The sequence below is a fragment of the Tyto alba genome, unplaced genomic scaffold, assembly GCF_018691265.1.
Source record: "Tyto alba isolate M040663 unplaced genomic scaffold, T.alba_DEE_v4.0 Super-Scaffold_9, whole genome shotgun sequence".
NCBI lineage: Eukaryota > Metazoa > Chordata > Aves > Strigiformes > Tytonidae > Tyto > Tyto alba.
The window spans coordinates 38,656,378-38,728,466 of record NW_024881330.1 but is presented as its reverse complement, the minus strand read 5'-3'; the positions used below and the strand labels follow the sequence as shown (position 1 = coordinate 38,728,466).

Below are 72,089 nucleotides of genomic sequence, written 5' to 3'. Positions count from 1 at the left end.
GTTAATTTCATAGTTAGTTACCACTCCCACATTTCAGACTAATACTACCTCATATGTATTTTGTGCCAGCTTTTTGGAGACCTATGCTTTTTTAAATGCTGCATTAACATCAGGGTACCAAACCTTGCTATCTGTATTCAGTTCTCAATTCAAGCAACATGCCACTGCAGACAAGGAAAGGTTTGCCCAAGTGAAGAAAAAAAAAAAAAAAAAATCAGATTCAAATTAACTTTATCACAAAAATATTTGATTTAGGAGGACGGACTCAATAAACTCATCTCTGTAATTTAGACAGATGTAGGGCCAGAATTTGATATGTATTTTTTAATAGTGTCCTGTTGTGTTGACCTTGGTGTTGACCTTGATTGTTTTATCAATACCTCTCTTACTGTCATCTGAGGACAGTAGGGAAGGGGAAGGAAAGGGGGCAAATAACATTTTCCAGGCAGAAAGTCACTTCTCTGCCTGCTTTGACTGCCATCTCCAGATTTGGGAAAATCATTATCTGAATATTGTCACAGTCTAGGCTTTCTTGAACAGACTTATAAGGCTATGAAGAAGTTTTGCTATTTTGAATAGTGTATTGGCAGCTGGTCTTGTCCTTGTAGAAGACAAGAATTCATTTAGGCCAAGAATGATTTATCTGAAGATGAAATTTGGTGTTTCCAGCAGTTCTCAGTAATGTGTTTTCATGGCATGGAGGAACAACCCCAGACAAGACATACAGCCAAATACATGAGATGAACCAGTATCTCCAGCCATTAACCAGTGCCACCAGGCAAGATTCAAAATACTGCAGAACGCTGTGTGATTCTTGATACAGTCTCCAAAAAACCCCAAAACTAATATTAGGCAAACAGTCTAACATTAGTTTCTTTGGATATGAAAAATCACCCTAGTTTTCCAAGATAGCTGGGCCCCAGTGTCCCACTGTACCTTCTCAGGCCAGTGTAGTCGATGTCCCCTCTGGCCTTGGAGGCTGTAAGAGAAGCTTCAGTCACACCAGGTCCACTTCTCTTTGCCACTTGAAGCTAGAGAAAGACAAGAATTGAAGTCATATCAGTGAAGATTTGTTTTTTCTTTCTATTTTACAGGCACAGCAGGCAGAAAAAATAAAGATTTGGGGGTTACGCTTACATGTGCTGGGAGCTTTATGCTGCCAGAAATTAGTTACCTTCATGATTCCTAACATATAGACCTAGGAAGAAATTATCCTAGGTCACAAGGAATTTTAATTTTTCCCTTCCATAAATGGCACTAGGTCAAAATTAGGTTTCTCCTTTGGTTGGAAACTATGGACCCCACCTCCTCTGTCCCCTTTCTAAAGATAGGGCATAACAGTTAAAGAAAAAGATAAGCATCACCTATTTGGTTTATGTTTTAAAAGGCTATCCTATAGTGCCTACTTAGAATTGAGCAAATGCTGTTTATCTGTGCTCAGTCTCCTCCATCAGCCACTGTTGCAGAAAGAATTTTATCCTGTGCAAAATAAAAATGTCTAACATTTACCTTAGTAGATGCAAAATGTATGAGCAAAAAAAAATCCTCATCTATCAGAATATTGTCCTACACTTAATTATTTTAAGCAAACTTATATAAGAAGAAGAAAAAATTCAGTTAAAATTTGTGAAATGTGTGTCTGGAAATTAACTATCAAGGCAGGTCATGTACATATTAACTTCTCAGCTTATGTGATCTTTTAAATAATCATAGAATTATAAAAATATCCTTGACTACTCAAAAAAAAAGGATTACTATAGTCACTATTTTGCCTTTCACACTGTCCTACACATCTACTGTACTCCAAGAGCCCCTGCCACTGAAGCTCTTGAGTAACTGAAAAGCTCTTGCAGGCATGGTGTACTCCTTCCTTCCTCCCTCCACGATGCATACACATTGGCCCAAGTGTTGAAGAAAACTCTAGGGTATCACACATGGGAAATACAGATGGTTAAACATGGACAGCTTGCTGATAACTGGAGTGCAAGGATCTTCAAGTTCTGTTTGGAAGCCTTGAGAGCTTGAAATGGGTCTGTATTTTTGGGGTCAAAGACAATAAACAGCTAAAACATCAGGAGGGCCAGAAGGGCCAAACAAATGAAAACTTATGATCTGTCTTGACATGATAAACTATCACACTAGCTTTTCTAGCACTTTAAGCTAGGAAAATCCAGGTTGCCACTTTTATTTGCAAAAAAAAAAAAAAAAAAAAAAAAAATATAACTGTGGCAAAGGACAAGGTTTTTTTCTAAAACAACGGGCTGACTCTTTGTCTTTCCAATGATTCAGTTCATCTGGGCCAGAGGAAATATCTATCAGAATGATGTTGCTCTGTTCACATACAAAATGCACTTTGTATTTATAGTAACACTCCCCTGGACTTCTGAAAACGCTACCTGAAACTGGCCTGTTGACATGGGCAGAGGCTACCTGTGCTCACTACAACAGCCTGAGCTCGGGCTGCCTTTGAGAATGATCTTTCTCAACTCCTTACACCATTCAGCACATGTTGCTGCCACAAGTAAGCACCTCAAAATAAGCAGCGCTGTAGAGTGGAGGAGTGCTGCTGCTCCTACATTGTTTTATAACCGAACAGCCAGCAAGTGCTGTTAAATTCCCAGAGCGGAAGTAGCACACAAACAGAATTCACAAGGATTCCTTAAGTATGAAGCTGCAGGAGACACACATATTACATTGTCTAGGCAGCACAGGAAGGTATTATACCCTGACCCTTTTGAACCTTGTCCGCTAGCTTTAGATAGGTCCTCTACACTGCTCAATGCTGACATTATATCATCGAGTAATCTAAGATAGCTGAAAATTCCCATGAACTTGTACTGCCTCTGCCCAGCAGTCAGCCTGGCATCAGAGCAGGATTTACATGGAGGAAAGTTCCCCTTCTTACCAAGAGAATTACTGATCGCTTTGTAGACACTGGTTACAAAGCCAGGCAATTATTTGGACAGTAGCAGAACTGTGAGTTGAGCTGATATCCTAGGAACATTTCAACATAAAGCTCTACCAAGTCATATAGCCACCTTTAAAAGTATTTGGAGAATGAAAAGCTTAAAAGGCAGTTGCCATAGTCCAGCACAAGTGATGCTGTGGGATGCTCCTAGATGTCAATGCTCTTACTGCTTTCTGTGTGATCATCTTAGTTAGCAAAGCAAACAAAGCAGGGAAAAAGAAAAGTTTTGTGAGAAGGGTTAAACAGTTCTTTGCTCATTTACTAATGCTGGTCCATCAAACATTTGAGAAAGAAGCCCTACATTGCTAGGACTCTTGAGCTTTCCTATTTATCCTTTTCGCCTTTCCCTCAAAATGCTTTGTCCAGCTTTAAAGAAAACAGGCAGATGTCTTCCCTCCTATCTCAGCAAAGTCAAAATAATGGAATATGACCTGAAGAGAGAAGGAAAGTCAGACAAAGGAGCTAAAAGAAGCATACACCACAGAAATTAGGATTTTCCCCTCTACTCTCGGGACTGTCTGAAGCAGTTTCCAAAATGTATGCGTAAATCAGATTTTACCATTATGACTGCAGTTGTTATCTTGGCATAGTCAAACATCCACATTACTTTTCAGAGGAACTGCATAGGGTGCTTTGCAACATAATCTTGTTGAAGCTTGAAGGAGAGAGATTCATGTAACTGCAGCCAAAGAAGGGAGAGAAAAATATATAATCTTGGATCTAATCTAACTGTGCTTAATACCTGCCCTTATCCTGCTTGCCAAAAGCGATAATGACTGTTACTCTGATTGTTTTCTATTGCTGGGCTAAAGGTTGCACTGGTAGTATTTAATATAAAGGTTTGGTTTTCTTAAAGCTTATCTTGCTTGCTTCCCCTGACTTTCAAACTTTGTTGCAGGTCAGGTGCCACACAGCAGTTCCCAGAGCAACTCTCTGCTCCTGAGATAGCTTGGCTTCTTCCCTGTTGTCTTCTCCTAGTCTGTCAGCAGTCGGTCCAACTTCATCATACTCTTTTCCTTACTGTTCTCAACATCAGCTCAAGTTGCCGCATAAAAAGGAAAAAGAGCTACGTTCTGCTACAGTGTTCAGTTCAAAGTTACCGTGGTGGCCCTGAGTCTCTTACATTTCCACTCCTTTTGTTCTTTTCCAGCATCGTGCTTAAGGCCTGATTATGAGTGCTCGCAGATCTAGCGATTTTCATCTTCGCACACTGTCAGGTTAAATCGCTGGCAATGTCCTCTCACCAGGAGTTTGCAGTTCAAGGACTGCCTTTGGATCAGGCGTTGCATGATTCAAATAAAAAATTCACATGCGAGTGTTTGGTACTGTAGTGACAAGGTGCTATGGCTGCCTGCGTTTAGTGACCTTTTTTATGAGTGTGAAGGAATTGCTGCCAGAGATAGAACCGCACTGCGAAATATCACAAACATGGCATCCTCCCAGAGCTATGGTTCTGTGCACTTGTATGGCAGAGCAACCCCGTGGTGCCATCTTTCTTTGTTCCTGGTCAGTCCTGCACAACAGCCAGTCCTTCACTGGGATCTCAGTTTGTGCCTGAGCAACCTCCCACACAAGGCCAACCACAGAACCAAGGAATAATTTAAGCAGAAAAGGAGCTCTGAGGGACACCCAAATGGACCCTATGATTGAAGCAGGTTCAGTGAGATGAGGCTGCTCATGGTCTTTTCTAGCTGATTTTTCAATGTCTCCAAGGATAGAAATTCCACTTTTCTGGACAACCTGCTGAAATTTATAACCGCCTTCGTGGTGAAAAAGATGCAAAACCTACCCTCATATCTAATAGGACTGCCCCATGTTCCAGCCTGCACCTGCTGCCTCCTGTGCTGTCACTGTGCACCTCCAGAGAGAGGTTGGCTGCACCTTCTCTGTGCTCTCCCATAAAGCAGTTGTAGACAGCAGTAAGATCCCTCCAAAGCCTTTTCATTTTAAAACTGAACAAACCCAGTTCTCTCAGCGTCTCCTCATACATGACGTGCTCCAGCCCATCGACCATCTTGGTGGCCTTTACTGGACTCAGTCCAGCATGCCAGCTCCATCCACTTCTGAAGGTTAAGAGCACAAAATCTCCAAAATGCATCTGTGGTCATTTCCTCTGCTTCTCTTTCAGAATTTCTGAAGGATTTGGAAGAAGCTGCACCTGATCTACTGCAGCAACCCACTGCAGATTTTTTGCACCCATTAAACTGTATTTTGCTGACTGAAAGAGTGGAAACCAACAGATGAACATAGAGATCAAAACATTTTTTAATTACAAATGTGAAGTACTTTCTAAGCATTGCAGACGAAACAAAATACAGACTAACTATTTTGTCATACAGTAGATAAAGGTAGGAAGAGGTAGCCTAATTATTTCCTTTGGTATTTTTTCCACAATTTCACATACTAACAGTGGTGCCGTAACTACTGCTTGGGGACTTTAAATTGATCTTATAATGGGATTTGATTGGTGGCAGCACCTTGAAAACCATTAAAGAATTCTGATATTTGTTAAAGAATTAAAAACAATCTTATTACTGGGAACAGAATACATTTTAACTCTGCAACTCGTATGTAAGTCTTCTGAAAAGTGTATTAATTAGTGTCTAATGGGATTTTTAATTTTATTTTGTGCTAGATAGACATTTGAGTAATAGGACCTTGACTGAGCAATTGAGTAACCAAAAATCGTTACTACCAGTATGCACTGGATCCATGCTGATCACCTACCTGCCAAAAAATAAAAAATCATTTACCTTGTTTAGCTATTTTTCTAGTTCTTCTTGCTGGGTGCTTATGGGGAAGCAATAGTCCTTTACAGTTCCTGGGGATTAAACACAGGTATTTTAATTTGACCTTTTTATATGTTGAAAAAAATATTTTCACTAGTGTAGCTGCAGTGAATTAAATGGAATAACTACAACAAGGAATTTTCCTCTTTGTTTTGAAAAGGGAAATTCTTTGGGGATTTGCTTCTTCCCTTTTTTTCCTTTGATTAGTATATCAGCAAAGGACTGTGTTTCAAATGGAGACACAGTAGGCACTTGTTCTGGAAGTACTACTTTATCATGCATTTTCCTGAGGGCAGACAGCATTCATGGAAAACACAGAGAACCAAGTTAGGTAAGCAAGGTCGGCTGCCTGTCTTATGGATGCAGAGCCCTGTGTAAACAGGAACAAAGGTGACACAGAAAAGATATGTGCCATTTTCATAAGTTCTAACTGAAGTTGTATAAACATAAACATAATCATATTTTCATTCCCCTTGGCATCACTTTGTGGTTTATTTGTTTTCTGATGTGCCCTACATCGTTGCCTTTCGTCTGTTGGAGATGTGAATTGTCAGTAGTCTCCTCAGCTGCAGTTACACTCCTAAGAAATATGGGAAAATCCTTCATTGCAATAGAAGGTCATTATGTAATAGATAACAAGGGTGGGGGGGTGTCTCTGCATCAACTGGTGGCATAATCCCCAAGGGAAAACAGACTTTAGTTGAACAATCAGAAAACTGGCTTGCTTTATGGTGTTTACACTGCTGCTTGCTAATGGATCACCATAAAGGAAGCAAAAGGACTCTTACACTATTGAGTATGCTATCATGGGAGTCTTCTGAGTGCGCCTTTTTTATTTGCTGCAGTCAGGTTAATGAGCTCACCAGCCCACTTGATGTCGAGGACTTTGTAACAAAGCAATCTCTCATTAAATGCTGCCTGGCACCACTCTCTTGAAGCAAAGGGACATTCAGATTATTGAATGCCTTTGTATTCCTCATTCCTACCAGGCTATGGCGTCCAGCAGTGGCATCAGTCCCGCACACTTACTGGCAGCCATCCAGTCATGCGCCTGCCCTCTTCAAACTGCATGGGCATTTGCCAATCTAAGTAGCACTAGTAGGCAAACAAGCATGGCACACGACTGCTTTGGCCAGTAGCCAGATGTGCAGCTGAACCATCTCACTTCCCCGCTACTGTATGGAGAAACACATTCTTTCCCCATTCTTTCCCATTCAGTTGATTTACATGGAGAAGTTTTGTTGCAATACAAAGGAATGTGCATTTATCTGCATTCTCTCTCTGCTTTAACACCTTTTTTTTTTAGTCTCAGTAGTGCAGGTCATGAATTCATCTGTGGCTTTATTTAAATACCTCCTGGCTGACAGTTTCTTCAATGAAATGACCCCAGAGTGTTATCAGCTACCTAGCAGGTGTGTCTCTTATTCAGAATCTTGCAGGCAACGGTGCATCCTGGGTAAAGAGCAATCTATGCATGATCCAGCTCTTTCCTACATTACTCAGGAGATTTAATGGTTCACTGTCATGAAAGCGCTTACAAAGATTTTTTTTTTGTTGTTATTATCTTTTTTAAATTTGGCTTTCCAATGGGCTTTGTGCCCTGAGATATTTTGACACAAACGTACAAAATGATAAAGAAGGAATTTTTATGAAAAGCTTCATCTCATTCAAAAAAAAACAAAAAACAAAAATCAGCCTTAGACAGGCTATTGGTTTTAGTTCTAAGATACTAAACAGATATTTAATAGTAATGTGGCTGATCTGTCTACAGTTCCACTAGTAAACAGCCTTGTAACGTGTAGTGTTTGCTGACATCCCCTTGTGTGTCTGTGCACACACAGGTACACCCCATTCCTCTTCAACCAGCCTCTAATGTTGAAGAAATTCTCAAAGTCTGGTTACTAGAGTGGCAAGGGAAAACCACACTGAATGAAAATAAATAAATAAATACCTTAAAGAATAAAGTCAAGAAGATTACGGACAACAGAGGGAATACCCTTGTCCTCCCAAATGTTGTCATAGGGTGTTTTAGAACAAACTTTCTCAGTCTTTTTCTTTACAGATCTACTGCTTTGTCAGCCCTGCCAGGGAGGGAGAGGGAAAACAGGGAACCCAACAGTGTTTTTAAGAGTCTTGTATATGAGTTCAGGGTAGTCCGGGGCATTGTTCCCTGGGGCGCTCCCCCTTTCTTCCCCAGACAAATACCAGATATGATCATACCAGCAAACACTCAAGCAGTGTTCACCCACACTCTTAAGCCATTTTTTCCTCCTGCCAGCAGTGGACTGAGAGGAGGTCCTACATAGGTGATATTTGTGTGCTCTGAAATAAAAGTGATAGACTCATCTTTCCTTTCTTGGTAAAGGATTCTGAAAACGTAAAGTTCCTTGTCCCTCTGTCAGTTAAAAGATATAAAAGGACAATAAAGATGATGGGAATGAATTTTATCCTGACCTGAAGTCAAACGGAATTTTGCTGGAGCACAATCTGACTTTAGTTTTGCTCCTGCTCCCAATGAATTTAGCAAGCGAGCCCTTGTTGACTTAGTGAGCAGGCTTGTGATTCACAAATTTGGCTAATCCACTCATATTTTCAATATGAAATTCTGAAAAGGTCACAGAATGCAGAGTCAAGACTGTTTTCCCCAGATGGGGTTTGGCTTGAGATCAGGCAAAGATAAAAACAATTGTCCAGCTTTTCGGTATTCAATACATACCGGCTGTATTGACTAATAAGACAAGATGATGCTGGGCTTAGGAATGTAAGAAGGTCTTATTTATTTTCAGCCCTCCTGTCTTCACCAAACAGGTGATTTTTTAGTAGGAAGACCACTAACTTGATTCAGCACCAAAAATCCCAATCATGTGTGCTTTATTTCAAAGTAGAATAAATATGTTTAAAAACCAGCACTATTTAAAAGATGTTGTGGAATTTAATGATAATGGGAAAAGGTGAACATTACTGAAAAATTAATATATTGCTGAAAAATTCAGCAAGTTATAAAGGTTCAACATCCATTTATTTGCAAAAATAAATAAATTGATTTTAAAACAGAATTCAGTTTTTTAAATACAATCCCAGTAAATAATTCTAACTCTGTTGTTGGATTTTTTTTTTCTTTTTTTTTTTTTTTTTTCCTATAGCAATATTTCACCAGTTCTGGAAGTTAGTTAAATTTTTAACAAGTGTCAGCAAAATCAAACTCCATCTTTCAACCACTAGTTTTCTCTGCAACAAACTAAAATCAGCAAGTTATAAAGTTTCATTCCTTTTGTCTCTTCTAGTCCGTTTATTTGCATTCCACCCAACTAATGGGTCAAATAGTACTCTGCCCACTCTCCAGAGAAGATAGATTGGATTTATCTCTTTCTGCCTTTTTCCTTCTTCTTTTTCCCTCCCAAGTCAGAGCATCAGTATTGACCATTCAAAAATAATAAACATTAACCATAGCAGAAGTATTTCAATAAACATCTGCAATATGGTTTTGGATCACATGCACCCATATACTCAAAAGATATTTAAGAATACAGCCCTCACTGATTTCCATCCCTAGAACAGACTCTGAATTTTACAGTCAGAATCATTTATAGATCGGTTTCTGTAGAGAACAAATGTATTTTAAAGTCCCATACATCAATAATTTTACATACACTTTGCAATTCATTCACACTTCCATTGCTAGGGACGGATGCATATTTTGAGGCCAGCATGAGTTATTACAGTCCTCTGCTCTAATCCCTCATACCACACAGGCCACAGTGTTCCACTTCGCAACACCCACTGCACCGCAATCAGCACTGCAGTCGGGAGAGAAAACCTGCCCGTCCCCTCTTCCCCACCTTCAAGGAACGGTCTGGTTTCTACTTCTAGTGTCACTAACTTTTAACAATTACTTTTGTCTTTCCTGTTGCCAAGCAGTTTCAGCTTCTTCTTCAAACCAGCAAGGGTGGGGACAGTTGCGGCTGGAGCCTGTGTGATGCTGAGCACAGGTTTGGGCTCAGGAGTGCCGAAGAGCTGAGCGAGGCTCAGGGGCTGTGTGATTCTCACCTCTTCCCTGACACCTCCTCGTTTCCCCCCGGGAATGTGAGCCAGGGGTGCCAAAGGCACCGTAAGCAACAGGAACTTGCCGTGGTGGCTACCTGTGGATGGAGTCTGCAGGGGACACGCTTTCTTCACCTGCACCAATTGCTGTTTCTTATGTTTACAAGATGGTTTTCCTCTCTTTATTCTAAAAGAACTGTCATGGTCTCCAAAACTTTATAAAACTTGCAGAATGCACGTTTTTATCCCTATGGTTTCAAGACTTTGGTTTGCGTTTTGCAGCTTTTTAATGTTCCTGTTTCCCTGAAAGAAATGCTGTCAAGCAAGAGGTTATTTACAGACCAGGCAGATGATGCTTTTCTTTCATCAGCTACCTTAGAGGGTTAATTAAGAAATCGAGTGGCAAAACTGGAATCAAAGAAAAATAGGAAGTGTGCTTATTAACAGCGCTTTTGTTTGCTTTTCTAATTGCTTCCTTCACATACTTCGTCTCCACTATTACAACCAGCAAGACCCCTGGTGTAGCTCTGACTCCAGTGCGTGGCGTGTTTAATTCAGGGGGGCACCTGGCACGTGGGGGTGTCTGCAGGTAGGGGTGATACTGAGCTCAGCAAACATGCCACATCAGCATAACACCAGGCCTGCATGTCTCGTATGGCAACACCGACCCCTTCTCCTCCCTCGAACCCTCACTCCAATCTGATCACATTTTAACAGCTAGAGAAGCGATGAATGATGAAATAAATATCCATTCCAGGACAATCCTGAATGCAGCCATGTATACCATTCACAATTTTTGGTTCTTTGCGGTCAAGCTCCAGATACTAGGAGGAAGAATTTGCAGCGCAATATTAGTAGAGGGGGGAAAAAAAAAAAAAAAAAAAAACAAAAAAAACAACACAAACCAACCAGCCTGTCTCGTCTGCTGACGATCAGAAGATTGGCTGTCTAAATTCTCCAAAAGCAGCCTTCAATTTTTTATCTAGCTATTTATAGAAAACTGCAGAAACAGCTGAGCTGAGTGAAGTGATGTCACTTTTGCTGGGAGGACGGCTTGCTCCGCGGCGTGCGTGCGCCGGGGTGGCGGAGCCCGCCAGAGGCTGGGACCGCAGCCCCACGGTGTGACGAGCTGTAAACACGGGCATTTTTCAGCTCCGCTGATCAATACAGCATTGATGGCTCTCGGCTGACCTTCAACCCCTCCGGAATAGCAATGGGCCGGCTCTGCATCTTGCAGCTTGCGAGGGCTGCTGCATGTTAGCTACCAATTTTGCAATCGATCAAAAGTCATCTTTGTCAATAAACCTCAAGATTTCGAGCAACGGCAAGCAATTTTTGAAAGGTCAGGGCCGGGTTTTTATTTGTGTGACCTCTGCTTTCAAGCAGTAGCACGGTCCCTTATACCCATTAGAAGTAGTAAGAAAATTTAAGATTTTTTTTTTTTTCTTCCCCCCCCTTCCATGTATTTTTAGTAAGCCTTTGGGCATTTTCCCTGTCCCTAAAAGAATACGGTTGCGTGGCAACGTCCCCGGTTGCCATGGAGACTCGGTGTGTAAGCAGCTGCCGCAATCAGCATTAACTCCGGGCTCGCAGGTTTGTCATTCCAATGCATAGGGAGGGGGAGACAAATAGGACAGCAGCACATTGCCGTAAAAGGGAAGTCACCTAGATAATGTCACTCACAAACATATGTTCCCCAATTATTCTTTCCACTGTTTTATTGCCGCAATTATAGCTAAACTAAGATTACAAAATTATATGGTTTTAATTTGCCTCCATCGACTATGTTTCACTTCCATTAAAATTAAGTCTAAACCCATTTAAGTAGCAAACTGTTGGCTTTGCAGGGGATGGGGGATTTTGGTTTACCGGTGGGTATTTTGAGGACTAGGTAAAAATAATACCTCTAGGAATCTTAATGTCTCGCCAAAATGAGGCACAGTCCCGGGCACTGGAGTGTTATCCGCCTTTCTCTTTCGTGCTGCATTGAACCTCACGGCACAACCACAGCCAGTGATGCTGACCAGGACCGTCCTCCTCCTCTTCCTCTCCCTGCCGCCCCTCCCCTCCAAAAAATGTTTGAAAAATTTTATATTCAGCCATCTGAAAGTTTTGCGCTGGGCTCAGCCCACCGGGCACCTCAGCAGCCGCCGACACGTCGTCGTGCGATCGCTCTGTTTGAAGACCCCTGCGATAAACAGGCGCGATGGGGTTGGCTTCAAAATGAAGTAACGCAGCATTAACCCTGAATTTCCTTACATCGGCAGTCTTCAGACAATCCTTTAATGTTGCTCAAACATATTTTATTATCTTGGTTTCAGAAGAAGTTTCATTTTGCTCTGTTGGTGCCTGGCTGCTCCTGATCATATTAAAAACAAAAAGTAAAACGCGTTAGGAAGTATATGGCAGGTGATGAAATGCACCTCCACAGCTACTCTGCAAAAACCTACTCTTAGTGGTAGTGAGGGACTTTGGTTTGGATTTCTTAATCTGTAGGTAGAAGCATTTAATCAGTGTTAAAGACACACATTTGCACAGCTGTGCTGATTCAGTTATGTAAGCGAGAATCTATTCACGATTTAAAATATTAGGCCGCAGAGTGATGCTGACTCCCTCAGAAACAACTCCACGTTACGGGAAAAAGCGGTGTAAATGAGTATATAAACATAAATTTGACTTTCAGATCCATGTGATTTATTTACCAACCTTTTCAAACAACCAGGTTTTGACCCTGTTAAATTCTTCCTTTATATAAGGGAATTTATTACTGTGGATTTGTATAATTAAAATATACATGCCAGTCACCAATGTTTATAACCTATACTTACGCAGATTCTTATTAAGACTTGCATGAGAAATCCAGCTCTTTTAGATATCATTTTAATTAAAAGATAAAGATAGCACAGTAGCTTTTCCTTAAGGAATCTACTATTGATACCAAATTGCAGCTGAAAATATGTTTTCATTTTTCACTCCTGCAGAAATGGCTGAGCACATATCTGTTGAGATTTGCAGGGTGAAAAACATGCTCCTTGGAAGAGACCTTGCATGCCACCATTTAGATAGAAGCTGCTTTCTGTGGTCAAGTTACAGTCTATAAACTCCTAAAAATAGGGGTTTATAATGAAAATATGACTAGACCCTTCACTACAAAAATGCTAGCAGGTGCTGTTATAATATACAAATCCAGATAGCATACAGTGACCTATTTTCAAAACCAGGCCAGGCAAAATGACATCGAGAAATTGAATTCCTTGCCCTTACTTTAATAGTGTCTTGTCATGCAATCTTCAAATCAGGACGGGTGATCATTGCAAAACAATCCCTAACCCGAGGGACAACAGGAATGTTCTCAGCACTAATACCTCAGGCCCATCAAACTGCTTACAATAGTCGGCTGATTGCAGAGAGCAGGTATAGACCATTCAAATCAGAAATATCCTTGGGTGAGGGGGGATTTGCCCTTTTAAAGTTAGAGGCCAAAATAAACCTTAAAACTATATTCTGCCCTATTTTGTTGTGTCATCAGAAATAGCTGGCAACTGGAACAACAAACTGCGCTGCTAAAAATACACTGATAGTTATGCAGGGATATTTAAAATAGATTAGCATATGGATTAACTCAAATTCAAAACTGGCTTTAACCCTTCGATGACCACAGCCTTGTCTTTAAATAGCACAGCCCTGCAGCACCAAAGACAAACTTAGTTCCAGAGTGTCAAAAAAGGTTTGTCTGGTAAAGCAAGCGTGGCCGCTGCTGTTTCCATTTATAGTGGGGACTCAATGGAATCTAAACAAATTTAGGCAGATCGAGTAGTTTATGAATTCTCTTACCATATTGTTGGGGTCTTTTTTTTAACAATGCCCATTTCATAAGGCCTTACTCAGGTGGGAAATTTAATTTATTGCTGAAAGTATATTCAGAAGCTATAGAATAAGGCTATGGAAATGACTGCAAGGGAAATATGTAAGGCTGCAACTCTGTATGGCTGTACTAAATCTAACAGTTAGAAGCGAGCAAAATATTTGCAAGACAACGTACAAAGACTCAAAATTGAAGGAATTACATTATGTAACAGAAAATAAGTTTTGCTAAAGTAAATACATTTTTTGAGCAACAAACAACAACTATTTTCCTGCTGAAAATGGTTTATTTTTATCAAAATAATCCAATTCTCTAGAATAAATTACCTTTGCAGCAGTCATTCAGAATTCATATTTTCTTGCATATGGTCTGCAAAATCTGGTATTTTGTTGAATTTGTTGAGAATTCAGTATTTAAGCAAGGTCAGAAATCATGTGAAAAGAATAACATGCTTCCCAAGAAAGGAAGTCACAAAATTAAAGTGTCAGTTTTGCAATATTCTTCTTCTAATCTCATTTTTTTCCAATTACAGGATAGCTATTTCTGATTTAAATAACTGAAATGTTTAAAATAGATAAAGCATTTTTCGGAGTTTTCTGTTCTAGCTAGCAACACAATCATTTCCACTATATCAGTCAACACATTTTCCCCACAGTGACCTTTTAATCACCACATACTGAAACCAAAGTTTTGGTGTTTGTTTTTGTTTGCTTTTAAATATGGATTTCCCTAATTTATGGACTGAATTTTTTGAAAGTTCTGGGGGTTTTATATCTCATCTTGTGGGAGAAGTCTCTTGTTTACTGACATGTAGAATTTTAGGTGTTTGAAGGTTTTGACCAAAATGTTTGAATTAAAAATTCTGCAGTGGTAATAAGTCTTTTGGTGTTGGTTTTTCAGCAAAATACTCTTCCATGTATAGAACACAATCACTTATCCTCATCTTCTCAAATGAAATCTTTTAAAATAAAAATTTAATAAGTACCTTTGCTAAGAACATTTGGGGAGAAAAATAGTTTTCTAACACAAGAACCACAAGCAACGCTGCCTGGAAACGACGTTCAGGCACAATGAGAAATAGCTGGGAGTGAAGTGGCCATGGGAAAAGCCTTCCTGGCTCTCAGACCGAGCACAGGGGAGCCCTGCGAAGGTTCTAGGTGGGAAGCGGGATTCCCTTCTGGAAGGTGGAGAGGGGAATGTACCTGAGCAAAAGGAAGAAAGGCTGAAAGACGTTCCCCAGGGTGCACCTTCTTTCTGCTAACGTCTGCCTTACAGAACCAGAAAGAGTCCCATCTGACGCAAAATGCTCCTACAAAAAGTAAACGTTAGGCAAGCAGAGGACTGCATACAACTCTACCAATAGCTCCTGCTGACCTGTCATCTTGTGGAGAGTCAAAGAGGGAGAAAAGTTACTGCCAGAGCTAGTGGGCAACCGCCTTTGCAAACGCAGGGATGAAAAGCCTTGTTTCTACAGGAACACAGCTGACAACATTCATTTTTTTGTTCCTGCACAGAAACTTGCTAGGCAAAATCTCTCCTGGAATAAGTATTTTCCCGAGGTGAAATGCACATCAAAAGCACTGGAAAGAGTAGCATTTCAGAAGCCTAATGTGGATGGCAGAACCTAGGTGTTTACTGACCTATACAAAGACACAAGAAGAAAAGGTACCCGGCATCCAGTAGCACTGAATCTGGCTCTTAGGATGCTTTGTGAACTGAGGTTACCTCTCAAACTACTTAAAACAGGAGAGTGAATTGCCTGAAGTGTTAGCATGTAGATGCTGAATCAAGATACTAACATAGAAGGGAAAAAAAAAAAAAAAAAAAAAAAAGTAAAATTAAAGAATATCTTTCTGGCAAAGAAATTTAATAGTTATCATTTGTTCCCTAGGCTTCAATTTAAATGTATTTTATATTCTAGCATGTATCCTTTAAAAAAAGGTTTCTGTTCCCTAATGAAGCTTTTGGACCATTTGGAAGGGAGAAAGCTCATAGATGTTATGCATTTCATTCTAAGTCAGTTAATAAAATCTCCTTTCTTCCATATCATTTTGGCATAATCAGACAACCTTGTATTGCTATTATCAGATGAACTTCCTCCAACACAAGGTTTTTATTACCTGTACATAAGGTTTCAGGGAAAATATTTTGAGAGAGACAATGATTGTTTAAATAAATGTGAAACATAAAACATCTAAATGTTGTTTCATGTAAAAGTCACTGATATAAAAGATTATAATTAAAAAAATATATCTTCCACTTACATGGCAAAAAGAGCTGTAACATTCTGACATTCTGAGGACAGAATTCATATTTTCTACCTTTAAAAACCAAAACAAAACCACATGAGCTTTTTCTCCAGTCATAAACCTGTGAAGCTCTTTGCCTTGTGCACATGCATATATCTATGTATGTATAGGCAGATATGCACACATGCATGCACGCACACACACACAAAACTGGACAGATGCTTTTGTCTCGAGGGCCATTTCTGCTCTTCAGAGATCATAAGATGCTTGGTTAGTAACAGGAATATACAGAACAGTTATAATATTTAAAAAAACTATTTTCTATTTAAATTTCTTTGATGGTAACTGATGACCATTAGGAAAAAACAAAGTATGCTTTTTTATAATTCAGCTAATATCTTGAGTAAACTATATCACAATTTTGGTTAAATCTCTCTCTTCCTCCTCAGAAAAAAGGGTATGCAGCTGGTGCTTGAAATATCCACTAAATCCTGTGCTATACTTAACACGGCTGTTAGCAGATTAAACCATAAACACACACACACAAAGTGATTAAAACCCAACATCTAGTATGTTTTCTTCTTTTTCCTTTCTATGCAGTCTGACTCTTTTTTATTTGTTCATTTTTTTCTAGTTTTTGAAAGCAGTTATGATAATATTCTCTTTTCAGTTTTTATTGTATTTTTAGAATCGACTCTCCATTATCAAAGAGGCTACCAAGGAAAGACACTTTATGGAGATTATTAGATTTCAAGAGTAGTCCAACATTGTTCAGAGCTAATAAAACAACAGAAAAACTGCAACAGCAACAATACTTGGGCTTCACGTGAAAACAGTTTTTAGTATGTGCCCTAAGCAATACCAGTCATTCATTCATTTAGTGATAAAGATTACATTTCAACATTGCCATGTACTAAAGAAAAAATTATTAAGGAAGGTTACAAACCTCTTGCAGGGGCAGAAACAAATCACAGTTCCAGTTCAAGCTTATTTTTCAGTGCTACCCTGTTAAAATGCTTATATGTCTTATCACAGCACCTTTGTAAACTGCTGAATTAATCTCACTCCGATACTAATCTGCTGGAGACAAATATTATATACATTTCTATAAATGGGTGAGTGAGAGATACAGGTGTTGAAGTTGAGAAAAGTCAACACCACAGAAGTTTTTTGGGTACTGAACCTCCCTCACAAAACCTGTCAGAAATAAATACTCTGTGCCCATTTTACAGGTTGGTAGACTAAGGTGGGGCACAGTTTTCCTCAACCAAGGGTTAATCAGTGAGCGAGCTCTGGAGTTGGACCCACCGATGGGAGGGTGAGACATTGCCCCTCAGCATGGGTGGGCAGAGATAGACATCACCAGTGACGGGGATTTCAGGAGACAACTGTTCCCTCCACCTCCATCAAGCAACAGCTCACTCCAGGAAGGCTGGAAAACTAGTACTCGCCAGCAGTGAGCCCACAGCTATGCCAAGCTAGCTGCTCAGGCCTTTCCAACAGTCTGGGTTTGGGTTATGGTCATTGTTGCCCCTTGGAATTTCATAAATTAAATTTTAGGTAGCCCATAATGACTGCAGGAGCCTTCTGTGATCACGTGTGGTGTCCTTAGTAAGTAGCCTAGGCAAAATAAGGCAGATGAATAGAGGGGTGATACTGACCCAAATGTATCCCTATTTTTGTACTTTTTTACAGGAGAAGCTTAATCAGATTGAAAGCTGCTTTTGTAGGCTTTCATAGGAAATGCCTTTTAACAAAAAGGGGAGGGGGATATTCACAGAGTGATGGCAAGAACAGAAACTGGAGGTTTGAAAGACGCACCAGGAGAGGGAATTCAGTTCACTTATATTAAATCAGCTGTTATTTTTTTTTTCTCCTCCCCCTTCCCCCAAGTATTGGGTACCCAAAAAGAAAATGATGTGAATCCATTTTCAGTGCTGACTCCTTTTAATCCTGCAGATCAAAACCATCCTACAGTTTCCAAATGCTTTTTCATTCTAAAGGTAAAACATTTCACAGGAAGATGTGAGGGGTAAGTCTTTCCAATCACGGATTTTAAACTCGGTTGCTTGCAAAATATAATGAACTTTAAAAAAATCATAAAGGGCCTAAATCCTGAAGACAATGGGGGTTTTGCCATTAATACCTAAAGCAGCAGGATTGTGCACAGAGTAATCAATTGCCCAACAAGACCCTAGGAACACAATCAAGGAAGGAGGCTACAGGAACATACAATATTTCACATTTAATAAATGGTCTTTTGAGATTACAGCCATATAGAGTACCAATAGAAAGACTATAACGCTAAAGTAGGGATTATATACCTCTGTCTGTATGTCTGTCTGTGGGGTGGAATTTTAAGCAATCATTTTCATATAACCTGTCAATAATAAGCATGCTTTGGCAGTTTCACAGTTTGCTTCAATTTAAATCCTTATTCCTTAAAAGCATAGTAAAGATTATTCTATCTTCAAGGGGGCGGAGGGTGGGGGAGAAGGAGGCAGTGATGTGTCTTTGATAGACTAATCAGACTAGCTCCTAACAATACCTGTCTTGTGAAAGCTAAGGAGTTACGATAAAATATTTTAAGTACATCTTCACTGTCAAATACCATATTCCTTCAGTATTTATTTTACTAACAGTGTTATTTACAGCAATTTTAGTAAAATAAAATTAGACCGGTTGCATTACTGCATGTTAATCAAGTTTTAACCTTAAAATAATGATGAAACATGTTGTTCCTTAATAAGCAGAAAAACATCCAAATGGGAAATATCTGCAGCAAATTCTCTTTCCTTTCAAAGTTCAGTATGCAACAATAATCTTTTTATAATTACAGTAGTCAAAGGATTGTGTGCTCAGGCAAATCATACTGGAAGTGATGACTGAGAGAGAAAGAACTGATTTTGGTTGGGTTCTTCCTACCACCTCCACTGATTTTTTGGTCAGATTCTTCCTTCTCCTTCTCTCTTTCCCCTTCTTTCCCCCTTAAAAATCCCCAAGCCCTCTAGTTCTTCACCATCACTTATTCCATCTTTAGCTCAAAACCAGATTCAGATTTCTTCCTCAACCTGGCCACTGGGTAGATCTGCACAAGTTGCTAGTCACAATGTGTTCATGTAAAAATTAGGGAGACCGTTCCTACTTTTTATACCAGACTTAGCACAATGTCTTAGGCTCTTAATCGCAACCTGTATCCCCTTTTCATTTTTAACCCAGCGGCCCACTCATATTTCAGTTCAGTTCAAGAAATAAAATGATTGTTTCACTGTTCTCGATCACAACAAATTATAATCATTAATGCTCAGCTTTGATTTTATTCTCATAAAGTACCTTATCTGTGGGCTGCAGCTGCTTTCCTGAATTCAGAGAAAATACCAGTTATTAATTATAGTATCATATATCACCCATATATATGATCATATGTGTATATATCAGTCTGCCTAGATTACAGTAACATGCTGATTCTCTGAGCCTATGGGGAGGGGGGAAATGTGCATGGGAAGGGAGAAAATTATGCATCTTATTTGATTACGGTTCCGATTAGCATAGAAAGTATGTTAAGCTTCTTCTACTATCTTTATAAAATTAAGATTTTTCTGTTTTGGTTACCTTTTCTACTTTCACCTTTTCCTGACAAACAACAAATATCTTGAATGAGGACTGATTTTCAAACAACTTTTTTCAAAAGAGAAAGGTTGAGGATATACTTTCCAGTATCCCTCACATACACATTAGGTAGCTTTCTCCCCTAGAGTGCCAGAAAAAAAAGTGCATTCCTTCTTGCTACAAATCTGTAAATCTGAAAAGAAGAGGCCACATGAATGGGAAAGCTCTTTATAGAATAAAAAGCATGGGGTGTTATTAAGTAGGACTGTAAGCCCTATTCTATTCATAGTAATTAAAGGATCAGATCAGGTTAATGTGAGGACCTCGGTCAATAAAGTACTGTAGGTTCACCCTTTTTAATCCTTCTCAATCCCATAGGCTGGGTTTCTGACTGCTCTGTTTGACTCACAGAGCTGTTATAGGTGACAGAGATGTGCCGAGAATCGTTGAGAAAAGGTGAGATTTATATCAATCCCACTATGCATTTTTGAGCACAAGTGTCAGGAGGTGCTTGAGGTGAGGTAGATGGCAAACTTCATGTGCCAGCTGGTAAAATAACTCTGTGGAAAAGTTCGAAGGATATTTTGAAGAGTAAACCCATAGTGCTCTAGATATTTTAAAAAATATTTTTCTATCAACTTTTTTACTGTTTCATATGTGCATTTCCACACTTCCAGATCCCGTCCCCATTTGTCATCCCCCGTCAGTGGGTGCCTACGGCAGGGCATGCCTGTGCTCGAGCCCCAGGGCCACCAAGACCCAGCGTTTCAGAGCAGAGGTGTGCGACCCAGGGCCAGCTGTGCTCCTGCCGCCGCATCACCCAGCGCAGGGGAGGAACCCGCGTGCTTTCACGGGGTGAGGGAAACAAATTTTGGTGGGAAGTACCCAACTGAGCTGCAATGAAGTTGAACTGGAGACATGAGGATAGCCTTGCCCTCCCCAGGTGTAGCTCTTAAAGAAATCATCTGGCCTACAGGAGCCAGCCAGAATAAATATCTGTTTTGAAGTAATCTGGAGGATTCCCAGCCATACACAAGCATGTGTCAATCACGCGGGTCAGTTACCCCATAAAGCACTGGGTGGATTTTGCAACCTACTAGAGATTAAGCTGATGGCTCTATCTGTAGGTTCAATCCTGCACAGTGAGCATGCCCAAACTCCTCTCTGTAAAATCCCAGCACCATTCAGGTCCTCAGGAAAATCCCTCCTGGCTTTCTGTCAAGGTAGGGCTTTGACACCTCTTGCTGCTTTTCTGACCAGCGTTTTGATCCAAATTTCTCCTGTTAATCAATGGGTAGTGCTGTCCATAAGGCATAAATATCATCACTTTTTTCCCTCTCCTTTCACCCTACAAAGCCCTCATTATCTAAGGTGTGAAGTCAGTGAGGAATTGTGCCTTACAAATCACTTGGCCTAGCAAAGAGGTGGCTCCTGACATTACACTTAGAGTTATGGCTGTTTACCAAGTGAAAAGAAAGACTCCTTTCACAAACATGGATGTTCTTTTGCCAAAGAACAACTCTGCTTATATTTATCTCCTAGTATATACCCAGATATTAATTTTTTCTTCTACAAAATGCTCAAATTATTGTATTCTACATGAAAATTTAAAATTATTTTGAGAAGATCATACTTTCATATTGCAGTAAGTTTTGCATAGGTATAGAAATTCATAAAAATATGTGTACTACCACTTTCATAGAAAGGCACTGTAATAAGGTTTTACTGAAATCTCACCAAAGCCCACAGAACTTAACAAGAAAACCCATGTTCATTAGGTCTTTTAAATCTTCCCCTAAAATATACCTATTCTGAATTATAAGGTGCATATGTGCACACTCACACATGGTATCCTACTCCTTATGTGTTGTTTATTATAAATATCTATAAAATGTCTCAAAAGAAATGGAAATATTATTTTTTTTTCCTCTTAATTTCCATAAGATTCTGGAGTAATTTCTGTGTAACTATTGATATCATCTCCATTAGCTTTTAATGGAACATCTTCATGAAAGTTAGAACATTGGGAATTTAAATGAGCTGATGTATGGTCCCAAAAACAATAGGCAAATTGAAAACACAGAAGTTTAAGAATTCCATTTTAATGCAAGATGTTGTATTTTCTGTTCATGTGTGATAAATTAGCGTAAGAGAAAGTTAAACCTCTAGAGGAAAAAAATTTACCATACTGCACATTTGCCCTCTTCTTTTTCTCCTTTCCCTATCTATGTGAGCAGTTTATTAAATCTTTTTAAAGACAAAAACAACAACAAAAAAAAAAAACACATAACACACTTGGATAGGGAAAAGACTGATTCCTTTAAAGACTGAGGCAGAAAAGAGATGAGGGAGAATCCATTATGAAAACAGAGGCCATCCCAAGAAACTGAGAAAAATAAAAAAATAAATAAAAAGAGAAAGCACCAAAAATGTTAGTATTTGAATGATGTGAACTCTGGTAAACGCCAGCATGCAATATGGCAAAAACGAATCAATCAGTTCAGCTTAGTTCAGCCTCTGCAACTGGCCATCTGGCGCGAAATCAACCAAATGTAGCCCTGCATATTCATCTTCATTTTCACAAATACTCAGGAGAATGTCATTCTAGGGCAAAATAAAATTAAATCACCATAATTTTTAAGACATCTTTTCCTCTCATGCTCTCTGGAGATTAGTGTGTTTATGTGAGACTACTCACTGCTATGGGGTTAGCAGGTAATTTCTAAGGGGGTGTGTCTCTCATATTTAATATCACATTTCACACATTCGGAACACATGAGCATAGATTTTGAGGTAAACACTCCTAAGCAAAGATTGCATGGGAAGTTACTGTGGCTACATGGACATTTTTTCCCCCAAGGGCCATTAGAGATGCATTTTGCATTTACCTTCCACTGCCATTCCCACGACACACCTGTGTGAGTGACCTACTGACATTGTGAGACTATGCTAGGTAGATCTAAGAGGAAGTCTGGACACTTAATCTTAAAGCAGCTAACAAAAAGGGACAGAAGATGCTTGAGGAGTGAGGCCAGAACTGCATATCAGCTGTGATTAAGACTGTTACTGGTTTGGTACACTTTTTGTCTATACCAATCACGGTGATGAGTGCAGGGTAGAACAGAAATCAATATGAAAATGAACAGGAGATGAGAACGAGCGATGGATGGAGCGTGCATGTGTCACTATCGTATAAAGTTAGAAGCTACACTACACACAATGCTTTACTCAAGGTAATCCAAACAATTGTCGGTCAAGATAGATTGTTTTGGGCTTTATCTTTTAAGTGCTTGAATTAAACTCCAATCATACTCTATCAAGAAGTCTTATCCTTAAGTTTATTTATTTATTTGATTGGGTTAGGCGCTTCCAGAGTTGGGTTAGTTGGTTTGCTTTGGGTTGAGGTTGAGACGGAGGAGTATGATTTGGGTTCAAGGTTGTTTGTCATATTTTTGCTTTCTTGCAGCCTTTAAAGTTTATTGCTTATTTAGAAGTTGAGCAGAAGATACCTAAAGTTTGGCTAACAAATGGTTTCATTCACATAACTTCTGATGTTGCTATTTTCTTTTGCTAAGTATTACCACAAAAAAAAAAAAAAAGTCTTAAGGTGTTTCTGCTGATACCGTCTATTTGCTCTTGTCTAGAGCTGTCCCATTCTGTTTGATAAGGGACAAACAAATGCCCAGCCTCATTTGAATAAATGTGTTAAACAAATGCTAAACAAGATGCATCAAAAGGCAGCAAATACCTTACAACTTCAGGCTGCTAGGACACTCTAGCTCAACATGGAAACATGTTTCCACTCAGACAGGGAACATGAAATAACTAAGGCCAGTTAATCTTCTTCTATCTATCTGTCTTAAGGATTTAAACTAAAGCCTGTCACCGTACTATCTGACAGAAATCCTTCCTCATCTATTTACTTATGGTATATACAAAACTGTTAACTCTAAAAATGCCTCCTGTAAAACCTAAATACAGTATACACAATGAAATATGGTTTTATTGACTGGATTTTTCTTCTGAAGGTTTAAAAAAATTGCTTTTATTTTGTTCTGTGGTTTTCAAATTGTTTTTGTTTCTTAACTAGAAAAGGCCAGAATTACATTTATTCTTTTTGCTTTTGAAACTGTGATTATATTTCATCAACTAAAATAGGTTTCAGGCACAGTGCAACAATAATTTTATTTAATTTTCACATCTCTCTGAACTTTTATAACCACAAAACAATCATGGGTTGAACAGAGTATACAGCATACCAAAAAAACCCAAAACCAAACAAAAACAAATGCAAAAACAAACAAACAAACAAACAAAAAAACCCAAACTCAACACACACCCCTAAAAGACAAATTCTTGGCAAACATTAAACTTAAGAATCTCTTCCAGTCCTCATTTCTATTCAGATATCACTATGCTCACAAAAATTGTTTCAGTTCTACTTACGATTGTTTATTTTAGTATGTCACCAAAAAAGAAGTATTTACAAGAAATGAAGTCAGCTGTTACAAAATGTTTTATATTCATTCTTCCATTTTTGCACATCACCATTTTGCTGTTTACATATTGGTATATTAGCAAGATGACAACTATGTTTTTAGACTAAAAACAGCCATTTATAAAGCATGCCACGTATGATTCAGAATGCCTAATTCTGAAACTGCTTTTGCCAACTATATGACACCAAATTTATGTTTTATCTTCAGGCATGGAAAGGTTTGAAATAAATATTTTGTGCTGTTCAGAGGAAAAGCTGATGCATCACTTCATAACTTCACAGAGAGCCCTTACACAAACAGTCCTAACTTATCTAACTGGCTACAGCAATGGCTTCAGCAGCTATAAACTACAAGACCAATCTCATCTTAAGTATCTCAGATCTGACCTTCTATGAGAGAGACAGCCTTCTGCTAAGTATAACATCCTTTACTAGCTTTTACTTGCTTAGTAGATCATAAGAAAACCAGAAGGTGATTGATATATTAAAGCTTAACGGTTTATGTCAAATATGTGCATGTTCTGTTAACATGTGGCAAGTTTTTGCTGCTTTTTTTTTTCTAGAAAGAAGAGAGATCCTAAGCTCTAGAACAGTGTGTTCTTCCTCCTAGTTTATTTCAGCATAGTCAAAGCACCTATTTGCAGTTATCATTTTCTCACTTGTTTCTACTGCTTGTTCGCCAGTACAATCATGTGTAATAAATAGTATACAATATTCTACAAAGTTGAATGCTAATGCTCTAAGAATACTAGAAACTCACTTATTCATATATTATAAAACATGATAAAAAAGCTGTAGAATAACTTTTACTGTGATTGTGTCTGTATTTGAATATTTAGTAGTCTTTTCCCCTTGACTAAATTAATATGTTTGAACTTTCCTAACTTGAGAGAAATAGTAAAACTGTCATTCACTCAACATGGCAATGTTAGCTTGCCTTCTTCGCAAAGGTAACACTTTTAGCTTTATAATTTGTCATCCATATAATATTGATTAAGATTTCTAATTAATTACCTCATATACTTTTCAAGAAACTCTGAACAGGCTTAACTGAAGGAGTTCATTGAGAGGAAGAATTTGCAAACCTAACAGAGGAAATTGTAATCCACGTGTTATTAATATTTGGCCTTCAAGTAAAACTTTTACCTGTAACATTCAATCTTTTAAAATCTGAACATCGAACATGATGAATTGAACTTGAAGCTGGATCACGTAGCTTTTAACTCATGCTAGACCCTCATCAACTTTACTAATTATGGGAGGAGAAAGAACCTCACCAGACACTATAATGCAGCAAGTGATGAGCAGACATGGAGCGGTACCCAGCGGGACTGGTCCCAGTGCCTTTAATGTATTTTTGAGATTGTGATACTGGGCAAGTCTATTGAATTTTTTGCCATTTATGTCAAACACAGCATGACCAACACCAATAGAACACACATTACTACCAAGGTGATTTCCTAAAAAACTTTTTCTAAAAGTCTTTCCTAAAAGACCTTTCAAACATGTGTCTTCTTCTAGTGGTTACAGTAGGTAAGATAACCCTCACACAACCAAGTATTAACACTCTTATAAAGTGTCCAAACCAAGGATACAGTCAGTACAATGAGTTTACTGTCAGATCTTTGCTACAGCAGCCTGTTAATACTATCACAGATTATCAAGAGACATTCAAAACCAACAAGAAATTTAAAATCAATCATAAATTACTTCAGTTCTACCATTTCTGAAATTTAAATTGTTATCTATTTCCTATGAGCCATGATATTTAGAAATTAAATGTTGGTTAAAATAAATAAAAAATCCCTACTGGTTACACGAAAAGGTAACAAGTATTTTAGGGTTCCATGCCACCTTTATTCACTGAGCAGCAGGTACGACAAGAAAAAAGACATTTGAAGGAATCAAACAGTTTGAAGTCAGACAAGTCAGACAAAGGGTTTTGAGCACAAGACTGTGGAAACATTTGAGATATTTTCCCTAAGAACAACAAAATTTGAAAATTAGACAGAACAGTATCACTTTATGCTGCCCACTGCAAAAGCCTCAAGGATTCATTCCCATATCGCTTACACCAGTGCTGTTGTGAAGTAACTCTGCTCAAGAAACAGGAACACTTCAGGTTTACATTAGTGTGTTAATGAAGTAAGACTTTGGCCCTGAGATTTAGCTCTTTCATTAGTAATTTATACTCTCATTAGGGATTTATAGAAACGGGAATCCAGGCTCAAATGCTAATTGAGAATTGTCAGTTGTAAATAAGTGCTAACAAGATAAATTTGCTCCTGTTCACGTTGAACAGGGACCTGCATTTTATAAAATGAAACTCTTCCTTTAATATGAAAAGGATTCTCAGGTAGTAGGATGCAAGTAACTCTGCTGCTCTGACACATACCCCCTCATGAGAAGACTCATGGCTCCTCTCCTCCCCCACCAGCTCTCACAACGGGTGCAGCGTGCTCCGTCCTCCACCCTCTGCAAGCAGTGGACACAGTCAGGACTGTGTGTGTGAGATGTGAGCTCTCTCTTAGTCCCAGCGAAGCCCCTCTGAGCTCTGGCACTGGGGCAGGCAGGGACAGAGCCCCTCCTGGAAGAGCCCCCTGTGAGCCCGTGGGATGTTGTGTGTGAGCCCGTGGGACGTTGTGCACGGTCGTGTGGGACGTTGTGCACGGTTGTGTGGGACGTTGTGCACGGTCGTGCAGGAGGAGGGCTCACAGCTTGCCCATCCTGCTGGTCACACCAGCCTGAACCCACCGAGAGGTCTTGTCCCTGAGCCAAGCTTAACCCATGCCAGTGCCTCACACACTGGAAAGAAACCCCAAAGAGCATCAGAGAGGAACCAGAGAATACCCGGGCAGGTTTCTCCTTTCTCTGGCCAGGAGACCAGACACAGGTCACCTCAAAACATGCAGCCACCAGTCAGTCTAGATTTAGGTTAAGCCACACTACTGAGGTAAGATTTCAAATTCTCTATACCCAGTGGAGATGGGCTCCCAAGAGTAACTTGACCTCTGCTCACTCGATTTAGTTGAGCTTGGGCACTCCATCTTAGGTCACATTTCCAGCCGAATCCTATTTTAATTTTAACCCAACAATATATAAATTACAAGAAAGACATATTAACTCCTGGATGAGGCATCTGACATGTAAACCTGCAATCATAAAACTGAAAATTGGCTTCATCAGAAAGCAAAACTCAGTTTTAATCCCCCTCTTGCTCCACCTTCCCTTGACCTTCCAAAGAAAAAAAAAATTCCTCCCCACTCTGGATATGTTTCACAGTGAGACACGATCTCATGTAGCCAGAACAAAGTGGGTTCCACGCAAGAGCCTAGTCATCACTGAGAATCGTAACCAACACACAAATTTACAATGGTTGCATATTATTTTCTTTGAAAAGGAATTCAACTTAATCTAGTGAATTGCTGTAGGCAGCTATTAAGAAACAAAACAAATCATTTTATGTATTTAAGAAAAAAAAAAAAAAAAAGAAAAAGCACGGAATTACCAGTTTTGCTTATTTGTTTGTTTTTAAAAGAGACATCATTCAATGCTTTTAAAACCCACTAACCAAAAGATAACAAGAGACGGGATGTTGTCTGAAGTTGGAAAAATTTTCTCCAGGAATCTTCTTTCAAAGCAGGGACTCGCTGACACAGCTGACAGCTCTTCAGAAAAATAAAGATTTTCAAAGGGACATGACGAAGTTGGGTATGAAGAGTCCCTAGTGATGGATGGGCTGTCCACGCTGCACTACATACCTGTCATCTGACCTTTCAGCTAATCTTGCCTAGTAGTCCCTGTCTTGGTGAAAGGACCCTCAGGCTCTCCTAGCATTCCCCACTATGAGCCAAGGACAATTTCTGGTTTACATTTTGCTGGGAGATCACTTGCCAGATGATGCACTGAAACACTGCATGGTATAAACTTTCATAAGATAAACCTTTTGTTTTTTTCCAGGATGACGGTCTCTTACCTACATCTTTTATGCTTTTGCAATGTCTTAATGCATCTTTTTTTCAATGCCCATTCTTTCCCTCGGAATAGTTTCTATTATACTAGTGTGCTCCAGGGTCATAGCCTCAAGTACAAAGGAAAAAGAGGAGAAAAGAAGAGGAAAGCTTCACTATGCCACTTCATTGAACACGCTCCTCCAGGTGAAGTGCTGCTCTGTCTTGGCACAGACACAGACACACCAAGGCTTTTCTCAACCTGCCCTGACCAGACAGTAAAATACTAATCTTGGGATGTCTTATTTCAGCCAAAGCCTGAAAGAAAGGAGTAGGAAGGAGAAAAAGAGAGGGATGCTTTAGCTTAAGTCTGATAACTATTTATATAACCCTTCTAGGTCAACTGGGTACACTGCTTCCCAGCTTCTCCTTGCTTCTTGAACTAGGGAGCCCTTAGGTTAATAGCCTCTAGACTTTACTATGTCCCAGAGAGAAAAAGGTCTTGGAGACAAAAGCAATAGCCAGAGGCACTGAATTTAAATTTCACCTCCCCACTTCATTTCTCAAGTGACCTTGAGTAAGTTACTTGGGATGAGGATCTCAAAGGAAGTCAGACACCCAAACTCCACTGATTGCAAGGGGAATCAGATACAAACTCTAATAAAAGCACTTTCATGAGTTTCCCAGGATTAACAGAATATTATTCCCATTTTGCTCTCTAAGAACAGAGGACTGAAACACAGGGACCAAAATTTGGGTGGTGTTTTTTTACTTCATTGGGGATATATTAAAAAAAGACTAATTAAGCACTGAGCCTCCATGGAAATCAAATCAATAAGAATAAGACAAGGTGAACCTGTCTGGGCCTCTGCGAAGCTAATGAACGCCTGCCTACTACTTGTAACCAGCTTAGTAACACAGTGTACACGACACCTTTACTTTTCTTTAAATGCTAGTTTCCTAATCTTTAAAATATTTTTTTTCTTTTTACATCTTTAAATATCTATCTTATTTCATTCACTTTCCTAGTCTTTTTAATCTTTTCTTCTTTACAATCTAAATCTCTCTTTCTCTCCACTTACCCCACAGCAGGGCTTACCCTCCCTTTTCTTATGGTGGTTAGCCTCTACGGTCCTCTCTCCAGCTCTCCTGCCTCTCAGCCCCACACTTTGTATAGCTACAATTCCCTCCTTTCTCACCTACTTCTGCCAACTGATAAATAATAGTCCTGGAAAACAGGAGGACAATATTTTTAAATCAGTGATTTTAAAACAGATTTGTCTCATTTCTTTGTGTAGTTTAGTATATGGTTGTGTTTAGATATCACCCAACTTTTAAAAACCACCACTATGAAGAAAAAACAAATGTCACTGCTGCTGTTTGCTGTACTGGGTCCCACAGTTAAAGGAGGATGTGAAGGTCCTTGAACACATCCAGAGGAGAGCAACAAAGCTGGTGAAAAGGCTGGAAGGCATGTCTTGTGAGGGGCAGCTAAGGACTGTGGGCTTGTTTGGTTTGGAGAAGAGGAGGCTGAGGGGCAACCTGATTGCTCTCTGCAGCTTCCCGAGGAGGGGAAGAGAGAGAGAGGTGCTGAGCTCTTCTGCCTGGGATCCAGTGATGGGATGCATGGGAATGGCTCTAAGTTGCACCAGGGGAGGTTTAGACTGGACAGTAGGATGCATTTATTTACCAAGAGGATGGTCAAACACTAGAACAAGCTTCCTAGAGAGGTGATCAATGCTCCAAGTCTGTCAGAGTTTAAGAGACATTTGGACAGTGCCCTTAACAAAATGCTTTAGCTTCTGGTCAGCCCTGAACTGGTCAGGCAGTTGGACTAGATGATCATTGTAGGTCCCTTCCAACTGACTGATATAGTCTATTCTATGCCCTTAAAATCATTTAAGTACGTTTCCAAGTGAAGGTCATGTTCTGGAAGAGATAAGTGAACAATGGTTGGGAATAAAGTAACAATTTTATTATAATGTTAGTAATTTCTTTTTTTTTTTTTTTTTTTTTTTTTTTTTTTTATGTTGGATGCCAGAAAATAAGTGTCTGCAAGACAACCATTTGTTATTACCAACCTCAGGTCAAATTGGGTAATCACAGAGAAAGATGTACATGATATTACTGTTGCATCATATTAATTTTTAATAATATAAACCTAATCCTCTGTTGACGATGGTTGTTAGTGACTTCAGTCTAAAGAGAGAGTGGTAAAGTTTCCACAGTCCAGATGTCAGGTGTGAAAGAAATCAAAGTCACACCGTCTAAGTATATCAAAACATTAAAGGACATAATCTTTGGAAATAATGTAAAGAAACTGTGGATGGTTTAGTTTTGTGCAACTGAAATGGTGCAAAATCAGAGAAGATGAGAGGAGTTTAGGGATGGAACACTGTGAAGATTCTTTCTCCCTTCAGGACAGGCTGTTTTTCATGGAAGGACATACCTAGATAATAAAGCAAATTCTTTCTACAGGTTTTCCATCAATTTGCTTTACAGGGAATGAAAGGGAAAGAAATGTCCACTTACATCCATTTTTATATCCATGACCTGTGTGAATTATATATCCAGAACATCTAGAACTCAAAGACATATTGGGCATCATCACTGAGTTAGACCATGGATCTCCAAGAAATCAAAACATCTGCCATATTCCACTGTGAAAGAGACCAATCTAATAACTGAGAGTCCAAGAGCTTCAGCATCTGAGCAATCTCTTTATCATACCATTCCTTTCCTACTCCTTCCAGCAATAGCAGCTTATGCTGTGATGTTATTCTGCTGCCGTTGATTAGTTCTCCATGGAGCAGGACATGCCAATTATTCATGTGCAGAGCTAGGGGAATTTTCTTCAGTGCACAATCCATATGTCAGAGATGTTGTTTCATCTATGCTGGATTTGGTAAAACTCCCCAGATTATTTTAGGTAGGAGACAAATTTGAGGAACTGAGAAATTTCAGGAAGAAAGCTACAAGAATGAGAATCTCATTTTAATTCCAGTACCTATTTCAGTGGTACAGACACTCTCCAGTGAAACAGGACACTCACATACACACTTCCGTCTCCTATCAACACAGTGCCCTAACCATGATGCTATCAAAATTTGGCAAGGAGTCAGAGAAAGGCCTATTCCTCAGTAATGTTGGCATAAATAACTAAACATTCAGTGCGACAGAGGCTCACTTCTGAGGTAAGCATCCTTGACTCCAGACTAGAGCTATCCTCATCTGCTGGTCATAAATTCTCAATTGTGATTTCAGTATTAGATGCAAAAGAGACCCAAGCTCAAGCCTTTGTTTCAAAGCGCTGCCCCAGCTCACCAGAGAGTGGATCTAAACCTGTCACTTGTGTTGTCAGGAACCATGCAATGAAGCTATTGTAATTTTGCACTGTATCTGGACCAAAATTTTGCATGTTGTTCCTCGAATTTACTCCATTTGTCAGAAGCTCTGCAGTACCTTTGAATGAATACACACATGGAGAACTTGTGCACTCAGGAAGCCATGGACCATAGTTTAAGAGTCTAGGATAAGTTCAGTAGCTGGATAACAGCTTAAAAATTAAAAAAAAAAAAAAAATAACAAATAGAAAAACTACATTGATAACTGGATGTTCATCTTCAGGACTGTGTTAAATCCCACTTAAAAGGGGAAAAGAATTACATTGCTCAGAACTATTCTTTTAGATGATTCCCAGAAAACCTCCCTACTGCCATAAGAGGACCTCCTGGTGGAGCTCAGTTTGAGCTCTCAGTGTGCCACAGGGACTGAAATGATCCCTGGCTCTATAAGGAGGGCGAACAGCAGTAGAAGTAGACAAAGCATTAGCAGGAAGCTTCTGGTGTACACCATTAACTGGATCGTTACTGAAACCCATCCTGGGCTGTGGTATCCACGCTTGAAAGGGAACAAACCTACTGCACAGGGGACTCACTCTACTGAGATTACCTAGTGACTTGACAGAGACAATTTAACCTACAAAGTCCATATGTGGATTTATACAGATAATCAACTCCATATATGTCAATGTATGGCTACTCAACTCCTCCTGGAGCTCTCGCTGTCTGAAAGATGGGCTCCATCCTGAAGGATGGACACAGGGATTTAGGGTGAGATTCTGTAGTGTCATGTGAGGTTCCAAAGCACGATCATAATAATGCTAACTGTGTGAAAGAGTATGATTTTTAATGTAAATTTACACCATGAAGGACCCAAGCACAAATTCAGGAATATAGGTGGCTTTCATACTGTGTCAACCTGCATAGCAGAGAGGACCTGCAGTAAATGCTGTTTGATCCCTGGCACCTCCTCTCCTGCAGAAGCCATTTGCAGGCACACTGAGCTCAGTTCACATTTTCTGGCTGTGATGGGAAAAAGCAGGTTCCTAAAAGATATTAATTCCTGCTTTGCTTGACAAATTTTAGGCTAATACAACTGCCCTGGGCCAGTGCTCAAAAACTTCCATTTCACACTGTAGCTATTTCTACAAACACCTTTAATTCAGTATCTCAGTTCTCTCCGCCATCAAACACTTCTTACCTTCCCATGCTGCTTCCCAGGATCTTACAGAAGATGGCAAATTCCCTTCTTCAACCTTAGACCTTGCTTTTAACCATTCCTACAAGACCCCAGGTGGCCACACCTGCCAACCACTACCATTTCCATAGCAATACAAATGCAGGGAGATTTAATGTGGTCAATCAGCAGCAACCACTACATGAAAAGTCATTGCATAACCACCCAGCACCACTGTTCCACACAATTTGCTCATTAGGGATTTATCAGCTGATCATCGTGAACAGCCTTTTTGCTAAGAAGCTGGGATTAATCTCAATTAGTCAACAACACTGTATTTATCAATTCAGTGTCTGTCACTTTAAAACTCAAGTTTTACCCACAGTTAACACCAGGTAGTGCTTGATGTGGGAGAGATATCCCTGCTTGGTTTCATTCTGTTACCTCCCACTGAACCTGATGGAGCTTTGGCCCTTTTTACATTGTCATATTAACTATTTTAAATCATGCCAAGTTACCATAACTGGGTTATCTATGTCCTCTTTTTGATTTAGTATGACTGCAATGAAGTTAAAAAATATGATTACTGCAGAACATAATAATTAGCACTCACCTAGACCATGCAACAAAATAGTACGTGATATATAAATCTTAATAGTGTAACACAAATTGTAACTAAAGCTTTCCTTAAATAAACTAGGTGTTTAAAAATCCTGTAGGGACTATTCACACCATTAGCTCCCATTTAAAGTCAGTATGCCTTTTGGTATGAAATAAAGCAAGTGCATTTACCCAAGGTGTCATGTGGGGATACATAACTGCAGGACATTCAAAAATCAACCTTGTTAGTATCAAGGTGGAACCATCACTTCCTTTTCTGATCCTGTCTCTTTTAGTTTCTCCTTTTGAGAAACCATTTCCCATTTAAATTAATAAAATTATTAATACAATTTATTCCACCATGAAGTATAATAGGTACCTCAGGGAAAAGATAATTAGAGAAGAAACCTACCTCACAGAGTTTGTGGCCTACAATGGTTTCATCTCATAAAAATATTAACATCCTGTACACATTTGCAGCCTGCTTCTGAGATGTGCTGAATAGACCTGTTAGTACAATAGCAAAGGGTTTTTAACCAAAGTAGAATCAGGTTTAGAAATCTCCTACCCTAGTTAGGCCAGACCTATGCTTTTAACTGATATGGTCATCTTCAGGAAATGTAGGGTCTCATATAAGTAAGCATTGTCCTCTTTTTGTATGTATTCAAACATCTATCTATATAATGACCTACCTATAGATCATTACTTAGGATTACTCCTAGCAGTATGACTGCACAAGTAAAACCATCAGGAAAGTTCCTTCTTCATTGGCCTGCAACTTGTCCACTTCTTTCATGCAGAAGAGATAGAATTTAACCAACTGATTTAGCTTAAATTTTAGCAAGTTTAAGCTAAATAATATGTCTGAATAACTAAAAAATTACAAAAATTTACAAGAAAATTGGAGGTTTGGGAAAAAAAGGTCTATATTTTTGATCATAGGCCATTTATGCAGCACATAATGTATCTTTGACTAAGTGACTAGGTAAATATTATCACCTGAAGTAAGGTTTCCAAGCTTGTTTCTAATGCTATTTATTGAACTTGTTAAAGAATATATCGTCCAAAAAGAGAATCAAAACCTTATTCTGGCAAATCTACAGCTTAAGCCAGATATAACACCTCTAATGGATATAGCTCTTATACACAATTGTTAGAGCCTCTTCCCTTTGTGCATGATAGGAGCAAGCGCCAGGCTGACCAATGCTAATTTCAGCTAAATGTCCCCTAGTAGGGCAAGTGTAGTGAAGACAGTAGCACTGAGATGAGAGCCAGATTTCCAGCTTTCAACAGTCAACATACAACCACTGTGCAAGGCATTTTAGCAAAAGGCCCTAAACCTTCAAAACAACGTTGCTTTGCCCACCACTGCTGATAGGATGCTTGTGCAGACCTCACACACACCACACCAGCAACCGGCTCTTCTCTCATGCTCCAGCTGGGCTCAGGCTTCCTTTTATTGAGCCCCTTTCAGCCCTTCCAATGGTGTCTGTCAGGCCTTAGAATTGGGGAAAAACTGCAGCTCATATCACGGTTGAGGTCAAAGATGAAACCCTTCAGATAGCCATGCTCCTCTCTGATAGCTCACACAGAAGGTCCTGCTCCTGCCCCATGACCTGGCCTTCCCTGGCACCCCATGGTACCCTGGATGCTAAAATCTGGGGAAATCATGGCTTGTAGCATGCTCTATTTCTTCAAACTACAGAGAGGACAGACCATGCAACCCCTTTCCCTATCAAGCTTTCCTTTTGTCAGACTACATACATGGGTGAAGGAGGGAAAGAAAAAAAGAACCTCAGAACCAAACCTCTGAACCAAATCATTCTCCTGCCAGCCAGGTCTTCTAACCTCTTGCCCTCATTCTCTATTAGGCTAAAGCAGAGAGAACGCTCACTTACCCATGTCAGACCAACATCTGACTATTAGTTAATTAACCTTTGTATTTGTAAGATTCCAGAAAATAATTTGAAAGAAATAATTTATATAGGTAAAATAATTGTGACAGAGAGATATTCCATGCATTAAAGCAAGAACTGAGAAAAAAAACCTTTAATTAGATACAGGATATAGTCAAGGATGTTAGCCCAGAGAGGAATATTGAGGAATGGAGACCCTACTTTTCAGTAGGGGTAATATCAGGAATTCATAGCAAGAACACAGGCAAAAGCTCATATCTTTCTTAAACTTTTAAAGATCTTCATAGTGGTAACTTTTAAATGTGACAGTCGTGGTTTGGACCTTTGACAAAGAACTGGTTTTGAGTCTGACTAATCTGAAAGTAAAATTTAAAACTCATCCCAACCATTCACGGAAATTGTTAGTAAGTGTCCATCCGCCCTCTCATTTTGATCCTCTTGTCCAAAGGTTATCAACCCAAGGGATGGAAGAAGCACAGCCGAGAGATGAACTCTGACACTAGTATTTTTAGAGGTGAGTAAGTCTCTGGAGTTGATGAAATAAAACCGAGTGTCCTTGCAAAGACAAGGGAACTGATATCATTATACTTACAAGCTATTTTTAATAACAGCAGAGCATTAATTTTCTAACCTTGCATCTTCTCCTGTTGTTGGCTTGGCTGCTTATCTGAATTGGTCTCTGGGAATTAAGACTAAACTGTCCTGAGCAATTGCCCCAGGCTTGCTTTCAGAAACCTGCTCTGCTGTAAAGTACATACATAGAGTTGTTTACTCAGATATTAAAAAACTTTTGGGTAACTATTATCTGGCACCAAGAACTCACTGGCTGCCTTTAAAAAGGAAGAGAGGGGAAGAAAGGTCCATAAAATTTGAAGGGTGTTAACTAGGCTAGATATTACTAAAAAGCAGTTCATTTCAAATTTCATTTAACTAGACTTCATTAAAATAGGTGTTTTGCAACAGCACAGCTTACCTTCCTGCATACATACCATCATCACTGTTACATGGTGTTTCCTAAATGAGTGTCTCAAGGCACCCAGTAAAGCCATTAATGGACATGTAATAGATCACATCGTCTCTCTCAACGGAAACACAAAAAATAATTCTTAGTGCATATTATAAATACTGATCCTTGATAAACATAAAATCAATACAGTGTTCATCGTACAAAACAGTAATTCCTAAAAGACAGGTTATTCATTCTTGTGAGTGATGGGATTCATCAGTTCACAGAATTGTGTCCCAGTGAAAAAAACTAAGTCTCGATTCAAATAAACTGAAATCATTAAAATCAGCTTTTCTGTCCCACATGAGGTTCCTGTTTTGACAGGAAGAGCATTTACTTTTCAGAGATAGTTAAATTAAAAAGAAAAAAAAAATCCCAATAAAAATTACAGATTAAGAGAGAAACACCAGATTGAAGGTCTACAATGGAAACCTCAGATCATATACTCCTACTAAATTCTACTGCCAAAAGGGCAAGTGAGTAATAAAAAATTAAAATCTTGTCATTTAACCTTTCATCTAATATGGATACTTACATGCTTTGTTTTAAACAGGGGGAAAGTATACAATAGAGCAGAACTCAGTATCTTCCATTTCCATTTCATCAGAGTGTACTGATACTTTACTTTTCCAGTAGACGTAGAATACTCAGTTGTCAAGAAAATAAAATAGATGTGACCATTTAAATGTACTGAAATACAATATAAATTAATTAAGTGAATTATGTGTACGCTTCATCCTCAAACTGTAAACTCATCTAAGAATCACCACCACACATATAAAAGCAAGAAATCAGGAAGGAATGGCACGATGAAAAGGTTTTATTGGTTTTGGTTTAAATGGTAGTACTGTCATGAGAAACAGGCAACTTATGCAGACTGCTTCAAATGAGCTCTAACTAAGACAGAACACTGTAGAAAGACAAGCAAGACAGAATATATAAAGCTAATAGGAGGAAAAAAAAAAAAAAAAAAACAACTTCACAAGATATTTCATTTTAGAAGGCTTGTTTTTATGTCCTTCCACTTACAAAGATAGCTGAACTGACATAGAGAAGACATGAGTTATAAATATTAGCAAAACTTTCCAAAATATCTTTGTTAATCAACAAATCTGTTATAACTGCAAGGTTCCTATAGAAGTAGAAAATTCTGCCTCTCTTGCTCTCCTGGAAGCGAAGAACTCCAGTGCATGTAGACACCCACATCCACTTCTGCAAAACACCAGGTTAGAACCTAACAATGATCTAGATTTTCATATTTACTCATCTGAGCCCCCATGAACAGCAGGTTGTGTTAGAGCTAGAAAGCCTACGAGCACCACAGCACACTCCTGAGCTTTGCCACTGGTCCTTTCTCTCTCAGTCCTTTGCATGGACAGAGTTATAGCATGTCCCTGAAGCAGACATTTCATCTCTGCAAATTCTGATATGCCTTCATGGTATTTCAGTGAGCCACAGTAAATAGGTAAGAGCAGAAAGGGAAGGCAGTGTTTATCAGAGTTTTTTTAAGTCTGCATCTTTGAAGGTGTTTGGTCACTGTAAATGCTTGAACAAAGATGGTTGGTAGAGGGCTTAAGCAATGATTCCAAAATTTTGGTTTTTAAATCTCTATCGGGCTACTAACAAACTTCAGTTTTTCTTGTAGGTCACCTGACTTCCATATCACACTCTGATAACACTATATCATTTCTTTCTGTGGAGCAGGTGGGAAACACTTCCAACCTCAAAACCATTCCTGAGCAGAAGGCAGAGCATTGCTAATATGATCAGATACCTATCAAATGCAATGTTTTCATGTACACGCAACCACGACCATGTTCACCTATAATTAGAAACAGTTTCAGTACCCTTTTTATATTGGAATAAGAGTCACTGGCAGTAAATTAACACAATACTACTTTTACCTCTGCAGGTGGGCAGTATCTACTGGCAGCTATCAAAACCCAACATCATAAATGAAATTAATTCTTGTTGATATTTTATATACACCAAAAATACCCCAAACAACTATTTTAGAGTGACTATTTCCAGTTCTGCAGAAAGATTACACAAGATGAAACAGATCAACATGCAATAATAATAACACCAACTAAAATTAAGGATGCCAAAAAGATCTTGTTTCATGAGACCATAACTTTCCAAAGCATTGATATTTTCATGTGAAATATTTGATGCTTGATCGTTCCTGCAGGTTATTTTTATTTGTAAATTTGAATAAAAGGCAAAGAAACAAGCTTTTCTCTTTCTCTGGGTTTTCCTCCCCAGGAAAATGTCTAACCATGTCTTTTGGGCAGCATTGCAAAAGAGGAGACTGTAGTGTGAAGCCCGGGTAGGAAATGGTCCTTGCTGAGGTGTGCATGCTCTGAGTGGGTTAGAACAGAAACAGCAGCAGTTAAAAAGCTGTTTGTGAAAACAGATGAAGAATAGTTTAATCTCACTCTTTTTTTTCCCTTACATGCACATCCTCTCTGCTTACCAGGAACCTCCTCATTAAACTCACTACTTACATGTCTTCGTACCCGAAGCCAGTTGCAATAACAAGAACTTGCATTTGTCCAATAAAACCTATGAACAGCGTTGAATAATTTTGCACGCCATCTACCGGTACTTTTCTTCCCCAAACCATGACATCTATCATTAAAAAAACATTTTTGTCGTGAAAGACATAGTTGAGCAATTTCAACCTTGCACGGAGTTCAAGCTCTTGCAGCCAAGCTGGAGCAGTTCTTGCCTGCAGCAAGCTGAATGTGGCTGCATAGATTATCAATTTTGATGTGTTTAAGCAACCGGTCATCGGGTGCATGAGCAGCAGCTTCCCTCCCAACCCCCTGCTCCTGCCTCTGCAAGGAGTTAGTGCCTCCATCCCTGCACTCCTCTGATGCGCAGCCATCGATGCACAGTCTCGCTCCCAATACGTCAGCCACAAACTTTATTCTCAGTGGCATCCTCTCCCCACGTTTCCACAGTCCTTTAGTGAGGATCTGTGAACAAACTCACCCCCCTACACAAACAACCCACACATACACACAGAATTACAGAGGCTTTTTAAAGCCTTTTGAATAGTTATTTGATCTCTCTGAGCTATAAGACTTCATAATAATTCCAGGCCCTTTCCTTAGCTTCTTAATGCTGCCAGCTCTCCCACTTCCATGAGCCAGTGTTTCATAAAGCCCCAGCTGCTGCAATCAAGATATCTGCAAGGGAAGCTCAAATCTTGTTTTTAAAGTAAATTTCCAGCCTTTGCAGATGAAAAGTCTGAAAGCACTAGGGCCCCAGGCTCAAAAACAGGCAAACAAGCCCTAAACATTTTATTAAAAAAATAATCAAAGCCTTGGAAAAAAAATGACTCATTAGTTTCGAATTCTTTAGATACATAATATTAATTTCTGATGAATATTTCACCACTCAGATTCCACCTTAAAAAAAAAAAAAATATATATATATATATATATAAAAGGTTATAAAAACAGCTTTCAAACTGACCAATAGATTCAGACCTTTATTCTCTGCCTCTCCTTCCAGCAGGCATTCAGCTCACCAGCTGCTGAGATTGCAGGTCCCAAACTCCTGGTCCACGAGGAGCTGAGACCTTCCAGCAGGTAGGCTGGCTTCAGTCTGCTCTTAAATGGAACTGCATGTCAGAGGTCTTTGAGATAAATGTCTTTATTTGGGACAACGTGTCCACGAAGGCCCAGTGTTGCTGTGCAGAGCAGGAGGGAAAACTTGCGGTGTGAGTAAGGGTGAAGGTGTGTTGAGCCTGTGTGCACCCAGTTTTGCTGTACCCCACACGGCCCTGCGTATTCTGTGCTCTCACTTATTTGGAAGTGCATTCACACCCAACAAAGTGTGACATACCTCTGCCACACTTTTAACTGATTATTATATACCTGTCTTTGCCAAAAACAACTTCAGCCACAGTAACACTACAGTTTCTGGAGTGGACAAATAAATAAGTCCCTTAGGATGTAATCTCACATGTCCTTTTTCCCTATTTGTAAATATAGCACACTTTCTACTGAATTAATATAACCTTTATGTTCAGCATCAAGGATGAGACTTACTGAAATAAACACACGGAAGTTTATACACATCCAAGTTGCAGACCCAAAACCCAACCTATGTTTATGCAAGATATTTTTTTCATCACTCTATAGTGATACATATGTGCAAAGAAATGTAGTAGGTGTAGCTCCTCAGGGGTATGTCGGACAGATGTGTACACATGTACCAGGCTAAAATTTGGCTTTTCCCTGGGAGATTTTCAGGAACTCATTTTATAAAACCTTGATCTATAGGTTTCAAATTTTAACCAAGCCCTCCTTGAAAAAAGTTGGCTGGAAAAACTTTAGCAAGTACAGTGGATAGAACTCACATATAAGTAAAGCAGTCTTAACTGGATCAGAGATAACTTATGTGAAGAGCATCCAAATTCTCACAGATATCTAGAACAGTTACTGTAAAATAAGTGATTTTTAACCCAGAATGTACTGTACAAACAAGGCAATATTTTAAAAAATCTTTCCACCTTAAAATATCAATGTAAATAAATATGAAACTATTATAAAACCACAAATGTTGTGTAAACACACAGGAAGCACATCTTTTGTTTTCTGAGTACTTCACAGTAGCTACCTCAAGCTTCTTTTATCTCTTAAGCCCAGCTCCAGCTCTACACTGGCCCTTCAGCCTCGCACACATATTTCATGGACAAAGTGCTCATGTCCTCTCCCTTCTGGTCTTCACCACCTTAACCCACCCTTCTGCTCTGCAATCGATACTCTCCACTTTCCATCCTTGCCAGCCTCACACGCCTCACTTATTCCCAGTGGCTTGTGTTTGCTTCTCTTGGCTGAAGCTACAAACTCGTATGTGCAGAAATGTCAGTGTTTTTAAAGCACTATGTGAAGAAGGTACATTCTACTAAAGATAGATTTGAGTATCCTTCCTCACTCCGAGCACTATCTTGTTCTTCCAGTAGTCCTATTCAATTCTGTGGGCCAAATTTTGTCTTTCCCTTCCTCATATAGAGTAGTATCTCAGCCTTTGAATAGCCCCACTGATTTAAATGGGACTTATTCACACAATCAGCCATTATTATGAATGGAAAGAGAAGCTAACATTATATAGTAACATTTCTAATATATGTCTTCTGGTGGCACAGAACAACCTACTAATGATGAAACCTTTGTAAAAATGTAACTGCCATTGCTATTTCTTTTTTGACAAAGTATAAAGATCCTAATTTCTGTGAATGGCATTAGTTTTAAAGAATATCATCCAAAGTATATTACAGCGATGCCAGGAAAGCTCAGAACACAACAGACCTATGCATCTGTTTTTATATTACAGTCTAGCAGAAATGGTACATTATCTAAAAGAAGAATTAAATTATCTAAAAGAAATAAATTATCTGTAACTGTTTAACACCAACAATCCATCCATTCACAAAACAAACCTATGGTGAAGAAGAACACAAACAAATAAAAATACACATAGCCCACCAATTCCACATACAGGTGGAAATAAAATTTAGCTGGTTGAAAATGAATTTCTGTGCATTTTATCCAACGTTTTAAGGTAATCATATGTTAGCATCATTCATTTTCTGTACACAGAAGCGTGAAGCCACTGAGCATCCTGAAGAGCAAGAAATAAAGGGTAAGGCCTTGAAACATAAAGGAATTTAACATTTGAAATGGTCATATTTGTTGAATTAATGCATTCTCTGTGTTGCAGACCAAACCAAAGTCCTAAAATAAAAGAGCTCCTTTAAACAAGCTGTGGTGAAAGGAATAGATCTGTTAAAAATATCATTCCAGGTGCCACAATATTATTGTGTATACATTGTTGCTGTATTTTTAATAGTCACTCATTCCTTTGGAGAGCAACTTGTAAAAGAATTATTCATTCTCTCTGTGCATACATTTTGAGAATAATTCACTGTACTTTTCCAAATTATTTTCAAAGTGTACACACACAGGAAAGGATACAAAACTTTTCCCAGGCTACATTTGAAAGCTTGTCAGCACTCAGAGCTAAGGCCTTTAATCCCAGGCTTTAAATAATTTAGGTAACACTTGATTACTCCATTGCTGGAACGTCAAGCTCTGCAAAATCTGAGTAACACAATATTTGAGGGGAAAAGAGAGAATACTTTTCTATAAGCACTTAAGTAAAATACATTCCCTGCAAACAAAACGTGAGCTACAGCCTGGTGTTTGCAATGAAAACTGTGGTAAAGCACTACTGAGGCTACCCCCCAGCTAACACTTCATTCTGGTTTCCACTAACAAAACCCTTTAGTGAGGAGTTCTATGGTGCACTAGTCGCAGCTCAAATGCTAAAAAGTACCATATTCAGAGGTCTTAAGGAACAGCTTTTCCTTAGGTTCATACATTTAGTGACATACCCTGGCTAAAATGTGCACATCGACTTCAGAAGAACAAAAAAGCCCTCCCCCCACGATACACACACACACACAATTTAGTCAGCAAAAAAAAAAAAATAAAATAAGTTTTTACCTTTCTTGTGGACTAATTTTTTTCTTGAGAGAACAATTTCATTTTCTCAGGTAATCCACAGGGGATTCAATATTTGCTGTCTCTAGGCATTTGTTAAATAAAAAAAAAAATAGTACAAATTGCTTTGTTCTCTTAGGTACATCTGTACCTGTACTATTAACAAAGTCTGAACTACCTCAATTTTTCAGTTGTGTTCTCCACTCGAAAAATAGTTTTAGCCAACAAACTAAACTTCTCTGTACAAAGTTATTTAGATAATTTTCATGGGGGTAAGAGGCATGAACACCATAATGTGGGCTGTGTGACATTCTATACGTATTTCGTTATATGGAAACACCAATTTACTTAAGAATAATTAAACATCCTAAAACATTATCAGAAGGCAACAAAGAAGAAAGAAAAAACAAACAAAAAGAAACCCAAAACAAACAAAAAACAACACCTCCCCCTGCGAATTAAATTATCACTTATTAAGTCCTTTAAAATCCTTTTTCACCGCTGCCCTTGAATCCCTTTTTCACAGAGAAATAGAAAGTTTTTCTCTTAAATCTATCAGTTCCTTTTCACTCCAAAGCTCACCATTTAGCCCTTTACAATATATAGCGCTAGAAAATCAGGATCAACAACAACAAGCCCACGATTGCCCTCAGCAGAGTCAATAAATGGCACATTTGGCGCTCTCTCATACCATTTTGAACCAAGTCCTCACACAACTACTGCCCTGACACCTCATCCATCAGCTCTTATAGCACAAGAGCAGTGCCCCACAAGCAAACCTCTTCTCTCCTACGCCATCTCCAGAGTTGAGGCCCAGATGAGAAACAGCCTTATCTTCCAATATTGCAAGGATACACCTCTAGGATCAAACCTTGGCAATTTGACCTAAAGCCATCCTTACTTGCAAAACAAAGTCTCCATCATCTTCAGTGCAAGAAGGAAAGAGAGTGAGAGCGAAAACAGGGGTGGGGGTAGGGGGAAAAGTCCAGTCCTCTCTGACCTGATTGGAAACTTTGTTGTGGCAAAAAGGAAAAAAAAAAAAAAAAAAAAATCTCTTTGGCCAGTTGAGAAAGTGCCTATGGTTGCTCTTGTATTGGGAGGGTCTGTTCAGGGTTTCTCAATCTTCTTTACTCTCTCTCTCCCCCCTCTCTTTCTCCCCTTCTCTTGTTTCAAAAGGGGCCTCTGGTCAGCGCTGATTAATAAGTGTTTTTTGTTGTGAAGTGTTGAATAATAGAAGATGGCCAGTGACCCAGGAAAGACTAAACCTTGTGCTACTTTATTGTGGCAAGCTGAGAAAGGGGCTTTAGGACAGAGACCCCAAGCACTGACCCGCACACATCCTGCGGATTCCCTATTCATTCTCACAGCCTTCCAGTCGCCCAGAGCTCCCATTGTTTGCCAAGCAACAATGGAGATTTTGCACAGAAAGTAAAGCTCTCTTCAGATTCCTCCCTGATGTTTTGCATTTGGGGAAACAACCATCCTTAACGTGGGTTTTTTTCCCTGAACTGAATTTCATGAAAACTCCTAGGATTTGGGCTTTTATTCTCATTGCTCAAGACTTTCTATACAAATATAAGAAAACAAATATTTTCTGTTTTTTTTTTTTAATTACACAACATATTTTTCCTGGGGTACCGCTTCCCTAGCGATTTAAGGGAAAAAATTAGGTTTCTTTTATTTCTTAGCATATCACTATGCTTTAATGCACACCACATATCGCTGTAGTTCCTAAAAATAACTGTATTCAAGCATCCTCTTTTTTGAGTGGGAGCCAACTGGAGAGGGCTGCTCCTTTCCAAAAAAAAAAAAAAAAAAGCAGAAGATTGAAATCTCTTGGTTTATTTCTGCCTTGATTAGGCAAGCCTAGCTTTTATCTCCTCACAGGCTGGCCTCTTCCCCACGCTCCAAACAAAGAGTTCATCCACTGCCACCAAGGAGGGCAAATGCCACTCCATAGACTTGCTCCGATTTACCTGTAGGGCCCAAACCACATTTCTCATTCTAACATAGGCATTTATTTGCACTCTAACCATGTGGATAAATAACTTTTGCAGCTGTCGAGCCTTTGGGTAGGAACACGGCTAGATGGATCAGAGGCCTCAGGATCACAGAGTTTTGTTTAATTGCTTTCTCTGGCCTGTTATACACGGATTTCCATTCCTCTATGGCATCCACTTACACATGTCACCAAGCAGCTAGGAGGTTCAGGTGTTTGGTTGTGCCCTGTGTTTGCAGGTTTTGTGTCTTGTGAATTTACTAAGCGTAAAAAAAAAAAAAAAAAAAAAAAAAAAAAAAAAAAGAAAGGAAAAATAAAAGAGATTGAAAAAAAGAGCAGGAGGAGGTTGCAATCAATAGGACAAATTCCTGTTAAATTGCCAAGAATGGGATTTCTTCCCCCTCAGTTATTTGAATTTATAACTGACTGAACATTTTTATCAGGACCATTGCTTTCCCTTGGTGTTTACACCTGCATAGGAAGGTCTAGAAATCCACCCTTTGGAGGTGAGGGAGAAAAGACCAGTCTGTCAGAGAAACCTTTAACAACTGAAGGGGGAACAACAGTCTTTATTAAGGATATTGGGTAGCAGAATTACCTTGGCGGGGGCGGGAGGCGTTGTAAAACATCCATTTGCAAAAGGCTTTCAGGCTGAAACCCTTTCATCGGTGGCGAGGGGAGGGGGAGGGCAGGGCGGGGGCTCGCAACCCCCCAGCTATCTCCATTTGTCAGCGCCACAGAGGAGGGGTCGTAAAGGCAGCGGTGTGGAGGGGTGGGCTGCCCGGTGGTCCGCCAGCCCCGCACGCCCCCGGGGCTCGTTTCCAAAGCGGGACGCGGCCACAAGTGCGATGAGCTCGGCGGGCTCAGCCCGGAGCCTGCCGCAGCCCCGGGGACCCCAGCTTTTCACTTTCATGCCCACCACGTCCACTTAAAACGTTAGGAAGGGGAGAAAGTGGGGGGGGGAGGAGGGGGAGAAGGCAAGCGCCCTGATGTATTGTTCCCCCGCCGAATTGATATGCTAATTCCCCTTGTGAGGGCATCACAAAGAACACCTTGCACTTCTGAAAGACTTTTGTGTCCTGGCCGGAGAAGTTTATTATCAACTAATTAGCAACAACTTCTAGCAATGAGTTGGGTTACATTTTCATAAGCTTTGAACAAACATCCTGAGCCGCGTTGTGTCAGGATGATGGGCTTGCTAAGGAAAATAGAGTCCTAAATCAGGGAACGAGCTTTAATAATTAGCGCCTGCTATATATGGAGCCTCTGTCGACGTAGGGCTTCTTCCGAGGCTTTTGATTCACGTTGCTTCCAGGCTTGCAAAGGACCACGACAAGCACTCTACAAAACAAAATCTTACTCAGGGATGACTAGCCATTTTTTCCCTCGTATTAAGGCTCTTCTCTGGCAGGCGAAGAGCGTTTGAGACTACCCCGATAATGCACCAAGGATAGCCAGTATATGGAGAAGCTCAAGACAATTAAGCATATTCATATTAAACATCATTTAGAGAGGCTTGTTGTAGGCAGTCTAGAGCTTCAAATATAAAAAATCGTCTGGAGGAAGGGAAGTTTATATTTGAAATGACAAAAAGAAAACACCTTTAGATTTCACAGGTTTGGGGATTTTGGAGGGGTTTATTTTTAATTCCATGTTACTCGTGTTACATTCTCTCCAAAGGAAGAACTGGTCTCAGAGCTAGGTTAGCTCAGTCCTCTTTCTGCAGAGTGCTTGTATCTTTGGAAGCAAAAGGGTATGCTGTTTCCTTGGTTTAAAGTGAAACTAGGGAAAAACAAGAGGACTTTATTTTTATCACTGTAGTATGTGCTAGCTATTTTCTTCTTGGCTTTATGCAATCTGAATAGAGCAGAAACAATCCTCTGAAGCTAAGGACATTCAAAGGTTTACTGATAATTCTTATTGACTGGAAACAACGTATTGCAGCTTCAGGTTATATTGTGGGGTTCTGCCTTTTGAGGTGGGGGATTTGGTGGGGGGAAGGTGTGTCATGTTGCAGTTTAAATCAGTACTAGATTGATTTTGCAGTTTATCTGTGGATCCCCAGCGCGGCCTTCCCGCAGCTGCCCTGGTCCTGAGAGCGCTGAGGAAGCTGCGGAGCCTTGGGCCCACTCAGGTCCGGTGGGGATGGGGATGCAGGAGAAAGCAGCTCGGCCGTGGCTGCTTTTGCAATTCACCTTATCCTCTGCTATTCAATTCTTTTAATGGGTAAACACGCTCTCCGTCACTCGGTCTCTTTCTGTCCCCTTCTCCAAGCGATTTCATTTGTTTAAAATCCTAAAAGGTGGTATAAAGTCTTATTGAAACCCCGTAACGTAAGGGGTGGGAGTGGATTAGATTCCTTCATTTCCTTTCGGTAATCCTAAATGCAGCTATCTCTGGTTCCTTAATCTCCTCTAGAGTCGGATTACCACCCATTTGAGCAAGCGCAGCTGGAATTAGGAGATGACAAGGAAGCAAAGAAAGTGCCAAGAGCTCCTGAGGTGACCGAGATGTCAGGGTGGCCCTGGTCCCCCCCGCAGCCCCCCTGGGGTCCCCCCCACCCCCCCTCACCCCCCTCCCAGTGCTCCCGGCCTCTGGGCAGCGGGGGGTGGCGGGGGGCGGCCCTGGGCCGAGCGGTGCCCACCGGCCCCCGGCGCAGACCTGCCTTTCTTCTCGCTGGAGCTCCACATGGGACAGGGCCACCGCTGGGTCGCTTTGGCACTTCATTTGCCTCAAGACAGGCTTCTGCCAGCCCCGCGGGTTTCAGCCTTCAGCATGGTCAGGCTAGCCACACTCTGTCATACACGAATATGTGTATATTTATATATATATACATACGCAGATGGATAAAAATAAAATTTATGTATGCTTCTGTCTATGGATATATACACACACACACACGTGGATGTTCCTGCCTAGGCTAGAAGAAAGAAACAACATAAAATAGCCACTGAGACACAGAACAAGTACAACCTTGCTTATGCTTTTCTTTGCCCGCCTGGAAAAAAGTAACCCCGCATGAAAACACATGTATGTGTGTGCGGTTACTTTTTTAAACAATCCCTCATATTTGATTGAAATGGAATACGCCATCATGTATATTTAAGATTAAAGCTTTATTTTTAAAGGCCTGTAATCCTTTCAAGGAGATTTTGTTGATATAAGACTTCATTGGAAAGTAATTGTGGATTGTACAGCTCTGACCTTTGCAGGAAGCAGGGAGCAGGTCTGCACAGACGAGAAACACTCTGCATCAATTTCTTGTGAAGCCCCTGCAGACCAGCTGAGCACGCACACAAGTTCAGGACTTTATTTAAAAGGTTACAATTAGTGGTCCAGTCGTCAAAGTTGGGGACGTGGTATTTTTATATGGAGTGCAATATCTGATTTAATTATACTTTTAAAAGAAAGAAAGAAACAAACAAAAAACCTCACAAACTAACCCCCCCCCCCAAAAAAAAAAAAAAAAAAAAGAAAAAACAAATTAAGGACAGGCCTGCTACACAAATTGGAGGCAGCTAAATGCTCTTTTGTGCCTGCAGCTCTAAGGAGGCTGTGATGCATGCGAAGGAAAGTGACTGACTTAACTCATTGGGATTCAGGGAACGACCTGCCCTCTTTTGAAAAAAAAAAAAAAAAAAAAAAAAAAAAAAAAAGGAAGAAAAGTAAGTGTGTGTGCGTGTTCGTGATCGTGTGTGTGTGTGTGTGTGTGTGTGTGTGTGAGAGAGAGAGAGAGAGAGAGAGAGAGAGAGAGAGAGAGAAGAGGGGGAGACTCACACAGAGACCTGCTTTCCTGAGCTGAGCTGCTGGTTCCCAAGCAGAAAGTATTAGGAGAAACACAGCATCTTGTCTCTTTGCTGCATTTACACAATGAAATCACTTCTATTTTTATTCCTGCTCACCGGCCGTTTTTGCTTGCATCCACTCCGAGCCGTGGACGATGGGAACAACCAAGTACTTAAAAACAAACAGACAAAAAACAAAAGAGGAAAAGAAAAAAAAAACAACAAACAAACAAACAAAAAAAACAGAAACAAAAACAAACAAACAACAAACAAACCCAACCAGGCTGGGATGAGGATTACTCACTTTAGCGCTGGCTGTAAGTACAAAATCTCTTGCTGCATTTCAGAGCGATAGTGAGAGGCTGTTACGGTTTAGGTTGGGATTGTTCGGGTTTGGTTTGGTCCTTTGTTGTTCTCCTTTTTTTTTTTTTTTTTTTTTTTTTTTTTTTTTAATATCATTCCCTCCTTATCAATCTTCTGCCGAGTTACTTGGATAAGAAAATAAAACCCCCCCCAAAGGGTGGGAGAGCGGCGGGCGGCTGATGCCGAGCGCGGCGCAGCGGCTGGGCAGCAGCCGGGGGGCGCGGAGCTCCCGCGGGCGCGGAGGAATGCCAGGTGCCGGCGGTGCGGGGGGGGCTGAGGGCTGCTTCCCACATCAAGTTGTGGGTTTAGCTGGGCCGAAACCGCATTTTTCTGGCACGGGGGACGTGCGCGCCTCTGTGTGTGTGTGTGTGTGTGTGTACACACGTCCTCAGGCAGCGCGGTCCTGCTCGGGTCCCTGCGGTGCAACGGGAGTCCGCCCAGCTTGAAGGAATGCGGTGGTCAAAACAGCTTTCCAGCTGGCTTGGTTTTTTGGGCTTCCTCCCTCCCCCCCGCACCCCTCCACCCCCCACCCCCCTCCCCAAGTGTACATGTGATAGTGGTACTTTTCCCCGGCAGGATTTGATTTAAATAAACTAAGATCAAAACTGTCTCCTGCTCGCCTAGCCTAGTCGCTTTTCTCCCCCTCCCCTTCCTCCTTTCTTTCTTTATTTCTGTGTGAGCGCTCCTGGGAAAGCGGATCGGTTAGAGGGGAAGGCTTTTGAAATCGTGGGGGAAAATGTAAGAGAATTCAGAGGGTCCGGGCTTTCTTTGTGTGGTGCTGAAGCCGCGGAGCTGCTTTGTGCTTTGGAAGGAGAAAATGGCGAGTCCTATTGTGTTTAGGCCATTTTCTTCCGGTACAAGGGTTTCCCCCCAAATCCTAAATACTTCAGGGCTCTTTTGAAAGAAGTCTCCCAGCCCACGAAGTGTGAATGGCTACAGCTCTGCCTTTTCCCCAGCCGGTAGGACCTCACATTTGAGAGAGCCCGCACATTTCTCCTTGCAGAGCTAGTGCACAATTTCTAAAGCTGCTGCATTCAGAGCCGCTTGCATCGGAGCGGCTATTTCAGCTGGTTTTAGCCCGCCGTTATTCAATTCAGGGGAGCAGGTTATGAGAAGGCGGGGGGGGGGGGGGGGGGGGGGGGGGGGGGGAGGGGAGGGGGGGCAGCCTAAGCAATAATAATCTGGGACCTGTCCTTGCTTTAAAATGCTAAGAAGGAGCAACGTTAGCCAACTGGGGGTGGGGGATCATCTGAGAAAAGACTCGTGGACAGCTGAGCGACGGTCGGACTTGTCCACTAAATTCTTTAAACTTTATGTGTGTGTGAGAGTGCATGCATTTGCGTGTGTGTGTAGCCACATAGCAAGAAAGAACTTCAGGCGTGGAAAGAGGTCATATATACGGAACATGAGATTTTAGAGCATAGCTGACCATTGTGTGCAAGTTATTCCCGCTGCAACTTGCAATGAAAAAAAAAAAAAAAAAACAGTTTGCAATGCTGTCAGTTCTTTTCAGGTCAGCCGGTAGGTAGGTAGGTGCCACTTACTGGCAACCACCGCTGAATTTCCGTGTTAATCCGTTTAAGGAAACAAATGAGAGTCCGAGGTTTAAAGACCGTTGCCCGCTATTAACCACTTTTCATTATAATGTGGGCTTGCCCAGGCGTCAGTGGTTAAAAGCACTTTGAAACAGGCGAGCTATCAAATAAAACCCAAGAAAGGCCAATCCTTCCCCACCACCACCAACACAACACCCCCCCCCCCCCAGCACCTCCTTCCAAGGTGCTGAATTTAAGAAAAAAAGATAATATATTTCTGGTAATAGTAATAATACTACTACTAGGAAGGGGCGGGGGGGGGGGGGGGGGGGGTTGGAAGGGCCCTGGGGGGAGCCGGCCGGCCGCCTGGGCGCTGGGCGGCGGCGGGCAGCGCGGGCGCGGAGGGGCGCGCAGTGCCGCCCGCACGGCCGCCGGCGGGTCAGGACCATGGACAGGGACGGGGCGCGCCGCTGGGGCCGGGCCGGCGGGCACCCCGCGGAACAAAAAGGGGGTGAGTCGGGTGCCTGCCCCCACAGAACGAGGGGGGCACCGAGCTGGGCTGCCTGTTTTGCTTTCCCGTCGGTGCGGCGGCTCAGGTTCGCACACAAAAGGCTTGAGAAATTACATTTATAATTCTCCTGAGTGAGAGGAGAAACTCATAAAATGCCACGCTAGTGATTTCTTCTCTCACTGTCCGCTAAAGAAGTAAAAGGATCTCTCCATTCTGCAAACGACTGCTTTTTTTTTTTTTTTTCCCTTCAACTCCGAGCCAAAAATAAATCTACTGCTCAGATCGGCTGAATGACAGTGGTGTAAATTAAATTGATTTTATCAGTGACCAAGTTCCACAATTGGAAAAATTAAATGCCACTTTGACAGACAAGGATGATATGGCACAGATCTATAAAACAGCTCCTTTGAACAACAACAGCATCAACCCAACAGGAGCCTAGGTACTGGCAATCCCTTCTTCTGCATCCCGCTTCGTTATGTCACATCATTTAGTTTGCCTTTCTGCGGTACCAAAATGATTGAAACCATTGTCTGAGGTGAAGGGACTAGCGGTGATGAGTCATAGACTTTTTTTGCCACGGCAAAGGCAACAGTCATGGCACCCAGGCAAATTTTTTGTATTATTATTTTTTTTATTTTGATCACGCTTCTAATTGGACTTCCCTTTCAGATGCACTTTGCGGCACTTCCAACCCACCCCACAGCTCCAGAACTGCTATCAGCAAACTCAGGGCTGAGCACTCCGAGAGTGACAAGCCGCTCTGCCTCTACCTAAGGATTGCACAAACGCAACCTCGAAGTCCTTTAGCCAGGGGAAGGAAAGGAAAAAACAAAAACAAAAACAAAAACAACAACAAAAAAACCCCACACCACCAACAACAACAACAAAAAAAAAATAGAAAAAAAACAAACCCAAAACTAGTCCTGTGCCTCCCGCCGGCCCCCCGAGGCGAGAGGAGGCCTTGAGCGACCTCCGCGCTCGCTCCCCGCCGGAGCTCGGCCCGGCTTGCTGTCCCCCCCCGGGGGCCCTGCCTGCCTCAGAGGCACCGCGAACCTGCGGGGCCGTGGGAGTGGGCTGTCCCCGCACGGCCAGCGAGCTGCTCCTGCCCGCTGCCCGCCGCCGGGCCGAGCCGGGCGCTGCGGGCACGAAGCCGGCGGGGGCTCGGAGCCTCCCGGCCCGGTGCAGGGGGGGGCTGGGGGGGGGCGGGGGGGGGGGCGGGCCGGGGGGAGCGGCGGTGCCGCAGTGAGGGGGGAGTCGGCTGCCGAGCGGGGAGGGTGGCCTCTGGGTGAGCCGTGGAGCAGGCTCCTCTTCCTCGCTATGACTGTACAGATTCATGTGACATTGAGGTTGGGGAGGTGGGAGGAAAGGCAGGAGGGGGGGTGGGAGGGGGGGAGGGAGAGGACCCGGAGGGAAGGGGGAGGGTTGAACTTTCTGCCGGGCTCGTCTTTTCACACCTTTCTCCCCCGACGATGCGAGAGGACGTTTAGGGAGAGAGCGGCTCGGCGGGGTCCCCTCCGAGCAGGTCCCCCTCGACCTTGCAGGGACCCGGCCGGGAGGCAGCGGGGCTGGGATTGTGCCGGGTTTCAAGGACACGGGAGATGATCAGGACTTTGGGAGCCAACATCTGCCTGGCTGGTGACGTCAGCAGCCCCGTGTAATCCTCTTGTACTGAAGGCAGATGCCTTATTTGTTTGGCTGGAGAGGCATTAATCCCTAATTCTGGAGCAGCAAGCGAGGGGGAGAGACCGGACCGCTTCCTACCCCCCGAAAGCAGCTAGCGGGGCTCTCCTCCACTCCTGCGCTCCGCGGATCCGACTGGGCAGAGGAGCCGTCAGCCCTCGGCAGGTTTGACCATTTTATTTTTTATTACCATTTTTTAAATATTTGGAGTGGGCTCGTATTTCTTATTTTTATTTGGATGCTTGGATTTCTCCCCATGGATTTCGCTCTTTGCCCTCGTATGCTCTACAAGCTGAGAAAGAAGGGGCAACTGTCGTTCCGCCCCCCTTCCTTTTTTTTTTTTTTTTTTTTAAGTATTTTATTTTTCATTTTAAGCTTTCCCCTGTGCTTGCTCTCCGGGGATTTTTGCAGCGGCGGGCAAGGAGGTTGCTCTCTGTGTTTCCCCGCGGCTGGCCGGTTCCCACCGCGCTGCGGAGACCCAGGTGCCCTCTCGCCCCGGCGCTGCGGTGATGGGCGTTCCGCCTTGTCCCTCCTCGGCCGCGGAGCGAGCAGCCCCAGAGGCTCGGGTCTGGCCGGCCCCAGCTTCGCGTCAATCCGTGTGGCCCCCCTTCCCTTCCTTGCCTTCCTCCCCTTCCCCTTCCCTCCCCGCCCTTCCCCTGCTCTGACTCCCCCCTCTCTCCCTTTTGTCATTGGCAACGGCGCGGCGTGCGGGCTCCCGGCGCCCTTCCTTCCCTCCCCGCCTGCCTTTCCTTCCCTCCCCGCCTGCCTTTCCTTCCCTCCCCGCCTGCCTTTCCTTCCCTCCCCGCCTGCCTTTCCTTCCTTCCCTCCCCGCCTGCCTCTCTAACGCTCTCGCTTTGTCTCTTTTCCAGGCGGCCGCACGCAGGAGCTGCGGTGCCGAGGGCGGAGGGGGGGGGGGGCCGGACCCGCCTGCCCAGTTTGCCCTCGGACGCCCCAGCAAGCCACGGGGAAAAACCCTCCGGAAAGCCCAGCTCGCCGCCGGAATGCGGCCGCCGCCGGCATCCCAGCGCAGCCCGGTTCGCCTCTCCTCTCCCGCCCGGGCCCTGGCGCGGAGGCAGCAGTCGAGGTCAGCCCGCCCGGTTCCCGGGCTCCGGCCGGGGTCGAGTCCGCAGGGCGATGCACGGTGCCCGGCCGCCCCGCTCCTCCCCGGCGTGCCATCCGCACCGAGAAGGAATAGTCCCCGTCCTGAGCCGGGAAAGATGGCAATGAGCTTAGTAATAATAATAAAAAAATCTTAGGCTGATTTTTTTTTTTTTTTTTGCTATTGTTATTATTGTAATGACTTCCACCCCTCATTTCCTCACTCGCCCAGTTCAGCGTAGGCAAGGCCAGATGGGCTGCCCAGACCCTCCCGGGAAAGGGGCAGGTGCGAGTGAGTTACATTTTTTTTTTTTTTTTTTTCCGCTTTACAAAGAAAGATGACACGTCCTGCCCTTTCATTTTTCACTGCCGAAAGACACCCCCCCACCCCCCCCTCTTTCCCCGCCGCCTCGGCCGAGAGGAGCGGGGCTGCTCTGGGGGTGCGGGTGTCCCCCCCCCGCGCTCCAGCGGAGCAGCAGGACCCGGCGGATCGAGGCAGCCGGAGAGACACGGTCCCTCCCAGCCAGGGATGCCAACCCACAGACGTCGAGTCGGGGAGAGACAACTCCTGCGTTTAAAATCACGCGAAGACGTTGGCGAAATTAAAGCAGTCGCCTGGAAGTGTGTAATAAACACACGTTTAATTTCCTTCTTTTTTTTTTTCTTTTTTTTTCTTTTTTTTAATCCGTTAAATACACGTTTAACAGCTTCCTGGGCATTGCAAACAACAAACGGGCTAGTAAGAAAACTCGAGCATGAATTACACGCAGCCCAGGCCAGGATGGGACTAGGGCGGAGGGAAATGACCGTTTTTTGTTTTGGTTTGGTTTGGTTTTTTTTTTGTCTTTTCGGGAATCAGTTGCTATTCTGCTTCCAGAGAGAGAGAGAGAGAGAGAGAGGGAGCGCTCCAAGGCTCTGACTCTCCGTGTTCACAGCGGACCTTGATTTAATGTCATACAATTAAGGCACGCGGTGAATGCCAAGAGCGGATCCTCTAAGGCAGCATGAAAGATTTCGCTAGAACGTAACATAAGAATGTTCATAATAAAAATAATAGCAATAAGTTTAAAATAAATTTTAAAAGAAAAAAAAAAAAAAGGAGAGACGAAGCAATAAAGAGCTCGGCAGCCTGTACTCACCTACGGAAAGCGAGACGGAGCAGGACCGGCGGACTGAACGGCTCAGCCCGGCGGAGAGGAGGTGCCGCTGCCAGGGGATGGGCGCCCGCCGGGGCCGCTGTCAGCTGCAGGTAACGGGGCCGTGGGGGGGTACTGGAGCGGTGCGGTAGCCGTGGTGGTTTCTCAAGGTAGTGGTGACTCGACGTCTCGCTTTCCTGGGCTAAACCATGTAAAGTCGCTTAATGGGAAATAAATACATTTTCGAATATTATCATGGCGAGGATCGTTCTTTGCGCATCGCCCAGCCGGTAGCTAGGAGAAGCTCGCTCGGTAATGGCTGCTCCTCTTGCGGGGCTCCGCTGGAAGCCGAGGAATGCGGGCCCTGGGGCAGCGGAGCGGTGCGCGGGGGGCAGCGGAGCGGTGCGCGGGGGGCAGCGGAGCAGCGTCTGTGCCACGGGCCGGCAGAGCCATGTGCAGCGTTGGTGCACGGGGGGCGGGAAGGATATTTGGGGGGGGGGGGACGACGACGGAGGGGGCACTACAGCCGAGCGAGGTGCGGAGGGGCAGCCTGGATGCGCGAAGAAGAGGAGTGTGCGGAGGTTGCGCGGAGGGGAGGGCGGGGAGGGGAGAGGGGAGCAGCGACTGGGTCCGGGGAATGGGGAGAGCGGCGCAGAGCGGTGCCGGCGGGCAGCGGAGCGGCGGGGGAGGCAGCCGGAGCGGCGTGGGGGCTTTGTGAGCGGGGCCGGGCGGCGGGGCGAGGCGCAGGGCGGCGGTTTAGGGGCGCGGAGCGGGGCGCGGCGGCGGAGCGGGGTGTGCGGGGCAGCTTCCGAGCGGGGGGGGGGGGGGGGAGGGCGTGGGGGGGGGGGGCGTGGGGGGGGAGAGGGGAGGAGGAAGCGGCGGCAGCGCGGCGTGCGCGGGGGCAGGTGCATGCGCGGCCGGGGCACCGGAGACGCGGCTCCGGGGTGAGCGGAGGGTGCAGAGGAGGAGGGGAGGGGGGGGGGCTGGGGGTGGGGAGGGGGGGGGGCGAGATGCCGGGGCCTCCGCGCCGGCTGCCTTTGTTCCGCGGGGCTGCGCCGGCGGCGGAACAAAGGAGCGGAGGGGCCGGGGCCGGCGCTGTCCGTGGTGCTGGTGGCGGGACGGAGCTCCCGCCGCGGGGACCCCCCCCCCCACCCCGCCCCGGGGATCGCCCGCCCCCCGGCCGCGCAGGCACGTCCCGGCGGCACCGGGTGGCCGGAGCGTCGCCGGCAGAAAAAAAAAAAAAAAAAAAAAAAAAAAAAAAAAACGAAAAAAACAAACAAGAAAAAAAACAACAAAACGACATCTCAAAGAGGTGGAAGCGCAGGGGAATGAGCGGCGGGCAGGGCAGCGGCTCGGCCTGCGCGGCTCGCCCCGGCGCTGCCCCCGACGGCGGCCCCGGTGGGTCCCCCGGCCCACCCCCTCCACTCCCCGTCTGAAACCGCCGGGGTCGGAGCGGGTCCCGCAGGGGCTCTGTCCCGGTCCCGACCGGGCTCCATCGGCGGCCTTCTCGGCGGCCTCAGGCTGCACTGCCCTCTCTCAAACGGCGGCCACAGCCAGCGAGGGCAGGGGGTGCTCTCAAACACTAAATAAGGCAAACCAAGTAACAGTAATAACCACAAGAACAATAACGATAACAATACTAGCTGCCCAGAGGTCAGAGGGCTTTGCCCTCTTTCCTCTCACGCTCAGCAGACAGCGCTGGTCGCAGTGTTTTTTTTTTCTTTTTGCCAGAGACTGGACTGCAGATCGGACTGGTCACCCATCTCTGCAAGGGGATGAAGGGGACAATTCCTGCCCTTTCCCCAGCCTCTTGCCTCTTCATCCCCTTGTAATCGTCCTTGCATGGTCCAGCAGACAGATGAAGCACACGGGCTACTCCGTCCTTCCCCTCCAGCTCAGCGAGTTGGGGCTGAGTCTCTCCCGATGCCTTGCCTGCTCCTGCCATGCCGCATAGTTGTTTTAATTTCTTGCTTTGAGATACCTGTACACATGTACACATCTACCTGTGCACAGGGATGCACATTTGTGCGTGTTTATCTGTGCAGCCTCAAATGGTCATACTTTCTATTCATCATCGCTTCTTGCTTATATTTCCTTTGTAAGACCCAGAGCTTCGTAGGATCTCAGGGGAGCCGCGCAGGGAACAGAGAAAAGCCTGTCTTCGCCTGCTCAAGTGTGAGCCAGGATGAGCTGCAGCCGAGATTGACCATTACACAGGTAGAGAGCGGGGAGGGCTTTTAACTGCGATGTGTCCTGAGTGACCTGAAGCACTCAGTTAAACTGTTTGCAGGATTACAAATGTGAGCTGATCGCCTCTGCATCGAGGCATTATGTCCACCACAACTCACTTATTATTTTTCTTCTTGGAAATTGATGCTAAAGATTCACTATAAACATTCTATTATTTCCATAGCAAAAGAAACATAAATGAGTGAACCTGCCACTGCCAACCTCTCAGTGTAGCCTTTAAAATATTTCTTAGCGCTTGGAAAGAAATGGAACTTTCTTTGGAATAGATGGAGCTTTCTTTTGGAAAGCTTCCAGAGAGAGGGGAACCTTGCTGCCTTCTAAACTGCAGTAGCAATAATAACAGTGGTGATGATGATGTAGCACATAAAAAATGGATGCAAGCAAGGTCTGAAGACCCAGGTGATGGACCACGCCATCCAGAGCCCTGCATTTCCCCTTCTGATGTCATATTGCTGCTGCAGGGGTATTGAGGTTCTGGTGGCGGCGTCTGAAAGCAACCCGCGTTTAATATTCATCGCTTCCCTTCCTGCTCTGAAAACGGAACGAAAACCCTGCTCTCAGCAATTTTTTTCCTCGGGGTAGCCTGATTTCTGAGACTAACTCAATCATGGCTTTCCACGGGGAGGAGAGGGGGAGCGCTGCCTGCCAGCCCCCTCTGCAGTCAGAAGCGTTAAGAGACACACACGCACGCACTTTAAAAGAAAGACAAAAAAAAAAAAAAAATTATTATTTTAATTATTTTTCCTTCCTGAAGCGACGCCCGCCCGGAGCTCCGGGAGCGGGGCCCGGCCCCGCCGCCGCCACCGCCGCGCCCCCTGGCGGCCGCGCCCGGCCCCGCGCAGCGCAACCCCCGCGCAGCGCAAACCACCCCCCCCCCCGCGCAGCGCAAACCCCCCCCCCGCGCAGCGCAAACCCCCCTCCCCGCGCAGCGCAAACCCCCTGCACAGCGCAAACACCCCCCCCCCCGCGCAGTGCAGCGCTCCTTCCCCACCTCCGCGGCCGGGGCTCGAGGAACTTCCAAGTACGAACGATAAAGAAGCCACTTTCCGCATCAAAACTAGCTCCGAAACGTTAAATGCACGCCATTCCAAATGTTTTGCACTGTGGGGTGTGAAGAGTTATCTCTTTGCGCCCAGCCAATGGAGATAGAAGCTATCGTGTAAATTCGGTGCTGTAGAATAACAGCTGTGGCACAAAAATACGAAGGGAAACAGGCTGCTACCTGCCCGCTACAGCTGTTGAGACAGCCCGGGGCATCAGCTTCACTTGGGGACAAACAGCCCTACTATAGCAAGGGGCAAGGTTGAGGTATTGCCCAGTTACAGACACAGGCCAGTCCTCTTCAAAAAGTTAAAATGAAGCCTTTAAATTAGCTTGTGCATCAGGCTGATTAAACGCCAACATTTCATTTTGTTTCGCTTGTCCTCCCGTATTCCAGGCGGGGGCTCGGGAAGCTCCAGAGCACAGGTAAGTCAAAGCAAACCCTCCAGCAGAGCGAGCGCTCGCCCGCTGCCTCCGCCCCACGGAGCAGCAGGATCTGCCCCGGCGCCTCCACCCCGAGATGAGAAAAAGCAGAGGGGAAGCAGAGGAGAAACACCGCGCCCGGCGCTCCAGGGCCTGGTGCCCGCCTGCGACAGCCACAGCGCGGGAGAGTGGATGAGCCAGCCAGCAAGGTATGGCTGAATTTCATTTTTACCATCGGCACAAACCTCCTCACGTTTCTTTTGTACGACTTAGCTCCGCTGATACGGGTAAATTACCACAATAACTACGGAGTGAGATAACAGAGATAGAAATTTGCAGTCTAAGTTGAATTAATTCTCTCTTAATCAGGAATTGCTTTAACAGCATGGTGGGTGTTATGAGTACAGCACTTCTTAATATTAAATATTTGTGCGTCTGAAGTAGTCTTAAAGAAATCTGACTAGAGAAGTCCCTTAAACAGGGAAGAAACACAAAATTTGAAACACACTGTTACTATAAAACATCTGAAAATGTAACTTAAGGACAATTTGATTAGCACCAGGAAGCTACCAAATTAAATCCATGTACTGTTCATGCTGAGGTTGGTTTACAATTCGCTGTGTTAAAGTAATTCTGTTTATTAGGCGGTGAAGTATAGGTTGCATGTTAAATAATATTAACTGAAATACACATTTAATACTTGCACAAAAGTACTTGAAATGCAATCTAAGATTGTTAACTCCATCACTAGCAGGTTTGGTGTAAGTGTTCTGTACCAGAAAACACAAGATGAAATACTCTGTTCACAGCAACTAACTAGTGTACATTTAAACCAATCTTAATGAAAGTATCTGGTAAAGGAGCTAGTAAGCAAGGCAATAGCATTAATTCCTTAGTAATTCTAGCAGATAATTACAGAATTTCTTGAAGGCATCTTTACAGTGCTCCGAGCATGGAAGCACCTAACATAGGTAGGTCTTCCCTACTTCAGAGGGTTACGACACCACTGTGATGTCACTTTGCACATCCTGCATAAAAGAGCTGTTCGGTCTTTTCCAAACCTAAAATTTCCTCCGTATACCATTCAGATCTCACAAACTAGATCTATTAGAGGGATTTAAAGTATTCTTGGACCATTTTTTTGCTTTTACCAAGAAAGGTTGGACCAGAGGATCCTTGAGGTCTCATCCAACTTGGTATTCTATGATTTTACGATTTTAAGACTTATGATTTGATTTGCTGCTATCCATCCAGAATATGAGGCAATCAACTGAGAGAATATTTTTTAGTGAGTGCACAGGTCACTGTAAAAAGCTCTTAACTTCACAATTTTGTTTGTCAAACCTAATTAAGAACTTTTTCCTATTTGTTCTTTCTTTAGATTATATACGTTCAGTCTACTAATATTTGTGGATAAAATGAAAAGAGCAGCTGTGACAGGAAAACTAAAGGTACAACCTTTAATTTTTTTACCATGTACACTTCCAGGCAATCTGACAGACTGGGTGAAATCCATTAAAAATCAAGGGCACAACTTCTTTCAAATTAACAAAATTGGAATATCTCTGACTCCTATTAAATTGAACAAAATAATAATAAAAAAAAATGATGTGGCTGTCACTAATTAAAGCAATAATTAGTGAGATGTTGACCTATTTTAAAAGATTTATAGATTCTCATCTCTCTTCTGTAGAGGATTCTAAAGGCCAGTCAGAATAAATCATTTCCTTGAAAAGAGTGCCAAAACCCCAAAAGAAAATAGAAAAACCAGAGGGTTTTTCTTCTTTGAATTTCTTTTGCTCAATTTCAAGCAATTAAAATGTCAGATACCCTGCCTAAGTCAAACTGATGAAACCAATATAGGTTTCAGGTCACAAGTATTTAAGAAATACTTAGAAATCCTGACTTTTTAACCTGTCAGGTAAGAAGAAGGAAGTGTTAATTTTATCAGCAACAGTATAAAAACAAAATAACATACGTACCTGTTCAGACAGATCTTCTGCACTTATACGTTCACAAGCTTGGTTTTAGTAAGCTTGTCTTTTTAGCAAGACACACGCTTAAGACCAAGAGCAAGGTTTAAACACACGGAAGGAAGATTCAAAGCAGGTAGGACGCCCTACGTGTTTGGAAAGGAATTCCACCCTTCCCTACAAGAAGTCTTGATTTAGTCCCCAGCTGTGCTCAGGCCCCGCAGCTCCGCAGAGGGGTAAGAGCCCCGGTGTGCTCAGAGCCCCCCTGACTGCTGGGGTAGGGCAGACACTTTGGGACTGTTGAATCCACTCGGACTGAAGGTTCACACTGATCACATGAGTCACGGGTATGACCAAGGCCAGCGTTCACACTTTTGGTTTTGTGCACTCAATAAAATGCATCCAGGCGCTTCCTAATACTATATACGCACACAACAGAGCATGAATTCTGCATTAAGAGAAGAAAGGTGTAGTAATAGCAGAGGTGGCCCAGAAACTCTTATCCTGATCTGTGAAAAATGTAGGACTTTTGGAATATTATGTAAGAAAGAATAGAATGACTTCAAGGACTGGGAATAATAGAAACAGAATTAAATGTTGCGTGAGAATATGGAAGATCACACTCTGGAATTAATTAAACTGTTTCATGGTATAAGTTAGGACTATAAATGACTGGAGGCAGTGGGAGGAACAAGACTTGGGGTATCATTTGGTTGTATAATGTCTCTATGGCAGCTGTGTGATATACACCTGGAAAAAAAAAAAAAAAAAAAAAGGCCAGTGGGATGCTATTAGAGGAAATTATTTTATGCTATAACTCTAGGTGCTTAATTGGGAAGCTTATGTACAGTCTGGTCAGTCATGGGCAGGCAGAGGACTGCCAAAACAGCAAAGAGGATGAAGAACTTCCAGTCCATGAGGTGATCACAAGAACTTGCTTTGTCAGCTCAGCAAAGGGAAGTCAGAGGGGAGGTATGATGTCTCTGGGCAGGTACCTGAGAAGAAACAACACTGGAGTGGGCAAAGAAGTAGTTGCACTACAGGATGCTAGCACTAATGCTGTGTTGGAAAAAAAACCCCAACAACCTAATCTAAGTGTAAAGGGAGGTGAATTCATAAACAGACTTCTCATAAGACTGGTGGAGGGGGTATAAACTACTTTTAAGAGTGAGCAACTACATTTATTTACTAGGAAGATTATTCTGATCCTTTTTTTCTAGCATGTTGAAATCTCAAAAAAATTGAAAAAAGATACAGAACAGATTTATGCCTGGATCAAGCAAAATATTTCACATATATTTATGAGCTCTAAATCTATGACCATTCCAAAATAAAAGGTTATTTTGAAAGAGGGAATGAGAGAAAGAGAAAGAACAAGAGCTAGACAGCAATAGCAAGAGAGCAAGAGCAAGACAAAGAGAAAGAGAAAGAGAGAGGAAGAGACAGGGAAAGAAAGAGAGAGAACCAAAGGGAAAAAGAGAAAGGGAAATATTTTCAAATAAAAGAAAATGTTCACAGCAAGCTGTTTTAATCTATTAATTCAAGGTATTTTTGAGTCGGGTAATTCACAGAGAACGTACACTTTCACTGTTTGGTTTCAATGAATCAACATTTTTTCTTAAAAATATTATTTAAAATCCTAAATGCTCTGCTATACAAAAACCACTCTGTTCTTTGAAGTATTTCTTCAGTCATTATTCATATCTTGCATAATAAGCTAGACTTCAATATGTGAATAACATTGTAAGCTTACAGAAACAGAAAACTGAGGTATGTTATGGCTTTGTTAACATTGCTGGAAATAAATTCTTTCTTTATATTCTCTAAATCAAGGGATTCAAAAGCCTTCTCCTTTCTTCATTTTTCTGATTTTAAGCAAAGAGATAAGGAAAATGCAAAGATAATTTGTAGATTTTGTGGACTGACAGAACATTTAACAAGGTTTATAAGCTACTAACTGCAGGCAATCAAAGAACTGCAGTTCCTGGATTTTTATGATTAAACGCACGTCGCAGCTCAGATATATTGGTTTTGTCTGCATGGTTGTTTGCATGCGGGCATATATAGATTCAAAAATATGAATAACTAAATACACCCAGGTATCAACTATATTAATATTGATCCATTTTAAAACAATTAGCAGTTTGTAGAGGCATGCTGTATCATAATCAAGCTTCAGCAATATATAACCTTCATATAATATAAATGTTTTTATTTTCCCTCAATTTTGGAGACAAAGCAAGCATTGGAAAAGAAACTCACCTAAGGATGCAAAAGTCTGAGGAAACCTAAAATACAAGAAAACAAGAGGTTTCTTTTTATCATCTTAAACTACAAACACTGATGCCTTTCCAGATATAACACATAAGCCTACAAGATGATGGCTCTTCTATGGCTCATGTGTGGATGTGAAGAACCAAAGATGAAAGACTACCCAAGCTAATCTGCATGGAAACTGTGAAAGTGCCTGGAATACTAGGGGAATACAGAAGCCGAGTATTTATTAGGAAGAACGCAACTGGTCCTAAGTAGAAACAAGGATTGAGATTCAATACAAAGTTAAGCGAAGAGAAATAATTCTGCAACTTCAGAAGTTTGCACCACAATATGGAGAAGCACAGAAAGGAGACAAATAGTTCAAAGAGCAAGAGAACTGTGAAAATTACATACAAATGATTTTTAAATTTATAACACGCTTTCTTCAGTTGTATATGCTCATCCTTTTACGTTCAGCTTAACGTATTGTTGCAAGCAACTTTATTTCCAGCAAACATTAACATTTTGTGGGCAAACACAAAAAAATCACTAGATTTTTATGTCTCCACACGTATATGTTTTTGTTCAATTTTTTCAAGCACTCATCCTCTCAGAAAGTCAGAACAATTCTGCCAAGCAAGCAAGAACCACGGAGAGGTCTCAAGTGAATAAGAAATGCCTTCGAAGAGCCTTTTTCTGCTGAAAACGGAAACATCTGCTGAGCATGCCAGAGGAAGCTGTGTCTGTTGGATTCCTGACCGCAGCATATTTCTTCCTTGAACCACATGAAGTAACATGAAGGGCAGAGAAGATGGTGAGCGGAGATAAACCTTGAGACCTGGGACTGCAATTTCAGCCCAAAGCCTGCCCTGAAGGAGGGAATACAAGAGGCTGGTAAGGAATAGGAAGACAAATCCTTCCTTCTGCTTCTGTACGTCCAGACCTGGGATTTAGAAAGAGGAGTGCAGTAGCTGAATTCAGGCAGCAAAAGGCAATAACGACTCCTGTGAAACAAATTACAAATGTCAGAGATAAATCAGAACAGCTTTTTCAACGGAAGAGAAAGATGGCTGATCTTTTGAAATTCCTCTGAAAGATCCCTACAGAACGAGCAGTAGAAAGTTAGCTTTGAATCTGCTAGAATTATACAGAAACGTTAAATTATCGTGTTACATATGCACAAATTAATTAATGTAACACAAATCAATATAAGACACAAGAGTATTGCATATGTTCCCTGTTTGAAATTTTGCATTTCCCTACTGTGTGTCGGAGTTTGCATCCTATAGCACATGATTCCTACTTTTTCCTTAATTTTAGCAACTGTCCTATTAGGAGCCACCGCTCTTCTGGCTGAGAGCAACAAGATGGAGTTTTAACCATCAACTCTGATCAGCATCAGGAGTAAAGTTGGATGAAATGAACCTTCTACCCCTAGGTGAGATGGATTAGAGCTGAAATGCCTGAGCTGCTGTGCCCTCCTATCCCTACTGAGAGCCGACACATTTAGAAAGTCTTTGCAATGGGAGGGAGGGATTAGCAGACATCACACTAATGGATCACATTTCCTGAAGGTTCTAGAGAAAAAAAAATAAGGAGAGCTGCATAGGTTCTGGAGAGCTGATTTAGCAGAACTGAATATCCTACTTTTTCAGTTTGCTTAACAGTGAGAGAAAATCTAATGAAATAAGTATTCTTAACAGGGCCAAAAACTGTCTGAGCTCTTCTAAACAATCAGCTTCAGAAAAAATAAAACCCTGAAAAACACTCAGCAAGAACTTAAGAATATGACTAAGATGAATAAGGAGAAAATACTTGACACTCTTTACTTAGAAGTCTTCTATATTCTGGCTTCTGACTATGAATTATTTAAAAGTTGTTTGGAAAACATCACCACTTATGGGAAAAATCTGCATCTCTAAAGAGATCACAGCTTTGTGGACAGGATCCTAATTTATTATTTCAGTATACCATCCCAGGGGTGCCCAGCTACTGAAACAAGAAAAAGTAATTTTAAGAAGTTTATTTACTCAGTTTTCTTTTTTTTCCTTCCGAATATGATGCAATAGGCTTGACTACCCTTCCTCCAGAGAGCTCCCCAGAGGGCTTGTGAAGCCAGCACAGCACGGGGGGCCTGCACCACCACTCCTGCAGCCTCAGACGCAGCAATTGCCAGACAACTGGCCTCTAAATTCAACAACATTTATAAACCTAATGGCTGGTTCTCGCCATGAAGAACTCCAGAATTGGTCACCTGTTGGTAAGTTCACATTTCAGTGCTGATACTCAGTCTAGGCTTCAGTGACTACCTATCTAAAGCTCTGGAGATCGGCCTACCCTGGCAGGAGTGGATAAGCGTATGGATCTATACGTCGCACAGCCCTTCAGCAGGCTGTGTCCCCAGTGCTGGGGGCTGGGAACCACTAGTTCAGCTTATTTAAGTTCCAGCTAATGTTTCTCAGTTCCTGGTGTAAGAAAGCCGTGACCACCGCAGTACTGATTATTACAGAAGCTCTCTCACTGGAAATTATTAAGAGGAAACAGGACCGAGTATGTCTGCAATTCAAGCACTGGCAGGACAGAGGAGCAACATTACAGACATTGCATTTTCAGGATCTAATGCGTGTGATTCTCTCCGCTGCTCTCTACTACTTACATGGTGCAACTCTGTTTATAGCAGAGTAGGGCCAGTAGAGATTGTTTAATCAGGACAGTCTGATGTATGGGCAATTATCCAAAGCCACACGTTTTCTAAATTCTGTATGGGCAGAGATGGAGCTTAAGAGCTCTGTAGGGATCAAAGCTGCTAACGAATTTCTAAGGAGGGCTCTGGGGACTGGGATGTGCATAATGAGAAAATCTGGATATTCAGTGTGAAGAACTCTCCCAAATTAGCTGCAGTCTATGTAAATTAAATTTGTAGCTAATGCTTATCACTACGCAGTCCACTTCAGAACAGGGATAAATTGGGTAGCCTGTGATTTTTCTTGTTTTTTGTTATTAGTGTGGCTGAAAGTGGTTTAGAGAAGGGAGACCTGGAAAACTTGGTCAAGCACATTGTTGGAAAGTACTATTATACAGCCAAATTTTCCTGTCAGCTCCCACCTCTTCAGGCTACAGCCTCATGTCTGCAGGCTACACGCTTATTTATTCCCATGTGTTACATTCGGACATCACAGGCACATAGAGTGTATACATGTACATATATGTGTGTGTATATATATACAGTGTCTGTATATATATACACACATACACACACACGTATACACATACATATATATATGCACACACATACACATATATACACACACACATACACACATGTATATACACACATACATTTATAATGCATCTACTAAAACAAAGGGATCTACAGAACCTTTAAAATACAGGATTTATAAAAGAAGAAGAGAAAAGAATCTTCCAAAATACTTCATTCTATGTTTTCTTCTATTGTTCCTTCCACCTCATCAAAAGTGCTTCCACTATCTTTAACTTACTAAAGTCTGAAGACATCTTTGATGTTTACCTTTAATTCTAATCCAGTTCCTTTGTTACTGAATCATTTCAGAGAAAGATCTCTGTTCAGGAAAGCACTTAAACATACACTTAAGCACATTCTTAAATGTAAGTAAATGTCTTCTTGAATCGGCCTAATAATACTAATAATAGTATTCATAAACACTCCTTAATAAACAATTCCATTCGATATGCCTTCACAGTGTAGTGCTGCTCTCGTATTCTTTGACACATTTCTTCTTTTTACCACTAAGATGACAAATAGTAGGCTATGGAAAGATGGCTCCACATATTTGATAGTCAAGGCGTAAGATGGCTTTGAAGAGCCTCATTTTCAGAAGCACACCACTTCAGAAAATCAGGTTCACAATGAAAGAGTCATCTTCTGAGTACTCTACATCAGTAATTATTTTGGAAAACTTGACCTACTCTTCCAGGCAAACCATTATATCCATAGCAGCATACAACTTGGCTTCCAGTTTGCTGCTACGGTTTTGCAACCATTGATTGTCTTGTGAGTAGTTGCTGGAACTGATCACAACTGGTATGTGCATAGGAGTACGCACACACGTCTGTGTGTGTATGAGGCACACACCCGGGTTTGCCCTTGCAAAGTGTCCTCCCTTCCCTCGAGGCTCAGACAGACAAGGCTCCCTGAGTGTAACAGAGATGTTCCTAAAACTCTCCACCACTTGCCCTTCTTTTCTGCAAAAAGCATCTATGTTAGATTCAAGAATGGGATAAATTCTGTGACCAAGCACTTCAGCAGCAGTACAGCGGAGGGGCTGTGGAAATGGTCCGGTCCATGGCCAGTCCATCACTGGAGGACGACCATCACCACCAGCCTCGCAGCCTGATCCCCTCCTCAACAATCCTAGGTGTGCTCCAGCACAGTCCTAGATATTATTCTCTTCCTGACAGCAGCAGGATGAGGGCATTTCCACTTTCACCATCAGTGCTCCCAGCCATGCCCTCCCTCCCTTCCACTGTGCTCTCAGCTCTAGAGCTGCAATGGGAATCTCCTGCTTGAGAGCCCACTCATAACTTGCAGGGTTCTTGTGAAACCCGGGAATTTTCCTCCTATGGTCAGCAAAGAGTACCAGAACAAGCTGAACTTGCATAGGGACAAGGGCAAAATCACAAAGATGGAATCAGCAACAGGGAACAGTGAGAGGAGGATGGGGAGAAAGCCAACACACTGTCACTGAGAAAAGGCACATAGGACTTTATATTAAAGCTTGATAGCTGGTCACACTTTACAATGGCCCAGGAACTGTCTGTAAGCTCCTAAGTGGCATAATTTAACAAATGCCCTAAAGAACGGGCTTAGTTCAGAAGCACTCAAAATAAAAAAGATCTAAATGCATTTGTTATGTAAATCTAACCAGCTCTACTTGACACACAAAAGGGTTTTATCCTCTTTTTAGATTTTTAGCTTTATGATGGCAGTGGAGATCTTAGGGACATCCTTAGGCAACTTCAGAACTCCCCATTTGGCATAAACATGCCAGCTTAATAAAGTGGGGCTGGCTAGAAAGTTTGTGGTTTTGTCTTTTTTTTTTTTTAAAAAAAAAAAAAAGTGCTCAGATTTCCAAATTCATGTTTGTTTCATATCAGAGGAAAAAATTACACTTCTCATACGTTACTCGGGGGGGAGGGAGTGAGCCACCATACACATGTACATGCACCCAAGAGACCACCTTAGTCCTGCCACATCTTGCTACTACAGTTTTCTCAAACCCAACACAGCCCCTCTCAGAAGTGAGAAAAGAAAGATGCCATTGCAAGCCATGGTTAGCCTGGTGTTGCAGCTACTCATGTAGTCTCTCCCTCTACCAGGACAGTATTTGACAAGTCATTGCCTCTTGAGAAACCGCATTTAGTTTGTGGCACTGCCACAGAAGTAGACTGAAAACACAGCCCTTCTACTAACACACCAATAAAAATCCCAAGCTAAAAATGTTAAAGGTGACATTGATCCAATATTCCTCCTACACACATGAAACCTAAAATTGCCATAAGGACTGCTCCTAATTAAAGTTCCATTAAATGGGCCGTTACAATAAATAAGCAAATTACTTCTTAGAACCACAGCACACGGTTTCAGTCAGAATAAGGTAGAAGGCATGACTTACATCAGGCAGAGTTTCAAGCCTGTTATCAAAACTATCAATCATGTCGTGTCTAACAAGAATCCTGCAACATTATAATTTAAGCAAACATAAATATAGTTACAAGGAATGAAGATTGGTTTTAAATTGTCTTTGTTATGCAGAAGAAAGTTTGCTTTCATGTACTTGTATGCATCTCTACTGACTTCTGGGAAGTCTGCTGGAAGATGTGAACAAGATAAAAGCTGTCTGGAGCAACCTGAGCTAACCAAAGCCCTGTCTGAATGCCATGGGTCTACCCCCTACTTCTTTCGGTCTCAGACAGACAGGAAAAAAACAATATTTCTCTCTTACCTTCATGAGCCTCTGAGCTGGATTTAAGATCCTCAATCAAAATCAGAGACAATTCATGCCTCAGAAATGCTATTCAGCTTTACTGCGGTGCTGGCAAACCTCCTCAGACGAAGACATCAGCTTTAGCTATCCCTTATATCAACAATGCCTAGATAATCTTATACAAAACCACTAAAATCTGTCTATCAGGTATGGTGAGAACATATAGGTTTGTAGGCACTACAGATTTACAGTGCTTATGCATGGGGGCTACTCGCATTCTCTGGAGCATAGTTTCTGAGGAGAAAAAGTAAGACAGACTGCCTCCTGCTATGGTGCTGAGATCACTTTCACATACAGGCCAATAAAACTTGAGCAGCACTTTACAGCATTACCCTTAGTTTCCCCGCATTGACTCCTTGGTTTTGTGCATGGGAATGCAGGCCTAGGTTTTGTCTGTGATTGGCTTATAGAACATGTATAGACTGTGATGCCTTATAGAGCATCAACTCCTCGCTGGCTACCGATGAGAAGTGCTGCTTTCTAGCCAACCCCCTCAGAGTCCTGCAGTTTACCATAGCATGTGTCAATAGAATAACGATGTCAAATGTTTCCTCTGAAAAAGTGGAAAATGACTCATGAAACAGCCTGGGCACACACTGTAACTGTTCTTTTGAATCTCAGCTGTAGAAGATCTTCAAGGCCAAGGTCCCTCCCTGCTAGGCACTGCGTGAGTGGGCTACACTCAAGGGTCTCTTGACTACTAACCCTAGATAAAAAAACAGATACATACTAAAGCTGTGATGAGCTGAAGGAAATTATGGCAAGTAGCAATCACAACCCAGTACGTTCATAATCCTTGGAAGGTTTCTTGGAGATGTCAAGGACAGTATGTGCCCTCTTGCTTGTGTGTCCAAGTAACAGATCCTCTAGATCGGTGGGATTTCGGTGCAGGAGAGCAAGTGGAGCAGATAAAGTGGTCTTGCACTGCTCACCAACTTCTCATCCCTTCTTGATGAAACCAATTCACTTCCAGCCCTCTTCTTCTTACTTTTCTACCTGTTGACTTCTGATTCAAATATCTACTTGGGCATCTAGCTGCACGTACGGGAAATTCCTGTGCGTAATATTCCCAGGTTGTGATAGTTGCTATTTTTAAGAATAAAAGGAAGCATAAACACCCTTTTAAAAACAAACAATCAAACAAACAAAAACAAACATAAAAATAAAATAAAACCCAGGATTCAATCCAGCACACTCAGTTTCTATCGGCGCTTGGATTACAGAGTCTCAGCTGAAGGAAACCAGTGACAGTCAGGCAGGAACTGAACTTGTAACTCCTTTCCTTACTCTCCAAAGTGGTTACCCCATTTAATTTAGCTTGACAAGCCCCACATTTGTTAACCTGAATGATTCTTGGCATGGCTTATCCTTTCTCAGGGAGAAAAAGAGGGATGATGGAGATGGAGTTGGCAGCAGAGTGGAGAGCTGGGAAGGCTTTCCCAGGCCGATACCCTAGGACAAACCATCACACTGCAGAGAGCACCATGGACGTGAGCTTCTAAGACACTTTATAAGGAACCTAGAGCCAAGGGAGATGCTTTGCTTTGAAGGGTGAAACAAAACCAATTAAGTATGGCAATTCTTGTAAAATTAGAACAAATTAAAAATGCTCAGTGTCGTAACTTGCAGGATGATTGTGAAATCGTAATTTTCCTGAGAGGTAAAGCGAACACCCTCCGCTCAGTTCTGCAGTTTAACATCATTTGCATAAAAGGACAGAGATATTCATCTTACTTAGACTTGGTTCCCTACAAGGAGAAATTCATCCACCTACCTACCTCTTGGGGATGAGCCTCCTCCCAGAGGTGCCTGTCTCTCTCTGTCCGCCCTAGACGAGGTCCAGCTCAGGCTGAAGGGTTTCCAGGCAGTTCAAGTCTGGCAAGGTGGATCTCCGGTTTCCCTAACCCCCATTCCCAGGGTCACATTCCGGTCTAAAAACTGCAAGATTCAGGGCCATTGTACCGGGCACAAACATAGGAAGAAACTTTTTGATTCCAGGGCCAGAGGCTTAGTAGGTCTTCTAGCACAGTTTCTGAGCTGACAGTGCTGTCTTTGCTGCTTTAACGACTTTTATGGAGATGTGGTCTCTGCAGCTACTGATAGGACAAACCCAATTTTCTTGGTCTTGCATTCACAGCACTTCCTTTAGAGGAATTATGTCTTTTTCTGGTTTAAACAAATAAAATAATATTTGGGCTATATGTTTCAGATGATTAAAACACAGTCACTTGTGATACTGCTTATTCCCTGCAACAGGGAGTGAATTTTTCAGATTATGCACGTAGCCAAAAGCCCATAAATTTTGTCATTCATATCCATAAGCAGCATGGCAAGTTCGCAAAAGCTATTACGTTTCAGTTACACAAGTGTGTTAAATTACTCAGTCAACTGACATCTGGCATGAACTATAAATTGCTCTCAAAATTCTTTTAGAAAGATTATTATATTATTATTAATTTGCTGTGTATGTCAAAGCATATCACACACACAGCAATCCTGAAATTAATTAGCATTTTCAAGGATCACAGTGAAAAGGCCCACAAAGCCAGCAGAAATAATTTCTAAGATACTAGTAGGTTAAGCAGTGCTGGCACAACTTGCTTTCAACATGTTTTCTTCAATCCATCTTTAAGAATAAAACACAAGAAACTTTCTTTAAACAATCTCTTTGTTGCATATCCTCAGATATTACAAATCAGGCTCAGGGGCTAAGATTTCATTTGCAATTTATATTCACTAAAAACAAAGCATTTAGAAAAATGACAGTGCTTTTTCCTCATTTTCTAGCAATTCAAAGCCACCCTGATAAGCTACTGAGTTAAATAAAGGAGCACAGAGAACAGCTTAACTATTTAATCATAATTTTGAACACAGGACTCCTTTCTGGGTTTACTGTGGTCCTTCATTCAAAATACCTAGATAGGAAAGCTCAGTAATATTTCAATAAAACTATCATTCAGTAAAATTTCATTCAATATAATTTAAAATAAAAAATATTCAGAGCATAAAAAGCAAGGTTAAATTCAACAATCTTTTTATAAACATGCTTAATTTTCAGCACGTGAGTAGGCCTGCTGGAATCCTGTTGAAACTTTTTTGACTGCTTATTATAATTTTTTCCCTACAACTAGAGTGACATTTCACCCCAAGCCTCTCAGCTGAAAGAGTCAGACACTCGAAGAAGTTTGAGTGTGCCAGAATCGCAGTTGTCCGGGAAGCCTCATTCCATCCTCTTTGTGGTACGGCAGCAGAGCCACGGAAGTCGCACATGAAATCCTTTTCCCACCCCTGACTGCAGCAGGCAGCTCAGACAGCAGGAGTGAAAGTAATGCAGGAAACCCAAATTTGGTAATTCCTGTTTCCGGGATCTGGGACTTTGCAAATTGCCTCAAATGTATTTAGCAGTGCTCCTGGGATATGTTCTAGAAAGGAGGTGCTGGGTGCCCACTCACCAAGTTGTTAGATGCTTCGTAGCATTTACCA

General features: G+C 42.1%; 2 long non-coding RNA genes across 4 annotated transcripts; both read left to right on the top strand.

The window, feature by feature from the left end:
• The first annotated feature begins 48,262 nt into the window (after positions 1–48,262).
• LOC116962440 lies at positions 48,263–54,890 on the top strand. Of its 2 annotated transcripts, XR_006164700.1 has the most exons (3): positions 48,263–48,628; positions 52,265–52,568; positions 53,273–54,890. It is a non-coding gene; the product is annotated as an uncharacterized LOC116962440 (long non-coding RNA). The 2 variants fall into 2 exon arrangements; XR_006164699.1 differs by lacking the exon at positions 48,263–48,628 and having other exon boundaries at positions 51,914–52,568.
• A 409-nt stretch (positions 54,891–55,299) lies between these two features.
• On the top strand, positions 55,300–71,719 carry LOC116962438. Of its 2 annotated transcripts, none has more exons than XR_004407605.2 (8): positions 55,300–55,351; positions 56,741–56,854; positions 58,326–58,560; positions 59,733–59,802; positions 62,558–63,474; positions 63,901–64,018; positions 64,650–64,840; positions 69,984–71,718. It is a non-coding gene; the product is annotated as an uncharacterized LOC116962438 (long non-coding RNA). The 2 variants fall into 2 exon arrangements; XR_004407604.2 differs by lacking the exon at positions 55,300–55,351 and adding an exon at positions 55,521–55,581 and having other exon boundaries at positions 69,984–71,719.
• The last annotated feature ends 370 nt before the right edge of the window (positions 71,720–72,089 follow it).